General features: G+C 38.1%; 3 protein-coding genes and 3 long non-coding RNA genes across 14 annotated transcripts in view; 1 reads left to right on the forward strand and 5 right to left on the reverse strand.

The window, feature by feature from the left end:
- Positions 1-11,419: 11,419 nt before the first annotated feature.
- On the reverse strand, positions 11,420-12,795 carry LOC113274524. Its single transcript, XR_003323044.1, has 2 exons — positions 12,743-12,795; positions 11,420-11,694 (listed from the first exon to the last, which is right to left on the reverse strand). It is a non-coding gene; the product is annotated as an uncharacterized LOC113274524 (long non-coding RNA).
- A 479-nt stretch (positions 12,796-13,274) lies between these two features.
- On the reverse strand, positions 13,275-18,871 carry LOC113362796. Of its 8 annotated transcripts, none has more exons than XR_003365850.1 (5): positions 17,860-18,871; positions 17,689-17,783; positions 17,485-17,569; positions 13,991-14,126; positions 13,275-13,893 (listed from the first exon to the last, which is right to left on the reverse strand). It is a non-coding gene; the product is annotated as an uncharacterized LOC113362796 (long non-coding RNA). The 8 variants fall into 8 exon arrangements; XR_003365847.1 differs by having other exon boundaries at positions 17,689-18,532; positions 18,674-18,869; XR_003365851.1 differs by having other exon boundaries at positions 18,255-18,869.
- A 20,687-nt stretch (positions 18,872-39,558) lies between these two features.
- LOC113362797 (long chain base biosynthesis protein 2a) lies at positions 39,559-44,001 on the reverse strand. The gene is made up of 12 exons (XM_026605291.1): positions 43,652-44,001; positions 43,489-43,554; positions 42,920-43,008; positions 42,487-42,632; positions 42,288-42,412; positions 42,112-42,205; positions 41,858-42,021; positions 41,400-41,561; positions 40,755-40,881; positions 40,475-40,641; positions 40,274-40,381; positions 39,559-40,037 (listed from the first exon to the last, which is right to left on the reverse strand). Exons 1-12 carry the CDS (start codon positions 43,775-43,777, stop codon positions 39,948-39,950), a joined length of 1,464 nt encoding a protein of 487 aa, XP_026461076.1. The 5' UTR covers positions 43,778-44,001; the 3' UTR covers positions 39,559-39,947.
- Positions 44,002-51,436: 7,435 nt separating this feature from the next.
- Positions 51,437-53,749, reverse strand: LOC113274305 (protein TIFY 9-like). Its single transcript, XM_026523727.1, has 4 exons — positions 53,425-53,749; positions 52,861-53,310; positions 52,694-52,751; positions 51,437-51,875 (listed from the first exon to the last, which is right to left on the reverse strand). Exons 1-4 carry the CDS (start codon positions 53,534-53,536, stop codon positions 51,770-51,772), a joined length of 726 nt encoding a protein of 241 aa, XP_026379512.1. The 5' UTR covers positions 53,537-53,749; the 3' UTR covers positions 51,437-51,769.
- Positions 53,750-64,085: 10,336 nt separating this feature from the next.
- On the forward strand, positions 64,086-65,844 carry LOC113273187. The gene is made up of 2 exons (XM_026522947.1): positions 64,086-64,523; positions 64,720-65,844. The coding sequence occupies exons 1-2, from the start codon at positions 64,086-64,088 to the stop codon at positions 65,842-65,844; spliced, it is 1,563 nt and encodes a 520-aa protein (XP_026378732.1).
- Positions 65,845-71,502: 5,658 nt separating this feature from the next.
- The window catches only part of LOC113362798, a 2,282-nt gene continuing 1,695 nt past the window's right edge, over positions 71,503-72,089 (reverse strand). For both annotated transcript variants that reach the window (XR_003365854.1, XR_003365853.1), the window contains one exon: positions 71,503-72,089. This exon is cut by the window's right edge. This is a non-coding gene — a long non-coding RNA (uncharacterized LOC113362798).

Raw genomic sequence — 72,089 nt, forward strand, 5'->3', positions numbered from 1 at the left:
AATTACATAGACTAATGGGCCTATAATCTTTCACACTTGAAGAAATACTTTTCTTAGGTATCAAAGCAATAAAGGTTTTATTCAGCCTATGATCAAGCATGCCACGAGAGAAAAAATCCGTAACCAACTTGATTATACTTGGACCAACAACGTCCCAATATTTATGAAAGAAAATTCCTTGAACTTGATTATACTTGGACCAACAACGTCCCAATATTTATGAAAGAAAATTCCTTGAAGACCATCAGGCCCTGGGGCTTTCATAGAACCAAGCTGGCACATAGCCTTTTTAATTTCCATAAAAGACACATCCCTAATGATACAATTGTTTTCACTATCAGAAATAACGCTAGGAAATAATCTTTCAATTTCAGCATGGTCTAAACTAGTAGTAGTAGAATTAAAAAGGGAGCTAAAATGATCATTGATTTCCATTTCAATCTCATTATCAGAAGTTATCTACATACCAGTTTTATCCTTAAGCATGCAAATAAAATTTCTTCTCCTTCTAACCAAAGTGGAAGTGTGAAAAATTTAGTGTTAAGGTCCCCATCTTTAAGCCACTCCACACTAGACTTTTGTTTCCAAAAAACTTCTTCCATTTTAAGCAAATTCAGATAATCATACAAACAACCAAACATGTGTTGCCTAGCCTCTTCAGTAGGAGAAGTATCAAAAGTATTTTGGTCTTCCGTAAGATTAACAAGAGCATTTTCGACCCTATTATAAAGATTAACAAAAACATTCTTGTTCCACAGCCGAGCTTCTATTTGTAATCTCTCAACATTTTCGAAGTAATTTTGATTATTACTCCTAAAAGGATTATGCCAATTTTCTTTGACCACATCATGAAATCTATTATCATGGACCCACATGGCTTCTAACCTAAAAGGTCTCTGTTTAAACTTCTTCTTAGTATCCAGATCAATTAAAACCACTCTATGATCAGAGTTAAAGTAAGAGAGGTGAAATACATGTGCGTTTGGGAAGCTCTTGCACCGTTCCTCATTAGCTAAAACACGATCCAACCTCTCCTTGATGTTTGCAAAACCGATTCTTTTGTTATTCCATGTATATCTAGGACCATTAGCTCCCAAATCGATCAAACAACATTGGTCCATAACATCTTTGAGCTCCTGAAGTTGACTCGCAGACGGCTCTCTTCCACCAGCTTTTTCATTCTTTGATCCAATCGTATTCTGATCTCCCATAACCTTATGACCAGCCTTCCCTACTTTAGTTATGGCTCCAAGCTCCTCCCAAATCCTCTTTCTGTTAACCTTATTTGTGCTCCCATAAATAGAAGACAGAATCCAAGGGCTTTTAAACTTAGCCGTAACCACAACATGAATAGCCTACCTTGACTCTCTGATAGCCTGGATATCTACCACATCCGGATCCCAAAGAATGCACATACCACCCGAAAAACCCTCAGGGTCGACAACAATCGATTTCACAAAACCCAATTGTCTAACAATACTTGGAGCATGAGTTGCAAGTACTCTGGTTTCCAACAAAGTCACAATTGTTGGCTGATGTCTCTTGACCAATTTCTTCACAACACGGACAAAAGAGGGCCTACCTGCACCCCTACAATTCCACACTAAAGTCTTTATCGACAAATTATCAATACACTTAGCGAACGAGAAATTCCTTGCTGGACCACTATGGGCTGGTGCTTTTATTCTCCTTGCTATTGCTGCCTTGTTCAACTCCAGAATTGGAGTAAACTTTGTCTTGAACTACCGTTGGTAGAACGAATCCACATACAAACGGATATTGAAGAGCATCTCGAACTTCCAAAGATCGTTTGGGATTCTTATTAGTGTTGGGGTTTCCACCATCGGAGCCATGTCCACCACTAGGGTTGTTGCTTCTTGCCACATCCTTGACACGCACTCTAGATCTTCCCTTCCTTGATTTAGGAACTCCTTTGGATCCATGTGAGTCCAATTTTAAGGGGAGAAACTTAGCGGAATCAATAACTGGTTGACTCTGTCCAAAAATGTACTCCAGTCCAGCTTCTCCTGAGCATGCACCACTTCTGGAAGCACTTGGTTCATCAGTCTTCTTATCTGTGCTATGTCCTCTATCATTTGGAACTTCAAGTCCACCCGTGATATTTGTTCTATCACTATTTATATCAAGTGATTTTGCATGGCTTGTAGTTCCTCTTGAGCCCTCCTAACAAGAAGGTCTTCCACCTTCCAGATATCCTCCAATGGTCTTGGAAAGACTGGAGAGAGTATTTGTTGTAGCTGTCTGTTGGGATCCATCTGTTCTTCCATTTCTTAAAGTTACAGTGGAATCCATTTTTCCTTTCCCTTTACTTATAAACCCATTATTGGTAACCTGACAAACATTAATGTTCCCCTCACTAGCAGAATTAATGTTATTACTGCCATTTCTATTCATATTCTTTCCATGAACTGCATGAAATAAAACCCCATCAGCATGAGAGCCACTACCATTTTTCACATCCTTCATTTGTAACTGTTTATGCAAATTTTTAACACTCCCATCATTAATTTGTGGCTGACTGTTACAGTTTTTAGCATTAAATTCCCCTGCATCAATCACTCCAGCTCTATCACAATCATCACCTTGGTTAGGGTCATTCAGCTCAAGAAGAGTGGCGAATATATTTGACCCCCCTTTATTCTTATCCTGTTCCATTAGGTTATTTGCATGAGTACCATTTCCTCTAACCTTATTCTTCTTTCTGTCAACCAGCATCCATGGGACAAAGCTCTCCTCTACATTTATAGGACCGTCTTTACCACCAAGTATATTCTTCTCTGAGCTCTTTGTACCTGTAGCATTAGTAAAATTAGAGCCACTACTTGATTCATGGACAAACTGTGGACAATTCTCCCTTTTATGAGACAATTTTCCGCAATGAAAACATATCAAATTTACGCCTTCGTATTCAATTTTCTGTTTCACATGACTAATTTTAACTAGAGGAACTAATGGTTTATCAGTACAAACTTCTACACAGACTCTAGCAAATCTACCTCTTAAAACTAATTCAGTAGTTGTGTCCATTTTTATGAGTCTACCGAGTTTTGCACCAACTTTGTCTAACACAGCCTTATCAAAATACTCTAAAGGAAGTTCTGGGAGCCTAGCCCAAATAACAGTAGTAAGAATTGAAGCTTCGGAAGGTTTAAAATTAGGGGTCCATCTTCTCATCGAAAGATAATGTCCACCAATGAACCAAGGACCTTCACACAAAGCAAATCTATAATCTTCCGGATTCTCAAACTTAAACAACAAAAAAATCAAGGCCAAGATCAAGAATTTGTAACTTACCAGATGGCTTCCATAATTCATTAACCTTTAAATATATGAATTTAAATCCTACCGTCTTTCCTACCACTTTTCCGATCAAACAGTGCTTCCATTGTTGAATGATGCGTTTTCGGGTATCAACTGTTGGGTAAATTACTAATAATGTAACTGAGAAGAAGATACTTAGGTCAAACCGATGTTGCTGGAGATGCACAGAAAATGTAGAGGCACGTATACGATACGCTGTCCTAAAGGAAATATCGCCTGCTACTCCGCTGAGATGCTATAGCAGTTGGCGAGTCACCTCCAGGATACAACTACAGTTAGTACCCCTCAATGTAGCATACAATGAGGGTACCCTTAGAGCTTGGCAGAACTTAAAACAGTAGAATAGATGTTTACAGAAAAACAGAGGGAGAGTAGAAGAGATGTTTCTCTGTAGTATATCAAATGAGCTCAAGACTCCTCCCTTATATAGTGTTTAAGACGTTACAAATGAGAGGAAAAAAGCATGCAACCAAACCATGTGTATGACAGAAATACTGGTAATGTTGGGTTAAAAACAGTGTTGCTTTTGTCAGGCTTAGAGCAGTGTGTTGTCAAGAAGCCAAGCCAAACACGTACGGACAAGAAACCCAAAACAAATACGTACAGACAAGAAAGCCAGGACAAACATGTGCAGACAAGGAAAGCAAGACAAACACGTACAGACAAGAAAGCCAAGACAAACATGTGCAGACAAAGAAGAAGATTCTTCTACATGTGTGTAAAACACGTACCAAAAGTTTCAGCAAAAAGATAGGATCTAATGAACCCACACCCACACCGAACCCGACCCGAGCCCGACCGACCGACCGGACGGACGGCGGCGGCGTGCGTGCGTGCTGTGCGAAGCACCGCGCGTACGGGAAAGGCAACCTTGCCCTAGTCTAAGCCTTCCCCCAAGCACAAAAGTCTAATGACCCAAGGGCCATGCCCTTATAGCCAATTCTATGGTATTTATGTCTAAAACTCTTTAGATTTTAGTCAATGTGGGACTATTGTTTTATCTATTCAAAAAAAAACAATTAATGGGCAATAGGTCTAGGGATCAAAACATAGTCCATGGAAAAATTGGTAAAAAGCGTTTTTTCTAACAATCCCCCACATGAATGATAAAACATATCGACGAAATACGAGAAAACATAATACATCAATATTAGGCTAAGGTGTCCCAGAGATTGAACCTTAACATAGTGAGAGGTTACCGGAACTGCTTGTTGTTTCGGTGAACACAATGTCTTGAACCGTCAACAGTGAGTGCAATTCAGAAATAACAACCACACTTTGATGTCTCAAAGAAAAAGAAAGCTGCCAAGCTCTTGCCGTTGTGCCCGTTTTGGCCGTGGGCTAAATCCCGGACTTAATGAATGTCTCTAGAGAAAAAGCTCAAATTCTCATAGGAAGCGGCCCCACTTCCAACATCCACATAGGTGAGTCCATTAAGAGTGTCCTGCCACACTCCGCTTTAAGCAAAGCCATGGAACTCATTAAGATCTTGACAGATCATCCTAAAACATGCAGGCAGCACTATCATACGGTTACACCATAGGGAGGGACAAAGATAGTGCTTTCTCTCGACATCACCAAAAATTAGTTATCTCATTGAACCTTGATCTTGGAGCTCCGTTCACAAGGTTGAGTGTCCTTCATGGCGATTTATTCTATGAGCTTGAGTCCCATCCCCTTCGATGTGGATCTAACTACCTCTCTAGATAACCCTTTCGTCAAAGGATCTGCAATATTCTCTTTAGACCTTACAAAGTCTATAGAGATGATGCCAGTAGAGAGTAGTTGTTTCACTGTCTTGTGTCTTCTTCGAAGATGTATAGACTTTCCGTTGTATACACTATTCTTTGCGCATCCAATAGCAGCTTGACTGTCACAGTGGATTGCGATCGAAGACACAGGCTTGGGCCAGAGTGGAATTCCCCCAGGAAACCTCGTATCCATTCAGCTTCCTCTCCAGCTTTCTCCAAGGCTATAAACTCAGACTCCATGGTGGATCGGGCTATACATGTCTGTTTGGTAGACTTCCATGACACAGACGCACCACCAAGTGTGAAGATGTACCCACTAGTGGATTTGCACTCATCTGAGTCTGATATCCAGTTAGCATCACAATACCCTTCTAGCACAGCAGGATACTTCCCAAAACTTAAGCAATAGTTTGAAGTTCCTCTCAGGTACCGTAGAACTCTGTAGAGAGCATTCCAGTGATCCTGCCCAGGGTTGCAAGTGTACCTGCTTAATCTACTCACAGTATAGGCAATATCAGGTCTTGTACAGTTCATTAAATACATAAGACTGCCAATAACACGAGAATACTCAAGTTGATAAATACCCTCACCCTTGTTCTTTTTCAATTTGCAATTGGGATCATAAGGAGTAGTTGCAGGTTTAGCATTTTCATGATTAAATCTCTTAAGCACAGTTTCAACATAATGAGATTGACTAAGACTATATCCATCAGACATCTTTCTGATTTTCATCCCTAAGATTACATCAGCAGGGCCTAAGTCTTTCATGTCAAAGTTTTCGTTAAGCATGCTTTTAGTGGTATTAATACTATCAAGGTTACTACCTAATATGAGCATATCATCAACATATAGGCACACAATAACATGAGAATCATCCACAGATTTAATGTAAACACATTTATCAGATTCATTAACCTTGAAGCCATTAGATATCATTACATGATTAAATTTTTCATGCCACTGTTTAGGTGCTTGTTTTAAACCATACAAAGATTTTTTCAGTTTGCATACTTTATCTTAAACCTTTCACAACAAAACCTTCAGGTTGGTCCATATAAATTTCTTCATTCAATTCACCATATAAAAAAGCAGTTTTAACATCCATCTGATGTATATGCAAATCATAAATAGAAGCAATAGCAATCAGCATCCGGATAGAAGTGATTCTAGTGACCGGTGAATAGGTATCAAAGAAATCTAATCCTTCCTGTTGTCTGTACCCCTTAGCTACCAACCTAGCTTTGTGTTTTTCTATAGTTCCATCTGTTCTAAGTTTCCTTTTGAAGACCCACTTGCAACCTATGGTTTTACTACCAGGAGGTAAGTCTACAAGCTCCCAAGTTTCATTTTGTTGAATGGAATCCCACTCATTATTTGAAGCTTCTTCCCAGAAGGGAGCTTCCGGAGAGTCAAGCTTCCTTATAGTTTGGGGTTCAGACTCTACCGTAAGAGTCACAAAATCTGGACCGAAACCTTTCTCGGTTCTGACCCTCTTACTTCTTCTAGGTTCGGTTTCAGCATCTAGAGACGGGGGTTGACTAGTCGAAGGAACATCTGAGAGATCATCGCGGACCCTTTTATGAGGTCCAGACCCTAAAGGGAAAATGTGTTCGAAAAACACTGCATCTCTGGATTCCATTATGGTGTTCTCACCAATTATCATGAACCTATAAGCACTAGTGTGCTCAGGATATCCTAGGAAAACACAATCTACAGTTTTAGGTCCTATTTTGGTTTTTTTGGAACGAGGAGTGGCCACCTTGGCCAAACACCCCCACATATTAAAGTATGCATAGGACGGTTGTCTTCCTTTCCATAACTCATATGGAGTTTTGTCGGATTTCTTAAATGGAACTCGGTTCAAGATATATCAAGCAGAGAGAATTGCTTCCCCCCACAGGTTCGAAGGTAGCCTGAACTAGCTAACATAGCGTTCACCATATCTATGAGTGTTCGGTTTTTCCTTTCAGCTACTCCATTCGACTCAGGTGAAGAAGGTGCAGTAGTTTCATGAATGATGCCATTAAGTTTGCAGAATTCTCCTATAGGTATCACATACTCACCGCCTCGGTCCGACCTAAGAGTTTTAATAGTAACACCTCTTTGGTTTTCTACTTCAAGTTTATATAATTTGAAAGCGTCTAAGGCTTCATCTTTACTTCTAAGAAGATAAACCTGACAGTATCTTGAGTGATCATCTATAAAAGTGATGTACCATTTTTTACCTCCTCTAGTTGGTGTTGATTTCAAATCTCCCAAATCCGAGTGGATTAATTCTAGGGGAGTTGTACTACGTTCAACCCTTTTGTTGAAGGGTTTTCTTGCATATTTAGATTCAACACAAATTTCACATTTATGACCTCTTTCAAAGTTTATTTTAGGAATGCATCCTAATTTAGCAAGTCTTTCAATGGATTTGAAATTAACATGTCCTAGTCTATCATGCCAAACATGTGAGGAGTCACAAACATAAGCAGAAGAAGATGCATTGTCATTCAAGTTCAAAGAAAGTACACTAAGCTTAATCATGTTTTCAGTGACATATCCTTTTCCTACGAAGTCACCACCTTTAGAGATTACAACTTTGTTAGACTCAGCTACAAATTTAAAACCTTTCCCAAGTAAGATGTTTCTGAGATAAGATTCTTGCATATGTCCGGGACGTGATACACGTCATTCAATACGAGAGTTTTTCCTGAAGTGAGCTTCATTTCAACCTTGCCTTTTCCTACCACTTTAGAGGTAGAAGAGTTTCCCATAAACAATTTCTCATCGTCTCCTACTTTGTTATAGGAGGAGAAAGCATTTCTGAACTTACAGACATGCCTAGTGGCTCCAGAATCAAGCCACCAGTCTCTCACATTGGTCACATTAGAGACAAGGTAGACTTCAGACACCATGCCAGTAAAATATCCAGAATCATCTACTACGTTTGCCTTATTTTTATGTTTAGGATCATTTTTGGTCTTTTTAGGTGCCCTACAATCTTTGGCTATATGACCAGTTTTCCCACAGTTATAGCAGTCGTCTTTGATGGTGTTTTTGGAGACACCACCCTTTGGCTTAAGATGGTTACCTTTGGAGTTACGTTGTTTGTTACGTTTACCATTTTGCTGGATTCTCCGTACCTTTTCTTTGACGCAGCATTATCGTCCAGGACATGAGCTTTGTTTGACATGTCTTTGCTCAGCATCAGGCTCTTGTCCTTGCAGCACAGAAGTTCCTCCACCTGGATCTTTTTCCCCAGCTCCACCATGGTGATTTCACGATTCTTGTGTCGCAGCCTCCTCTTGTACTCGTTCCATGAGGGTGGTAGCTTTTCAATCACTGCAGATACTTGTAGAGATTCATCAATATGCATTCCTTCAGCAAGAATTTCGTTGATGAGTAGCTGGAGTTCGACGAATTGTTCTACAACAGGCTTTTCATCAGTCATCTTATATTCCAGGAACCTAGCTACCAAGAACTTCTTGCTTCCAGCAGCCTCTGCAAGATATTTTTCTTCTAGGGCTTCCCATAAATCAAAAGCAGTAAAATTCTCTTTTGCATTATAAAAGTCGTACAAGGAGTCATCCAGACAGTTAAGAATGTGGTTTTTGCACATGTAATTCTTCCTAGTCCACCTATCCAGTCTATCTTCATAACCACGGTCATGAAGCCTTCTTGAGGGTCTTTCTAAGGCAACTTCATCTAGCCTTTGGTCTTTTAAGAAGAATAACATTTTGGACTGCCATCGTTTAAAGTCTTTGCCACTAAACTTTCGGGGTTTGTCTACAGTACTCTTTCCCATGTTGTTACAAAATATAGTAAAGAGGATATTGCCTTTAGAATGTTGGGTAAATTACTAATAATGTAACTGAGAAGAAGATACTTAGCTCAAACCGATGTTGCTGGAGATGCACAGAAAATGTAGAGGCATGTATACGATACGCTGTCCTAAAGGCAATATCGCTTGCTACTCCGCTGAGATGCTATAGCAGTTGGCGAGTCACCTCCAGGATACAACTACAGTTAGTACCCCTCAATGTAGCATACAATGAGGGTACCCTTAGAGCTTGGCAGAACTTAAAACAGTAGAAGAGATGTTTACAGAAAAACAGAGGGAGAGTAGAAGAGATGTTTCTCTGTAGTATATCAAATGAGCTCAAGACTCCTCCCTTATATAGTGTTTAAGACGTTACAAACGAGAGGAAAAAAGCATGCAACCAAACCATGCGTATGACAGAAATACTGGTAATGTTGGGTTAAAAACAGTGTTGCTTTTTTCAGGCTTAGAGAAGTGTGTTGTCAAGAAGCCAAGCCAAACACGTACGGACAAGAAACCCAAAACAAATACGTACAGACAAGAAAGCCAGGACAAACATGTGCAGACAAGGAAGGCAAGACAAACACGTACAGACAAGAAATCCAAGACAAACATGTGCAGACAAAGAAGAAGATTCTTCTACATGTGTGTAAAACACGTACCAAAAGTTTTAGCAAAAAGATAGGATCTAATGAACCCACACCTGAACCCGAACCCGAACCCGAGCCCGAGCGGACGGCGGCGACGTGCGTGCTTCTGTGCGAAGCACCGCGCGTACGGGAAAGGCAACCTTGCCCTAGTCTAGGCCTTCCCCCTTCACACAAAAGTCTAATGACCCAAGGGTCATGCCCTTATAGAATTCTATGGTATTTAAGTCTAAAACTCTTTAGATTTTAGTCTATGTGGGACTATTGTTTTATCTATTCAAATGAAAAACAAGTAGTGGGCAATAGGTCTAGAGATCAAAACATAGTCCATGCAAATTTGGTATAACAAAACCGTTTTTTCTAACGTCAACATCCAAAGAAATAGATGGGATACCATTGTCAGTATCATCATCCCTTGTGTCCGTAGAAGACTCTTCGAATTCCTTGTCCCAATTTTGCAAACCCCATTCACGGAAACAATTATCCCATCTTGAATCGGAATTCACAAAAGCATCTCGATAAGAGATGGGTTTTGCTTGTATAGGCTGAGATGGATGAAATTCGCGATGGGTATCACCCCTACCTTCAATTGATCAATACACATATTATCACCATGAATCCCAGTCTTCAAAACCTTGCCTGACTGTTTCTCCGACTGCCCTAATTCCACCTGAACATCCATCATATGTGAATCATCTCCAGTAGTACCTATGTGATTGCCTTTGTTATTACTTATTTGAATCCCTCCAGGTTCGATCGTACCATCCATGATTGGTTATTGCTTATTAATCATCCGATTATTGAAGAAATTTGAACGAGTTGTTCACCGAGTTAGCACCTGAGTTATCGCCCGATTTGCACTCTCTCTCTATTGTGCAAACATGCTGTAATGCACACATTCTTTCATTATTTGTGACCATTAAAAGTCAATATAATCATAATCGGCATCACAAAATACACATAAATCCCAATTTATGCGAGTCTCATACCATTATCAAATGGTTTTCAAAGTGATCAAATAATATATTTTTTTCATTAAAAAAAATAAAATTGATTAACTTCACAGAAATTAGACAGCAATAATACTTACTAGAAGAAAAAAAAATGATCATCACGAATATTGCCATTTTCTTTCCGATTGATAATAGTAGGAGATATATCTAGTTTATAAAAATTATAACCCAAAAATCACATCTAACTTATAATCTTCATAGCTCACTATAATAGAATCTACGTGCTGATAACGTGTTGTAAACTAAATCAAAAGATGAATTATTGCGCAAAAGAAATATAGAGAGAAGAAGAGAGAATGATAACGTGTTGTAAACTAAATCAAAAGATGAACTATTGCACAAAAGAAATATAGAGAGAAGAAGAGAGAATTTCTCATTGCTAGATATTAGTATATATTACAAAGGAATGAGCCTCAATTTTTAGGCTTATACAAGAGAGGATAATAAAAATAGCATCAACATTAGGAGTAATGGAACGCATTCTCATAACTAAGGTATTAAACCTAAGTTATTACACTAAATGTGGGAGTTACCAAGAAGCGAAGGATGTGAAGAGGTGGAGTAGGAGATGAAAAGGTGGTGGTGTAAGAGAGGTGTAAGAGTGGTGGAAATTCACCAAAGAATTAATTTACAACAAAATATGTGTGTGAAGATAACAATCCATTTTCTCATATCTGGCCGGCATCTCTTTCTTTTTTTCTTTTTCTTTTTTTAATAAGAAAGGAATTTTTTCATTGAAAGAAATTACTGAACTACATCAAGTTTTCCAGAGATGAGGGAAGATAATAACCACTCAGGTAAATTCTCTGAGCAAAAAACAAAACTATTACTTAGCCTAGCATCTTTCGCTCAGAGATCTTCTACCTCGTTTGTTTCTCTCGGGACATAACAACATTCCCATTTATTAAAAAACTTAAGAAGTTCTAAACAGTCATAGATTAGACTATTTGTTGTCCACTTTATTGCTCCTTGCTTTTCATTGATTGCATTCACCACTTTAAGACAATCTCCTTCCAGATGAAGGTTGACAACCTGATTTGCAACTGCCCATTTGATCCCCTCCAAAGCATCTTGTTCCTAGGCCTTTTCAGCATCCTGAGTTACTGCCGGTATATAGCCTGCTGCTTTCCATTCTCCTGCATCATCAACCACAATTAGACCTGTACCCATGAGCTTAGTGTCTTTAGAAAAGGACGCATCAAAGTTAATTTTTATAAAAGATTCAGGAGGCCTTTTCCAAGGGACATGTACTCTAGCTCTAGTTCCATGATGATCTCTATTCAAGTGATTACTATTACTAGTAATCTAATCATGTCTATTTTACTTTGACAGATTAACTACAATCTGCACATTCACTTGAGCATTATCAAACACAACATCACAACGTAATTTCCAAATTTTCCATAAAGTAAAAGCCGCAATCTCAACCATAGTTTTGTGAGTTTCTACAGAAGTGCCATTAGCTGTAAACCAGCTTGCAATACGGTCAATAAGCCTCATACCAGAGCACAAGCCTGCAATATTAAAGTCCATTGCTTGCCAAATAGATTTAGAGATATCACACTCAATTAATAAATGTTGCACATCTTCAATTTTTCTATTGCACAAAGGACAGTTATGACTAATATTAGCAATGTATCTAGATAACCTTCCTCTAACAGGAACACAATCATGCACACATTTCCATAAGAAATGCAGAATTTTTGGGGGTAAACAAGCTTTCCAAAATTTAGTCCATGGAAAATTATTAGTCCTAACATCAACATCAAAAACCCTATTTGTAGAATCAATAGCTCTGTAAGCTTTCTTAACCGAGAAGAGCCCATTTTCAGCTGGGAACCATCTCAATTGATCAGTACTCGAAACAGGAATTCTTATGTTCATTATGTCTTTAATAGTTTCCTCATCAAACAAACAATTTAAAATATCTACTCTCCAAGTCTTCGAATTATGATTAATTAATTGGTCAACTGTTTGCATGGAAGAAGAGATAAATTGAGAAGTTGGGGGAGTTTTCCAACCCGAATCCAAACATCTTTCCAGATTGAAATACTTTTATCAACCCCAACCTCCAACAATAATTCTCTTTAATGATGTTAATACCCCTACAAACACCTTTCCATATCTAAGACCCCGCATTTTCATTAACATAATGAAGAGGATTATGAAAAGGAAAATACTTACCTTTCATGACTCTACCCTATAATGTGTTTTCTTCGGTAATCATCTGCCACGCCAATTTTGCTAGAAGAACGCTATTCATCACTTCTGTTTTTTTATACTAGATTTTGTGCCCGTGCTACGCACCGGGCGAACCCCAAAACCACCCAACATCATTTTTTTATTTCAGCCATATTCTTGGTTTGGTGTGATGTGGTTTCGCCCCGTCGTTCATTTTTGATTTGGTGTGGCTCGGCTCCGCTCCGCCCCGCCCCGTCGCAGTGCATTTCGACCAATTTTTTATTTAGTGTGGCTCCGCTTCGTCACACCCCCATCATGATGCATTTTTGATTTGGTGTGATAGGCTTTTATTGAACTCACTGCAAAGGGCTAAAAAATGATTCTATAAACTCTCCCTTGAGATCGAACCTTTTAATACATCCACAGAAAATATCCATTAAGCCACCCTTTTTATGTTCTGCCAAATCATTTTTGAACCAAATAAATGAACCTTAATTTGAGATCAAAAGTTAATCAACAAATCACAAAATTATTCCCCCATTCTTGTTAATACCATTGAAGAAGCACAAACTACAAACAAATATGGTTTAAGAACTCGAAGCACTCAACTGCTGTAACATCTAAAGAAAAATGAAAAGAATAGTAACACCCGGTGAACTCAAAATGGTTTCCACCCAAGCTAGTTTACAGGTAACATTTCATACATGAATTATAGTTATTACTTATCAAATATGATCCAAAAGAATCTCAGGACTGGGCAGGCATCTACCAAACATTGAGTTTCTTTTCAGTTTTCAAAACAAACAACTGACAGCAATGTTGATGTAAGCGATACATTCTTAGCTATAGTGGAATCCACACCTCTCTTAGCCTTTCAAAAACAACTTCCGCAGCATTAACATCTTCTGTAATATAAGTTAAATCATTACCACCATTTTCATCATTCATTTACCCAACAATGGAGTTCTCTACTTAACACCGTTCACATAAACTTCAGCTGCCGTTGATTCTACCTCATTGTAGCCACTACCACTGATCTTATAAACTGCAAAGGTGCTTCCTATTCCAATATCATTGTCTTCAACATCAGCTCCATCCTTGTTCCCCAATTTATCATTTTCAATTCCATAGTAGGTAGCATGAACCATTAGGCCCTGTAAAATCATTGCCCGTCAGTGGAATAAAAAAAAAAGTAACTCTAAGAGGTAAGAACAATTATTTGTATACGCAAATTAAACCCGTAATACTCACCGTTCTGATTTTAAATCCCAGATCAATCTTTTTCTTAGAGCACTGGATATGCTTGTTGCAAGGTGCTTCACTTGCTGCTGAGTTGATTCTTCATTAATCTATATCATTCACGTTGTGTAAATGAACTGCACTTATGCTTCAAAGTTGTCAAACTGAGGTAATGAGATTGTAAGGAAAAATATGATTTCCAGTAAAAAAATTGGATCCAAGTTCTAAGAGTCAAAGTATTCCAACAACGATAGCATTATACCTATGATCTACCTATAACTCATTTAAGCAGATGTCATTTAAATAGAATAAAGTAACCTTTTTGTTTCTCGCCAAAAAATATGAATCAATTAAGACTAAATGAAAGTAAAAAATGAGACTAACCAAGAAGTCATTGTGTCTAACTTACAATTCAGTGATTGTAGTTTTTGTAGAAACCGACCGGCTACATTTAAGCGACTTAGGATTTTCACGCTGGTCTCGACGTGTCTCGTACTTTTACATTGGGAGATATAAGCAAATTAGTTAGGATGACTTGTTATTGCGCATATCAGTTTGTTAGAGCATAGCTCGTTTGAACCCACCAAGCGTTGGTATGTCAAATTTGGTTGTCATATTTTAGTGAACCAAAACTCATTTAAGAGTCGCTTGATTAAATGTTTTAAAGTCAACTTCGTATAGGTTAGCTTGAAAGTATTAGGATGAGACATTACAAGTATTGCGAAGACTTGAAGAAGTGAAGAAGTACGGAGCTACAACCACAACATCATCCTTCCACTTGAGATTAGTGATATTTGACTTCAACTGTTTCATTCCCTAACGTATCTTTCAAGTCGTGCATATTGAAAATATAAAACTGCGAAGCATGAACACTCTAGATAGACATAGTATTAAGGAATACAATATGAGGTTTATTGCTTAACCATTAAACTTTATATATAAGACATCAACATAATCGTATAAATGCTATTGTGATTATGTATGGGTATGAGGTGAGGATTTCATCATAAGAAACTATGTTTTTTACATGTATTTTAAGGAAGTAAGTTCATGATCTTGTGTTGTGAACCGAAAAGAAAATCGCCAGGAGTTATTGGGGATGTTCTTCGTTGCATATCTTACGAACGACCAATATGTGTGATTAGTATAACCGCTCATGACTTGGTTGTGTTCTTGGTAAAAATATTCACATGAGGCCTGACTTATGTATTGGTATGACTTTTATTAGTGAAACCGATCTTAAGTAATCACCTGGGGTATGATCGAGTTTGTGTGTGTAAGACCTAACACTGGGCAAAGGGGAACCGATCTTATGAGCATGTGCAACACGTTTTTAGGCAAAGGGGAACCGACCCTATGGACATGTGCAACACATATAAGTTAGATACCAAATATATGTGGGGAACCGATCCTAATACCTAGTCAACCAAAGTTTGGTAAGCTAGTGTGACTATGCACAATACTCACATGGAGGTAAAACTGAAACTTGTTTTGGTAGAACCGTTACACCCATGATTTGTGATTGAGTATTACTTGATCAATCACATAGTTCTTGAAAGTCAGATGAACCAATTCTAAACTTGTTTGGAAGCGTGGTAAATCGGTTTCAAGTGAGTAAGTATGAAAAAGGACTTACATGAGAAAGATGTCGACACACTTTGAACACGTGCATTAATGCGTATCTTTTATTGTTCAAAGATATTCCTTAACAGCTAAGAAGGAAGTAAATCCCAAGATCGAATTTAAATAAGTTAAGAATCTTTTAATTAAGGTTTTTAATTATATATAAAAAATAAAAATTAGTAATGTGCATTTGCTAGTTAAAGATTTTCCAAGAAGATTTCGATCATTAATTTGGACAGAGCATTCTCGGGAATTATGAAAACCGAATTTGGAAATTATTATTGAATATCTTGAGAATATTTTCGGTTTTGGAAATTCTTTGGTGTCCAAACTTCCTTGTCTATAAATACTTTGAGTTTGCATTTCTAGCAAACTAATCCTTCGTGACAGTAAACTTCCTCTGTTGTACTGTTACTGGTGAAGCCGCCTATTCGGAGAGGAGAGTAACCTAATTAGGAGAAATCTCTTACGGCCGCTCAGTTTAAAGTCTTCTTTAGGATTGAGAATCTCTAGTGCGTATCGTTGGTGGGAAACTAGATAATTGCGGTTTATCGTTAGTTTTCATATTGATTTGATTGACTAACGGTGGTTGAACTTTAATTGCACCTAGTTTGTTTATGCTTGAGGATCTTCTCTTCTGATATAAGATTCACTCAAACTAGTTCAAAGTTTCGACAGGGATCTTTAGACTGTTATTAGATCTAAAGACGATCTTGTGATAATCCATTGTTAACAGATTTTGTTCTGTGTGTGATTGATCACAAGAGATTCAAGTAGTTGTGTGCAGGTGTTTATTGAAGATCTAAGAAGATTTGAAGACAAAGAAGAGATAGAAGATTTCTGACTTGGTTATATAAATCTTTGGTGTGCACAATACTTGTTTCGGTAATAGAGGATCCAACTATAATCGATTTATCCTTGTGGTATGTTGATAGAATAGTTGTGTAGATCGGCATCAATACATTTTCTTGGGATTAAAGGTATTGATTGCAAAATCTTAACGATTACCTTTTGGTGATTGAACATAAGATAGATCTTGGAACCTGGCAAAGGAGTTTATGTTAAGATAAACAGAAGAGCCTTTGTCCAACTCATATCACTTGGTTGAAGAGAGTTGATACCAAACAGATTTGTTGTTCCTTTACTGTTTAGAATACGAACCAAAGGAATTGGTCCAAGTACGTGAGTTGTTTACAGGTCGGAGGCGTGGGAATACAGACGGAACTAGGTGAACTATAGCGTTAGTTACTTGGTCTCAACTATACGAAGTTGGTTTATTTTGTATAGCGGCTTAATCCTGAGAGTATTCAATTCTGGACTAGGTCTCGGGGTTTTTCTACATTTGTGGTTTCTTCGTTAACAAAATCTTGTTGTGTCATTTACTTTATATTTCCGCATTATAATTGTTTTATTATAATTAAAGTAAATTGCACAAACCTTATTTACTTGATACGCAATCCTATTGAGTTTGGTTAAGTCTGAACCTTTGTATCAAGTAAACACACTTCGTTGTTGTATTGTTTCGATCTCGTGTCCATAGACGATCACACGAAGTGTGAACCAATTTGTTATATTGTCTCGACTCAGTCCATACACAATCACTTTCGGGGAAAGGACTTATAAGAAGGAAAAATTATAACTTGAGGTATATTTGGATACCCTCACCTTTTCACAGCTGTCTTCTCACTACAACCTATCACATTTACATACCTTGAAATAATTAAGGTAAGAAAGATGGTATTGCTTAGCTATAAGGCTATACGTGAGGTACTAGAACTCCTGCCATTCAAAGTGCATTTTGCAAGCAAGAGTAAAAACTTGTTTAATCCAACGCCCGAGCTCGTGATATCTTTAAATGACCAGTGTGCTAAAAAGGACCATACCTTGTACATATGCATTGTAACTCTCCCCCCAGAAATGTTATAAGAAAATCCAGATAGTTTATTGAGCACCGCCATTACCAATCTTCTGTCATAGTGGAAGGATAAATTGGATTGACAATGTCGATCTGAGAGTTGTAAAAGCAGACAATGCAAAGATGTATAAAAAATAGTTGGCATCATGAACCATTAGGTCAAGATCCTTACTGATGGGCAATATCATTATCTTCAGCATCAGCTCCGTCCTTGTTCCCCAAATTATCATTTCCGATTCCTTAGTAGGTAGCATGATCCATTAGGCCCTGTAAAATCACTGCCCATCAGTGGAATAAAAAAAAAGTAACTTTGGCAGCATAACCATTAGGCCAAGATCCTTACCGGCATTGCTTAAACTTGTAATGCAGTTCTAATTATGGAGTTCATTGTAATTTAAGTACACATTTCCAAACAAAGAATACAGTTTTTCTAAATACATTTAACAAACTCTCATGGAGTATCATAATGGTTCTTACCACTGAATAAAAGCTCACTATTTACTGAGCAAAAAAAAAAAAAAAGCCTCACTATTATGCTGCAAATGGGTTGAAATTGTTTATCAATGGATCATCTGTCACAGGAAACGATTAGAAGTTTATGCTATGGGATTCTACTTTGGCAGTTTTGCAGATACCATATAAATTGATTTGATCCCAATTAGCATCTGTCAACAATGATTTGATCCGGATTAACATCTGTCAACAAATAAATTGAAATTAATAAGCATCTGCAGATACCCTTTTCTTTCTGCCTGTACAGGTACCATTTCCTTTTCTTTTTGCTGGAGCTCAAACCATGTACCCGCATCTACCCAAATTAAACTGGAGTAACACATAAAACCTCACAATTAAATTAGCATTTACAGACAATGCAAAATCCAAATCAAACCATACATATGAACCCTAATTTCTTCTCGATCATGGGCGAGGCGAGGGTTTCTGTTTATTTGCAATTTAGGTCAAATTAATCGGGCCCTTCATCTGTGCTTTTGGTTTAGCAATTTCAGCAACCCTATCTGTAAATCGTCATGAAAATCCATCAGATAAAGGAAGATGAACAAAGAATAAGGAAAAAAAAACATCAAATTAAGAGATCTAAACTGAATTAAATAAATCGAACGAATCAGAACAATAAATACTTCAGATGCTGTGGAAACCTTAGATTTAAAAGAAACAACTTTTACTGAAAACGGATCAGAAGGAAGGAAGAAACAGATGCCCTTAAAAATCCAACAACCCAAAAAAAAAAGGTTCTTCCTAGAACAGCAAGACCCTGATTGATACTTAAGAATCAAAGTTTCGAAGGTATACAACCCATAAAAAAAAACTAAAAAATTAAAAATTAAAAAAAATTAAAAAAAAAGTTTCGAAGCTTTTGTTTGGTTTCATTTCATAAGAAGAAACGTTTTCTTATTTTTTTTATCTGTCGTGCAAACCGTTTTTTTAATTAAAAACCGGTTTTCATTGTTAGGCCTATGTCAATGGGTATGGCAAAAAAAAGCTGTTTGGCATGTCAGGTGGCATGGAAAACCAATTGTGCTACTATGGGAAAACCAATAAGCGATAGACATTCTAGCGAACGATATTATGAATAACGCTGACAATATTGTGATTATCGCTGGCGATATACAGTAAGTCGAGCGATATAAATAGTATTGCTGGCGGTATTAATTCTATCGACCACTTAATATTTTGCAACGGCTATTTCCCCTAATGATTCCTATAAATACGCCTTCGCATTTCTCCAAGGTACTCACACCTACTTCGACCTATATTTCACCAATTTCTCTATCTTTATTCTCATTTTAAATTTCATAATCATCAATGGCGAGATCCAATGAAGAGAGGAATATTATTATGAATCGGTTTAGATTACAACAAGAAATGCATCGAAGGAGGTTGCAAGAACTTGACGATGAGGAAGTTGAAGATAATAAACTCATCGACATTTTGATGCTAGTACATACGGGCCAAATACCTAGAGTTCCAGAGCCACAAGAAGTATTCTCAAGAAGGTATATGTATCGAGGGAGGGAATTTTACCATCAGAAGCTGATGCACGATTATTTTCTTCCCAATTGTGTGTACTCTGATCGAGATTTCCAAGGTCGAATCCGTATGTCTCGGCATTTGGTGATAAAGATTATTGAAGAGCTTTGTCGGGTAGAACCTCAATTTAATTATCAGTTTGATGCACTGAATATTAGAGGTCATAGTCCTGAATAAAAAGTTACTTCGGCTTTAAGGATTCTAGGTTAAAGAAGACCAGCGGATGCGAACGATGAGTATCTTCGTATGGGTAAAACAACTTCATTCACTTATCTTTCATTGTTTTGTGAAGTAATTATTAATCATTTTGGTCCAACATATTTACGAAAACCAACCGAGGAAGATGTTAGACAAGTATTGAGGGGGAATGAGGAAAGGGGATTCCCGGGAATGCTAGGTAGTCTCGATTGTATGCACTGGGTATGGCAAGGATGCTCTGTTTATTGTGACGGTCAATATAAATGTCATTATCCAAAACTAACAGTTATCCTTGATATGGTTGCACATGGTTCGGTTCAGTACGGTTTTTGGCTAAAAAACAACCGAAACCGAAGTACTCGGTTTTCCAATATTGGAAACCGATGAAACCATTTAGCCTACCCGGTTTCATTCGGTTTTGAGCCTTCCGGTTTCGGTATAAAACTGGTCGGTCTTTGGCTAACCGACTGATTTGAAATTTTAGTGTTATTTCTGTCAGTTGTACAAACCTGACAAACAACTTTTTCTAAACCTGTCATAAAATTGTTATTTTCACATGATTTTAAACACATTAGATGTTCTTCCAACACAAATAAAAAAAAAAACAACTAAATTGCGAAGAGTCTAATTTCTCTCTAGTTACAAAAGAAAAATTCAAACACCATAAGTTCATAACTGGTTGTTCCTTATAAAGATTCTGCATATCTTTATATGGGCCATCAAACCAGCAGTCCCATTCTTCATAGGATCAGCATGTAATCTTGTGTTACAGTACCGACACATAGCATGTTTTGAAGGTGGTTCTTCCCTAACGAAGTGATCCCATATTGCAGCCCTAATTTGACGATGCCTACCAAGTGGTGTTGCGGCGTTTTCCATGGAAAATTTAATAATACCTGCACATAAGTGGAACAAACAACATATCAAAAATGCAACCACCACATATCAAAATGCAACAACCATAATTTCATTATTCAATATTGTAGATAATCAAGAATCCCACACATCAAGAACACTATGTTGGCAAGAACATACCCCATATAGCTCAGTTGGAAATGTTTTTCATTTCCTTTTTAATTCCCAAATATGTATAGTTTTAGTCACCCACACATATGTATAGTTCATATTCCATATTTTACTTAGAACCCATTAATATTATGTCATACATCAACACAAATCTTATACTAACAGTACACAATTTTAAAAATAAAATTGAACCAAAGGAAATCAAGCCTCATACTAACAGTACACAAATCTCATACAATCAAGCCTCTGAACCAATGGAAATCACATAAGAGAAAATTATTCATTCAACTGAATAAATCTAACATTAGATTTACCCAATCATTCTTCCGTAATCCCCTTTTCACTTTTAAGTCAACCTAAATTGGTATCACAAAACCCTAATTTTCAGATTTGTAGCATCGAATCTAACTAATAATTTCATAAATAATCTAATGCTTATAACAAAGATCTACCTTTCTTTTGTTCCACAGATGGAGAAAAACCTTACCGATGAACCCTGAAATCAAAAACCAATAATATCAAAATCTCTAAACATACAGTTGAATTAAAATAATGATGAAGGAAAAAATGAGAAGAGATTTGGGTAACAGGGATTTACCTTTTTTGTTGTAGAGATGGAGAAAAAGTTTAACAATGAACCTTGAAATCAAAAAACCCTGAAATAAGTAAAAACCCTAAACATGCAGTTGATAAAAAAAATCAAGAAGAAATTGAGTGAATAAGTTTACCCTTTTCATTATAAATATAGAAGAAGAAGAGGAAAAAGTAGGTGGATCTGAATCTGATGATGGGTGAGATGGCGGAGGTGACTAACTGTGAAGAAGAAGAAGAAAGGAGAAGAGAAGAAAGGAGGAGAGAAAAAATGGGTAAGGCTGTTGCTGGTCGATGGTGAATGAAGAGATAATGAATGACTTATATACCTAAATCTAATGGATACGATTAAACCTAAAAAATCAACGACTAATATCTAGTTATATTCGGTTTCTCGGTTAATACGGTACGGTTTTGGACAGAAATCGAAACTGGATATGTCGGTTTCCTGGAACTGACAACCTAAACCTAAATCGTTGGATTCGGTTTCACTTCGGCTCAGTTAATATTTCAACGGTTTCGGTTCGGTGCACGGTTTAGGTTCGGTTTTGTGCAACCCTAATCCTTGAAGCTGTTGCTTCTTATAATTGTTGGATATGACACGCTTTTTTTGGTCTTCCAGGTTCACAAAATGATATCAATGTTTTGCATAAGTCGCCTCTGTTTGAAGATTTGAAGCATGGAATTTGTCCGCAAGTCCGTTTCATGATTAACGGCCACCAGTATACTCATGGTTATTATCTTGCGGATGGTATCTACCAAAAATGGTCCACCTTGGTTCAATGCTACCGTCAGCCTCCTGCCAGTGCATTAGACCGGTCCAAAAAGGTCCAGCTTGTTGTTCAATCTGTGCTTGAATTCTGTCAAATTCAATTTTCCACACATATTTTTGTTGGGCGTTCATTATTGAAGTGTTAGTTTGAAGGATGTTATGCTTATCATAGTCAAACCCAAATTTTTCTTGAGAAAGACGACTTTTTTTACTCTCCCTGTTTTGAGATTTCCTATCAACTGCTCTTTGCTTCTCGACGGTCTTTTGATGTTCCATAAACTCCGCCATGTTAAATCCACCGGAACTCCCTCCTTCTTGAGCTAATTTTCTATCTAGTCTTGCTTTGTTCCTCACTGGAAATTTTTTCTTACCATCATCATCATAATTATTAAAAAATAAGTTACCTTTTGGGTTTCTTGCAATATCTGGTGAATAATTTGAATTTGGTGTTGAGGGAGAAGAATTATATGGTGACATTTCAGGTACTTGTTGATTAGTTATTAAGAAATTTGTATTATATCTGTTCAACATCTTCAAAATATGATAACAACTTTCAAAAGCGAACTGTTTACCATGTTTTCGCTGCCAATCTAAACGAACCTTTGTTTCAAAATAAACATCGTTCTCACCACTCTCCCTGCCTGCTCTCTTGTCTTGCATTATCAATGCAACATAAGCGACTACTTCCCTGTTGATTACAATGAAGTGTTCGGCCAATCCTTTTGCATCACGAGAATTGATGTTCATGGTTTGTTCTTCATATTTCAAAAATATTTTATCCCACAGGGTGTTACCATGTTGTTGTGCACCATCCATACAATCTTGGGGTAAAATAAACATAATTACGACAAATGCATTCATCCTTTATCAGTGTGTATTTTTCACCACGGACTTTGGTTTTTCTAGCTTTGCCTTTCTCTTGACTTTGAGATTGTGAATCCATATTACAAGAAATGAAAAGAATTGTAGAGAAGATTGAGAAATTCTAGAGAGATTTAGAAATTCTGGTGTGAGTTGATAGGAAATTGAAATTATGTATTTATAGGGGAGGAAATACTAAACGTTGGATTAAGATCTGGTGAGAGATGTTCTGAGAACCGAGCATGAGCTTGACTAGTGCTGGCGATTTAATGACCAGGGAGCACTGGACACTCTATCGCTCGCTGGAAACTCTGTCGTGTATGCCTATATGTTATTCCTGGCATATTGGCGTATGAGTTTGGAAGTTTGGCATACCCATAGTGGGTACATATATGCCAAACATCTATTTTTTGCATATGCATAGGAATAGGCCTTACATTAATAGAATTTGAGGGAAAATGGAATGGGGAAATTCCAAGGGGGCGGTGACGTTCACCCAAGGGTGGGTATTCTCACTGCGCGATGTGGGGTTGTTGATGGTGGTTTTTAGATCAGGGCTAAATTTAAAAAAGTCTATCTACCTGACCCGACATCAGATGTAGTAGACATTGATATGTCTATATTCCGCAGGGAATTTGGAGAATATATCCAAATCTGATGAGTGCCTATGTCTCTCTTCATATTATATTGAAACTCAAGCTCCTAGATGAATTGTCCACTACTATAGATCCTAATGAGTGTATAAGCTCCTAGCTGCATTACTCATAAATGTCGGAGCCTGCTGAGTACTTTTCTGGCGCTTATGTTCCCTGGAAGAACCCTTAATATTGGTATGGCATGACGGATTTGTGTTCACTCGCAGCAGAGTAGCACGAACCTCCAAGTACCAAGGTTAAGGCCCTTGCACAAAACACTCAGTCAGAAAGCAAAGAATAAACAGAGTCACAGAATAGGAGCAACAACGAGGGAAGCATGTCCACGCCATAGGATAGCCAGCACCACTTGGCCACGCCCCATGCTACCCAACCGTCTATTATTAATTTGTCGACCAATCAGGTCGCTTTTAACCAGCCACACTCCCAATGAGTTGTGGTTGGCCCATATTTGTCGGCCCTATTCTCCATCGACCAATCGGGCCGCATTAAACCTACCACGCCCACCATAAGTGTGGACACACTCGTGCTTGGCCGACCCCCTCTTTTTTGACCAATCAGGTTGCTCTAAACCTGCCACAATATTAAAAGAGGTGGAATTGCGTCAAGTGGTCACCATGCCAAATTGGCTTCCCAAAGATTGTACAAATAACTGGTTACGTTTGGTAAACAATTTTAGTATGAGATACATTCCAAAAGTTTCATATGGATGTCTAGCATAACATACTAAAAATTCAAATCAATCGGAGTAATGAGCTAAAAGATAAATCATAAAAGGCGAGCTAGGTCATGGCTGAAAACTGATAGAATCCCTCCTGAATTCTTCCTGAGTTTTACTGTCGGGCTGTTTTCACCTCCTAAACGAGCTCAAAACCTAAATATTCCCGTGAGGGAGATAGGAAATTCTTTTCTGATCAGAATGGAGGGTTGGACCATCAAAATCCGAGTTCGTACGAGAATTCTACAACGATTTTAGTGAGGGTCCCAAATCTGAATTTTTATGATTACGAAATTTCATGAGCTAACACAAATTTATGTGAATAATCTCAGCCATCCAACTTAAATGGTTTATATTTAATTTGGGCCAATCATCTTCGCCATCCATGATCACATGTCGCATGCCTTATGCGCTAATTAGGGTTTCGGCATGCCAAACCCTAAATTAAGCAAAGTTGCTACACCAACCAGGCCAAATAATGTTCCACAGAGCATTGGGATCAATATGGATACCAGAATTGATGTTGCCACATCACATTTGAGATTAGCATCAATGTGCTAAAATCCAGCACCCATGGCTACGCCAGGCGCCACTCGTACTATCATGTCACTAGCATGCACGAACTATGCCGGCCATTCCACCGTGCCACTGACATGCACGAACTATGCCATCCATGCCGCAGTGCCAATGTGCCATTATCAGGCGCCAACAGGATGTGTCCATAATCAATGGCTACCCTTCCTCATGAGATGCAATCTCAGCCGTCCAAGTTCACCACCGAACTGACAGGCTTGTGGCAAGTTTACCGAGATAAGCCTAATAGCACCACATGCTATTTTCGTGCGACAAGTATCCGGACCTTGACTTACCACACGTAGCAAACTGCTACATGTTTTCCACAAAAACACTCGAGACATCAAACATGTCACAAAACTGGAGGATACTCATCAGGGTATTGGTCTGGAGGTTTACAGCGTGCGGCGTGCAATACGCCCGTTATAAGAAAGTGTCAGGAAACGGAACATTTAGTGGTGGCAAGAAGTAACGGGTGTAAACGTATCCACTTCCTTCATCATGGAAGCATGGTTTCCGACGGTTATACGTTACTCCACTCTTCCATCACTCAACTGTTCCCACTTCCTACGAGACCAAGGTACGTTTTATTATGACTTGTATAAATAGGTTTCACTTATTTCCACCAAACAACAAGTTTTGGTCAGCAACAACATAGTATCCAGAAATCACGAAAGAATTGATAGCTTTTCATTCTGCAAGCCAGTTCCACTTTCTGATACAAGTCATAAAACTGCCACACCTTCAGAATTAACCATTCTGGTCTCAACACTTTCTTCGCTTCACTCCTGTTGATGGTGGTTTTTAGCTTAGGTATAAAATCGTAAAACCGTACATCTGACATGACGTCACTATGATCAATAACGCATTTATTGAACCAATCAGCGCGCTTACGTAAGAATTATCAGGGTACCTTTTTTTATATACATGTGTCATGTTCCACGACAGAACCCTTAGTATTAACTGACATCACCTTTGTATATGCCTAACCCTAATTCTCTCACCGTGCCAATGGCAAACCATGCCGGCCACGTCTCTGCGCCAAGGCATTCCAACCATGCCAGCCTCACCACCGTGCTAATGGCAAACCATGCCATCCACGTCTCTGCGCCAAGGCATGCCGACCATGCCATTCGCTACACCGTGCCAATGGCAAACCATGCCAGCCACGTCTCTGAGCCAAGGCATGCCGACCATGCCAGCCGCACCACCATGCCAGCCACGTCTCTGTGCCAAGGCATGCCAACCATGTCAGCCGCACCATCGTGCCAATACCAAAGCCATGTCGGCGTTAAACTATGCCGCTAGCTACCAGAAGGGTTGCAATGATCAATTGCCACCCTTCCACCTGAGATGCAGATCTCGGCCCTCCAAGTTTGCCAACAAAACGCATGGCAAACTTCCGGTCCAAGGCCAAACATCACGGTTTGCACCAAACCTAATTTGGTCGTGCCCACTCTATGTCAAAGCCATGCCGGCCTAAACTATGCTGTTGGCTACCATAAGGGTTGCAACGATCAACGACCACCCTTCCACCTGAGATGCAGATCTCGGCCCTCCAAGTTTTCCACCAAAACGCATGGCAAACTTCCGGACCAAGGCCAAACATCACGGTTTGCACCAAACCCTAATTTGGGCGCGCCCACTTTATGGCAAAGCCATGCCGGCCTAAACTATGCCACTGGCTACCAGAAGGGTTGCAACGATCAACGGCCACCCTTCCACCTGAGATGCATATCTCGGCCTCCAAGTTTGCCACCAAAAAACATGGAAAACTTCCGGCCCAAAGCCAACATCACGGTTTGCACCAAACCCTAATTTGGCCGCGCCCACTCTATGGCAAAGCCATGCCGGCCTAAACTATGCCGCTGGCTACCAGCAGGGTTGCAACGATCAATGGCCACCCTTCCACTTGAGACGCAGATCTCGACCCTCCAAGTTTGCCGCCAAAACGCATGGCAAACTTCCGGCCCAGGCCAAACATCACGGTTTGCACCAAACCCTAATTTGGCCGCGCCCACTCTATCGCAAAGCCATGCCGGCCTAAACTATGTCGCTGGCTACCAGAAGGGTTGCAACGATCAATGGCCACCCTTCCACATGAGATGCAGATCTTGGACCTCCAAGTTTGCCACCAAAACGCATGGAAAACTTTCGGCCAAGGCCAAACATCACGGTTTGCACCAAACCCTAATTTGGCCGCTCCCACTCTATGGAAAAGCCATGCCGGCCTAAACTATGCCACTGGCTACCAGAATGGTTGCAACGATCAACGGTCACCCTTCCACCTGAGATGCAGATCTAGGCCCTCCAAGTTTTTTACCAAAATGCATGGAAAACTTCCGGACCAAGGCCAGATACCACGGTTTGCACCTAAAACCTAAATTGGTCGTGCCTACTTTATGGCAAAGCCATGCCGGCCTAAACTATGCCGCTGGCTACCAAAAGGGTTGCAACGATCAACGACCACCCTTCCACCTGAGATGCAGATCTTGGCCCTCCAAGTTTTCCACCAAAACGCATGGCAAACTTCCGGCCCAAGGCCAAACACCACGGTTTGCATCTGAAACCTAATTTGTCGCGCCTATTCTATGGCAAAGACATGTCGACTCTACCATGGTCACTGGCATGCCACTATGCCACACATAACGCCATGTTACACGTCTTCCCATAAAAAAAACTCGAGACATCAACACATGTCAAAAACTGGGGGATGCTCATTAGGGTTTTGGTTTGGCGGTTTACAGCATGCGGCATACACTACGCCCGTTACAAGAAAGTGTCATAAGAATGAGTCAGTCGGTAAATGCAAGGAATAATGGTGAAACATTTCTTTCATTATGGAACATCAATTCCATACGTTACCCGTTACCACCTCCTTCTACTTTACTCAGCCGTTTTCATTTCTTACGAGACCAGAGTACGTTTGGGTTACGACTTGTATAAATAGGTCTTACCTATTTCATCAAAACAAAAAGTTTTGGTCAGGAGCACCCAACACTCAGAAATCACTTGCTAGCTTTCCTATTTTTTAGATTTCCACTTTCTGATACAAGTCGTCGAACAACTACTCTTCCAGAATCAACTATTCTGGTCTCAACGCTCTCTTCGCTTCCCTCCCCAAAACCAACCCTTCTCCTTCACTTTGTGACCGAAGCAAGTATGGAACAGCCATTTCTTGGTTTAAGCCGGATTTGTACAGATTGATCTCTCGAATCTAAAGTACTACCTTGCAGTACATTGTTTAGGGTTTAGACTCGTTTCTCACCCACAACATACGAAATTACCGAAACCAGCAAAAACTGTTTTCACTCTCAAACAATTGGCGACCACAGCGGGAGGATTGATATTTTGGTTACGTTGTCAACTCTCGAACTCATCGTTCGATTTAGATCTCGGAATGGTAGTGACAATTCATCCGATCAGAGATCAACGACCCAGTTGTCAGTCACGATACAACAAGAGCTGACTGGGGACTTCCAAGGAGGGAAAGAAAATAATCCGCTCAGGATTGCCGGTCAGTTGTCAATAATCACGCAACGAGGAATAATTGAGGACTTCTCAAGACGATTCGACGCCGCTCATAAAACGCGGACTTGCGGTTTGGGATCCATTTTATTGAAGCAGGTGATAAACGAAAAAAAAAAGTAAGTCCGGTCATGATACATAACCGATTATTATGGGTTTCCACGTTGAAACCAAACACCATGTTATTCCCAAGTTTCATCCCATACTTTCCCCCCGTCATGCAACATTCACGATTTCACAATTTTGCTAGATGATTTGTTACCTACACTTGCAACTCAGACTTTAACATATCAAAAGACCATTATCCTAAAATAATCCAAAAACTCTTATAAAAAGCAATCATCCATCAATCCAAAAGAAAAACTGAACCGTAATCTAGGCGTCTCTTGGCCTTTCAAAAAAAAAAACTAAGAAATGGAATTTCAGAAAAGTAACACGCTCAAGGGAAATCACTCAATAACGTCTTGTTCTTCCTGGAGAAGACGTCCCGCATATCTTGAAGGGCCGGCTGCTTTAGTTTCAACTCCTGATATAACTTCTCCAGCTCTTGGGACAACTTAGCGACTTCCGCCTCCTGATCATTAATCGAATCCGCGGAAGGACCATCAACCGTTTTAGCCTGCAGTTTTTGGACCTCAGAAAAGCCCTTGCAGAACCAGGAGGAAGTAAACTCAAAGTATACACACATATCCCGGTGAAACTTCCAGCTTGAAACCATATCTTCGGAAACGGTATGGCCATTCACGTTGCGTATATGGTGAATTGAGGACATAGCTTCTTTCACACGCTTGAACAATGCAAATCGGTTAGTGAGTTTTTTGGTCGTGGCAATATGACCATATTTTTCCCATATCTTGGTATACAACTCCGCATGCTTAGCTGGTACACTGAAGCCTCCAATCAATACATGGTCTTCGTGGGGAGTCAAATATGGAGGCACAGAAAGGGCGCCCGCAACTGAATCTGTTACCGGCAAAGAATTCCTGACTACGATTGCACCAATGGTTGCTGGAGTACTTTCCACCGTCTGGGTCTCAACGTTATCAACATTCATTTCCAAATCACCAATAGGCGCGGCTTCCACGGTTGGACTTTCATCATGGCAAGTCTCCACCTCAAGGCCATCTTCAGAAATAATTCCTCCCTGCAACATTACGATTTAGTTTTGTTTCAAAAGCAAAAAGAATAAAGGGGAGGAAAATACGGAAACTTACCAACTCATTTGCGGACTCGCCAGAGAAAGACTTAGCGTTACTTTCAGAAGCACTCTCATCATCACTGCTGGATCCCGAGCTTTCTTCTTCTTCGGATTCTTCTGCATCTTCAGGAAACTTATTAGCTGACTTTTGTGCAAGCCTAGCAAAGGCGTTTGTGTTGTCAAGACCCTGAATTGCGAAAGAAGAAAAGATGTTTAACAACAAAAAACAGAAGACTTGCGTAAATCAGTCAAAGTTAGTAGGGAGTCGTACATACCCGTATGATGGAAGAATTGAAGGTCATGGGAACTTCCATATCTAACCGAAAACCACCCGCACGGTTTTTGGACCTTCGTTCCTTTTTCTTAGAATGACCCGCATCCAGACTAGGGGACTTTCGCTTAGCAGAAAAAGGTTCTCTCAACAGCGGATGCTCCACTAAAGTCACGGAGGAAGGTTTACCACGAGCATTCTCCACAACATCGCCCGCAAACCCATGGATGACAAGAAACTCATCCTGCCAGAACTTGTTGTACCTAGGGGTTGTCATTGGACTTCGATCTAGGAGTAGGAAATGAAGGATTTTACCTGGCACAAGAATGTTGGTGTTGAGAACAGCTGGCAACAACTCTTCCGGAGCAACCGACTGACGAATAAATGGGACCCCTTGATCAAAACCCATATGCCGAGCCGCCACTCCATCCTGCCAAGGATCGTGTTGTAGCAGCCACTCCTTCCTGCCAAGTATTATTCCATAGCCACCACTCCTTCCTGCCAAGTATCGTGCCGCAACAACCACTCCTTCCTGCCAAATATCGTGCCTTAGCCGCCACACTCCCCCTGTCAAGGATCATGATCGCAGCCATCCAAGGTTTATAGTCATGGCCACCTTTTGATCCATACCGCCAAAATCTCGTGGTCGTGGATAGTTTACTCACTCGTTTGTTGATACCATCCAGAGCTTCACCATAGCAACAATTACTACAAAGTCACCACTACGGATGCAAGATGACGATATCTTTATCATGGTCAACCCACCGACCATACAAGATAGAAACATGTAAACCACACTTGGAGACTGAGGCTCTACGCGGAATCCATTCACTGTCAAAGCTCAAAAGACACGGTCAACCAAAAGGTCATAACTACGGCAAGGTCATTTAATCTTCAAGGGTGTAGCGTAAGAATATCATCACCTCTCTGTATAGAAGGCGCATGTGACACTTTACGAGGCCGCGGCGGATCCCAAGCCTGCTCGGAGAAAACAACTTCAGAAACTAAAGAGAAGTACGACTGGGGACCGCTCATTGCAGTCCATCCTGACAACCATCAGAGACTCCAAAAGCAAGCCACGGAGATAATTCACATATTTGGCCACGCCATCGGATCTAACAGAAGTATAACATGGGACTGATCATCGCATACCGTTCCATGCAATAGTCTAAGATTCAGAAGATGGTTCAAAGGATGTCTCTTGGAACGAAGTCCTTAAAGACTTGATAGCAGCACATCAGCAACGGAACGTCTCTCAACTCATCTATTTCACCCAATGGCTCCGGAAGATTTTGACCATACAAGCATCCACAACATATTATCATCGCAATCAGAAAATCTAGGTACCAAATAACCTAAAGTCAAGGATGAACCAACAAAGCAACCACAATCTCCAAGATTAGCCTGACATTATTTCATCCATCCATCCCAAGAGCGCAATGGAGTTTGGTAAATTTTGAAATCCACTGGAGAGGTTAGATACTCATTCTTCTGGAGTCAGAATCTTATTACACATTCTGTAGAAGATCGATGGTACTGTTGGGTGGATACATGCGAGAGCACCTACCTTAAGTTCTCCTAGCTTGCCTTGCTGTTGATTATAACTATTGGAGATTTATTTGTTGCCATTAATGCTTGCTCTACCATCGCTAACAAATGACGAAGAGGAGCCAGATGCTGCAGATGAAAGTACGGAGCCGGACGAACAACAAAGACAGAAGAGGGTCGATACCCCTTTTTATACGAACGCAGTTTCTAAAGTTTGACCAGAATAAAGATTCCTTATTGCTCTATGAACGGGAATAGATGACTAGGCATACCACACTCATGCTCCATAGTCGAACAAGTAGTGTGCCAATATCTCCGCTCCGTGACCGAACCAGCAGCGCCAGCACGAGGAACACCGATCGCTCAACCTACGACGCTCCATAGAACCAGCACTACGTGGTCAAGCTAACTCTCCATGGCACCAGCACTCCGTGGTCAATCCAACTCTCTATAACTCCAGCACTCCAGGGTCAAGCCAACTCTCCATGGCTCCAGCACTTCGTGGTCAAGCCAACTCTCCATGGCTCCAGCACTCTATGGTTAAGTTAGCACCAACGCTCCAGCATTCCGTGATCCAGCCAGCAAGCCTTCCAAGTGTCATTCCACAGACTGAAGCCATCATCGCCATCATCACCGTTTGGTAGCCAAAGTTCCACCGCCATATTTTCACCATTCCACGGACTGAAGCCAGTTTCCACCATTCCATGGACTGAAGTCAGTTTCCACCATTCCCCTGACTGAAGCCAAGCGCCATCTCCATATGTTCCGTAACCTAGCCAGCTAGCGTCATCCACCGATCCGCGGACCAAGTTGCAGCGCCATCTCTGCCGATCAGTAGCCAGAATTCCAGCGCCAACGCCAGCACCCTATGGAAAATCCAGAAGTACGCCAAGCCGTCAATGCAAGGATCACGGATTCCTCATGCCTCCTTCCAAAGGTTAGCTAAATTCTTACTGACAATCTCTTCATGACTTGCCCTTTTGATTTTATCCTTGTCTGTCACCATCCATCTTATGCTTACCCCGCAACAATGCCATTGTTACGAGCTAAGCAGGGGACTTAATGTTGATGGTGGTTTTTAGTTCAGGGTTAAAAATTTTAAAAGTCTATCTACCTGACCCGGCATCAGATGTAGTAGACATTGGTATGTCTATATTCCGCAGGGAATTTGGAGAATATATCCAAATCTGATGAGTGCCTATGTCTCTCTTCATATTATATTGAAACTCAAGCTCCTAGATGAATTTTCCACTACTATAGATCCTAATGAGAGTATAAGCTCCTAGCTGCATTACTCACAAATGTTGGAGCCTGCTGAGTACTTTTCTTGTGCTTATGTTCCCCGGCAGACTCCTTAATATTGGTATGGCGTGACGGATTTGTGTTCACTCGCAACAGAGTAGCAAAGACCTCCAAGTACCAAGGTTAATGCCCTTGCACAAAATACTCAGTCAGAAAGCAAAGAATAAACAGAGTCGCGGAGTAGAAGTAACAACGAGGGAAGCGTGGCCATGCCATAGGCTAGATGGCGCCACTTGGCCACGCCCCATGCTACCCCACCGTCCCTTATTCCTTTGTCAACCAATCGGGTCAGTTTAAACTTGCCACACTCCCAATGAGTTGTGGCTGGGCCCATATTTACTGGCCCTATCCTCCATCGACCAATCGGGCTGTATTAAACCTACCACGCGCATCAGAAGTTTTTCCACACTCGTGCTTGTCCGGCACCCTCTTTTTTGACCAATCAGGTTTCTCTAAACCTGCCACAATATTAAAAGAGGTGGAATTGCATCAAGTGGTCACCATGCCAAATTGGATTCTCAAAGATTGTACAAACAACTGGGAACGCTTGGTAAAAAATTTTAGTATGAGCTACATTCCAAAAGTTTCGTATGGATGTCTAGAATAACATACTAAAAATTCAAATCAATCGGAGTAACGAGCTAAAATATACAGCACAAAAGGCGAGCTAGGTCATGGATGAAAACTGACAGAATCCCTCCTGAATTCTTCCTGAGTTTTACTGTCGGGCTGTTTTCACCTCCTAAACGAGATCAAAACCTAAATATTCTCGTGACAGGAGATAGGAAATAGTTTTCTGATCATAACGGAGGGGCGGGCCGTCAAAATCCGACTTCTTACGAGAATTCTACAACGATTTTAGTGAGGGTCCCACATCTGAATTTTTCTGATTACGAAATTTCATGAGCTAACACAAATTTATGTGAATCATCTCAGCCATCCAACTTGGCTAGCCAACTTAAATGGTTTATATTTAATTTGGGACAATCATCTTAGCCATCTACGGTCACATGCCGCATGTCGCATGCCTTATGCGCTAATTAGGGTTTCGGCGTGCCAAACCCTAATTTAGGCAAAGCTGCTAAACCAACCAGGACAAATAATGTTCCACAGAGCATTGGGATCAATATGGCTACCAGAATTGATGTTGCCACATCACATTTGAGTTTAACATCAATGTGCTAAAATCTAGCATCCATGGATACGTCAGGCGCCACTCGCACTTTCATGTCACTAGCATGCACGAACTATGCCAACCATTCCACCGTGCCACTGGTATGCACGAACTATGCCAGCCACGCCACAGTGCCACTGTTCCATTATCAGGCGCCAACAGGATGTGTCCATATTAAATGGCTACCCTTCCTCATGAGATGCAATCTCAGCCGTCCAAGTTCGCCACTGAACTGACAGGCTTGTGGCAAGTTTTAGGCGACCAGCCAAGATAAGCCTAATAGCACCACATGCTATTTTCGTGCGGCAAGTCTCCTGACCTTGACTTACCACACATAGCAAACTGCTACATGTTTTCCAAGAAAACACTCGAGACATCAAACATGTCACAAAACTGGAGGATACTCATCAGGGTATTGGTCTGGCGGTTTACAGCGTGCGGCGTGCAATACGCCCGTTATAAGAAAGTGTCAGGAAACGGAACATTTAGTGGTGGAAAGAAGTAACGGGTGTAAACGGATCCACTTCCTTCATCATGGAAGCATGGTTTCCGACGGTTATACGTTACTCCACTCTTCCATCACTCAACCGTTCCCACTTCCTACGAGACCAAGGTACGTTTTATTATGACTTGTATAAATAGGTTTCACTTATTTCCACCAAACAACAAGTTTTGGTCAGCAACAACATAGTATCCAGAAATTACGAAAGAACTAATAGCTTTTCATTCTGCAAGCCAGTTCCACTTTCTGATACAAGTCATAAAAAAGCCACACCTTCAGAATTAACCATTCTGGTCTCAACACTTTCTTCGCTTCCCTCCCTAAGACCAAACCTTCTCCTTCACTTTGTGACCGAAGCAAGCCTGGAACATCCATTTCTTGGTTTAGGCCAGGGTTGTACAGATTGATCTCTCGAATCAAAAGTACTCCTGTGCAGTGCATTGTTTAGAGTCTAGACTTGTTTCTCATCCACACACCCAAATTTACCAAAAACAGCAGAAACAGTTTTCACCCACAAACAGGGGGCTTATTTGAGTTAGGATTTTAAAGGCATTGATTCAGACCACCTAGCTCTTTTAGGGAGGGGTTTAGTTCTTCGTACTTGAAATCATATCTCTGATCATTAGAGGTTACTAAATCTGCTTTTTCCATTCTTGATTATATGATAATTCAAGATCCTAAACTTCAAAAATTCCAATTCAATTTCTAGAAATTTCAACTTCTCTCCTTTTCTTTCATTTTTCAAGGGTTTACTAATTGCAGAGTGCAAGAAGGTTTCCAAACATAGAAGATCAATTCGTAGTAGTAGAAGATCATTTAAATGGTGTTTTTGAGAAGTGATGCTAGAAGGGAAAAGGAAAGGGAAAAGGATCGGATCACTGAGTTACCTGAACACCTTATTCATCACATTTTCTCATTTCTTCCTATCGAATCTATCGTTTCCACAAGTACGTTGTCTACAAAGTGGAGGTATCTATGGACTTCCACTCCAATTATTAATTTTCTAGAATGACAGAGTATGTGTGTTGGTGAAATGGAGGCCACTGCATTCATGAGATTTGTGGATAGATTGTTATCTTTTCGGTAGGATGTTGATTCTCCTCTGATAAAAAAAATTCATTCTCTCTTCAAATTGTCATATTATTCCATCTAGGATTTATGGATGGGTTTCTATTGTACTATAACATAAAGTTGAAGAGCTTGTTCTCAGGGATTCATCTGGCCTTTTTTCTTGCCAGTCGCTGACTATGTTGAAGATAGATGACGCTATCCTTAATCTTGCAGAATCGGTAAATTTTCCAAACCTCAAGACCCTCCGACTCTCTGTCAAATTGGAGGACGAGTACTCGATTCCAAAGTTGTTATCCAACTCCCCCATTCTTGAAGAGTTGAGTTTGGATGTGCGTGATGTTGACTTTATACAACTTCGTATTCATAGTCCTAATTTGAAATGGTTGAATCTTAATGGTTATGTGCAGAGCTTGGATATCCAGATAAATACACCAAATTTACAATCATTATGTTTCCGTACAACTCTTGCCAAGGATTTTGTCCTGCATAATTTCACAAAATTACTTGATTCAAAAATTTACCTTTCATCTTTAGAGGAATGAGAGGGAAAGTTTTTAGAGGAATGGGAGAAAAGGTTTGAACATAGTCATCTTGCAATTAAGCTTTTTGCTAGTCTTTCAAGTGTGAAACGTCTACGAATATGTGATACTTGCTTAATGTTTCTTTCCTATCAAGGTGATTTCAAAACAAAGTTACCTTTGTTTTATAATTTGACCCATTTGGAAGTAACTGCAAATTTTCATAACGGAGATCATGATGAGGGTAAGCAACCATGTCAGATTGTTAGAATACTGCTCGACTTTCTCCACATCTCACCTAATCTGGAATCACTTGTCCTTAACCATGAAGTCTCGTCTATCTACTACAATAGTCATTGGTCAATAGATTTATTTCCTCAGTGTTTGTTGCCATGGTTTTAAAAAGTGTACGCTTCACGTTTCGATCACTTCAAATTTCGCTTAAACGCTTCGAAGCGCAGCTCTGAAGCGGAACACCCAAGAAGTGTAATTTTGACCTTTTCTTGAAGCGTTGACTAAGTCAACCACTTGAAAATCAAAAATTTAAACTAAAAAAATATAAATAAGATGCTAAGGATCGAACCTAAGAGCTCCTATTCCCCAAAGAATACCATATACCATTGTACCATGCTAGTTTTTGGTGTTAAAAGTGAACATAGTTTTGTTTTGGAACAATAATCATACATCAAATATGGATTCCTTATATAATTCAATGATATTTATAGGCGTATATTTTAAAATATAGCGCTGCAATAACAAATCATGAAGGGTCGCTTCACGCTTCAACATACGATTCGCTTCTTAAAAATTAAAAACGCTTCACGCTTTAAAAACCTTGTTTGTTGCCACACCTCAAGTCAATTGAGTTTTGCAGGTTTTCCTGGTTCCAATTCGAGAAGGATTTGGTAAGATTCTTTCTGAAGAATGTAAAAGCCTTACAGAGGGTAAGAATTACAATTGACAACAACTCAGAGATAGCAGAGATTAAAAATTTCAAGAAGATAATTCTACGTGAGATATCATTGTTTCCAAGAGGCTCGGCTGACTGTGTACTACATGTCTCCTTAGACTCTTACTTTTTTGAACCTTCGGGTGATATTGGGTTTACAGAATATTAGAGACATGCTATTGAATTGGAGTATTAAGTCCGGATAGGTTCTCTTGCAGCGAAAATAGAAACAAAAAGGACAGTATTCAGTTTCAACATTATAGTGGGTGAAGATGGTCAGTCACTGCATTTTGTCAGTAAGGGTGATTATAAACAGGCTTTACTACTGTTGATTTATGTTTGCTACAGTGTTTTCTAGTTTCACATACTTTAATATCCTTTAAATATCTTTTGGGATTTATAAATGTTACAGTTTTATCCTTTTGTTCCTAGACTTTAAAATTAAGCCGTCCATTGCTTTTGAAAATGTGTGAATTCATAGGCAGGTCAAGTTTCTTACAAAGAGCGAGTGTTAAGAATCTGTGGGCTTCTTGGGTTATCTTTGTAAATTGTTCATCATATTACAAAGACCGGATTGAAGAGGCTATACACACAAGTGTTTTGTGATTCTGATAGTTTGATGTTATTCTTATTTATATGAAATGGGTATGGTCCAAGTCATGGTACTGGTCAGTATAGAAGAAAATTAGGATTTCCCCTTGACATACAAGTTGCTTAGAAATGGTTGAGTGCTCTTAAAAATGTACTATAATAATCCTTGAATGCTGTAAAAAGGAAAATCTGCTCTCCCTGGACCAATGTAAACTTATGTGAGCATGACCAAACTGAGACCCATAAATTTGTTCCCATGTTTCAGAATATATTGTGTGTTGTTTCCAGCAAAATTTGTTCCAATGCATTACTCTACCCATTATTGCGTATTTTTGCCTATTGATGAGTCTTATTATCTTTCCTACAGTCTGTCAATGATCTTGCCTATGCTCTTCATTTCCATATGGGAAGCTCTTTTTTGCTCATATGGGAAGCTCTTTTTTGCTAGATGTCTTTCTTCTCCATGCTATTTTAGCATCAATTGTGTGTTTTTATTTAAATTTCTTTGGTCAGAATTTTGTGTTAGATCTTCAATTATCACTTTCAAATCACTTGTATGCTATGTGTCTATCACATGATTGCGCTTGAGGATTTGATGCAAGCCTGATTTTTGGTCAGAAGTTTTGAAACTTTGTCATCCTCACTGAAAATGTGGTGGGTAAATACAGTTTTTCTGCTGAAGAAGGCGGATTACAATTAGAAGGATTGTGGACTGATTTAACTTCTATAAGTGCTTGTTCCTGAGTTTTGAGTCTGGTTGGGTTTTAGAGTCGCAACATGAGGAAAAAGTCTAATCACCTAGTCAAAATTCAAAGAATGCTGCCATGTCTACAAACAAGAGTTGGTCTTATGGGAAAATCTGAGTAGGAAGCTGATTCTGGACCATATGCGTTTTTGGAGACAGTGACTGGTGTTTCCCTGGTAGGGTTGAAGTACATTCCTTTGTTTGATATATTTCGCCTACTTATCTGATTCAGTATTTAGAATAGTAGCAGATAATTATGTCACTAAAGACAGTGGTATTTGGGTTGTTCATTGGGCTCCTGCATTCCGAGATATCTTGTCTGTATTGCAAATTAGATCAGCCAAGGATGCAGATACAGACATATTCATTGTTGTGAAGGCAAGGGCAGCCTTTTCAAATCTCAGACATTTACACATTCTTATCCTTTCTATTGAAAATGATTTTTGGACATCGCTGGTTGGTTGCAGTGGAGAGACTGAAAGGCCAATTGCTAGAAATAACAGACCTAAAGGGCTCCTGATTTTGTCAATGGAAAAACGTTTCCACAATTGGCGGGAAAATGCAAGAGACTGCTGTAAGCCGAAGTAGATTCTGGGGGTACTCCTCTTCCTATCTGAATTAGTGACGACAGCGAGGAAAGAGAGAGTAGTCATGAACTCCGTTAAGAAGCTAGAAAAACTCTCGGGTGTTAAGGTGACTGATCTGCACCTCGTAAGATATCACATTTCACAAATTTGCCGAGCAATTTCGTTGATCATACGGAACTTTGCTTTAGAGAACAATCTTCTCCTCCTCCTCGGGTAAGCTTAAATTTGACCAGTGAACAGCAGAACTTTTACAAGACAGTTGCAAATATAAGTGACTGGGCGAGTTTCTTTCAAAAGAGGTTTCCAAAAGAGGAATCCAACTATCCAAGAGAGGAGAAAGGAGAAAAAAAAAATTATTCGTTAAATTTTCTCGTCTCCTATAAAAAAAAATAATAACAGTAATTGCCGTGCAGTGCTGTAGTTTGCTGCAAAAACCGTGTCGATGAAGTTTTGCGAATTCGATCACTAACAGTAAAATTGAGTTGTCGTACGGTATAAAAATAAAAATAAAGTTCGATCACAAAACCTTCAACTTATTGTACTAGACAGTAAACATAGTTATCACACAAAATCGACTAGGATTGGAAAATTGAGATTTGTAGCCACTGAGTATCAGATTATGTGAATGCAACAAATTTTCGATTGGAGCCAAAAGTCTGAACTGTACATTAAGAATTTCACAACACTAAGCAAATAATATCAAACAGATAAACTAGGTCACTCCAAACAAAAATCAAGCTACATTTACAAACAATGACCATGTTACGACAAGTTTTCAGAGGGATAAACGTGAGTATGGAAAGAATCCATAGCAAAGAAATCATAATCCTTTGCCATTTGATCCATTTTTCTTATCTTGTACAGATAAAGAGAGGTATTGGAGTACCAATTTTTTTTGGATCAAAACAAAAACATGTTACAATTCTTAACAGGAAGTTTTCCCTTGATCAAGTTTTCACCCCGAATTCCCTTTCTGAGGCTCTGTGTTGTGAGCGACATCTCTTTCTCACTCGAGCTTTACCCTGCCGTCATCCTGCTTCTTGGGCTCAGCAGGGAAGTACTTTATGCCCACAAGGTCACCGACTTCGCTGATAACCTGACAAAACGAATTTATAATTGTCACAACTTACAAAGTCGACCCCAAGCTTCTAAGCAATCATACTTCCAATCACATCATATACTTGAATAATCTTCAGATAAAATTTATATGAAACTTACTCCTAACCATATTTCCTGTCAGGCTAACACATGTCATGGAAATTCACTTTCAAACAGCTTTCACAAATTACTGGAGATTTATAACTGTTTCATAATGAACAAGCAGATATTTACCTCTAGAGCTTTTAACAAGTCTTCCCTGGTGTGAGAAGCAGATATGCAGATACGTGCCCTGGCCAACAATAGTGGTGTGGCTGGAAAAGCAACTGTGACGACAGCGACCTGCAATATCACCATCGATGTAAATAAAGAGAATTACAATGAGCTAACTTGTTGGAAACAGCATAACCAACTTAATGGACCTGATATACTCACATTCCGTTTAAGGCACTCTCGAGAAAAGGCAGGGATTTTTGCTGGATTGTAAAGCATGATGGGCATTACTGGAGAGTCATTGTCTCCTAGAACCTCAAATCCCATCTTCTGCAATTCTGACCGGAAAAAGTTGCTGTTCTCACGAATACGTGTAAGTTTCTGAGCTCCTGCAGCCAAATAATCCAAAACCCGCTGAAGCTATAATCATAGCATATGATGATTAATCTACATTTGACATTGTAACAAAAAGAAAAAGTTGAAGAACAAGTTATCCTCGAACCTCTACTAGAACCATCTTCGCCAAGAATAACCCTTATGGAAGATATAATCTGTTGTGCAGCAGGTGGTGAAATTGCAGTCGCGTACAGATGAGCAGGGCATGAGAACTTCAGATATTCAATAACCTCCTGAAAATGACTAAAGAGAGCTCAATACAGTAAATGCATAGTCTAAGCTAGATATCCTCAATCAAAAGCAACAGAAGAAATAGAACTGATAAGAAGCTTGTCACCATACTATGACAAGGTAAACAAAGTCCATACACCCAAGGAAAGCATCGTAAAAAATGCCACCACAGAACAAGAACTGACACTAGCACTGCTTTAGTTACAAACGAGTAGAGCACTTAATATTCGCACTAATATCTCTCATGTGCATGTTAAAACATAACCTCATTCCCTCAAGAGATCATGATTCCTACACATTGACAGACCTCCAAACATGAATGAAAATTACTTCCTCCAAGGATGCAACTACAGATTTTAAAGCTTCGTCCCATCATGAAAAAAAGCAAACATAAAAAAAAAAATCCACATTGTATCAGATTAGCAAAGAATTGACCAGGTTGTAGTTGTAGTCACATTTTCCAAAGAATTTCAACTCAAACTTAGAACTAAAATAAGGTGCAAAAGAACATAATTGAAACCTTGGATGCTGCAATGTAACCGCCACATGATCCAAAGGATTTTGTAAAAGTCCCCATCATTATGTCAACATCAGCTGTATCCACTCCTAGAAGCTCACAAACTCCTCTTCCTGACTTCCCAACTGCCCCAATACTATGAGCCTCATCCAAATAAGTATATGCCTGATTGGGGAAACAAACAAATAAGAATAAACAAGATTTCTCGTCTTTGAATATCACAGAAATTGAGCTTGGCTTACCGAAGTTAAACTTAATGTTTTTATACCATGTCGACACAGTTAACTTATTATTATTATTTTGTTGTAAATTGATCATAGAACAGTTCTGCAGAACCCATATATTGCTCTCTTCACTCACTAAATCAATACATTTGAACTTGCAGAACAGCATTATCAAGATTTAAAAAAAAAAAAAAAATTAAACATCAAAGAATGCAGAACAGTGTTAGAGACACAAACCCTGTATTTCTTGCAGACTTGTATAATCTCAGGAAGTTTGCAGAGCTCTCCTTCCATGCTGTAAATGCCCTCTACAACAACAATTATTTTTTTCCAAGGTCTACGAGTTCTAGGCTGCCCAAAAGCAATTTGTTCCCTCAAAACTTCTTCCAAATGGGACGGTGCTGTGAAGATAGAACACATAAATAATATATGCATGAGATGATTAGAATAGTTTGGCAACATCATAACCCAGGTATAAGGTAGAAACCTACTGTTATGCTGGAAAACTCGAACTGTGGCTCCTGAACCTCGGGCACCATTAACAATGGAGTTGTGGTTCAAAGAATCACTAATTATCAACCCACCCTGCAGAAAATTGTTCGAACCCAATCACATGTGGACTATCCTCAGTACACAAGGTAAAATCATCAATAGCATGTAAACAAACCTTCCCAATCAGGACTGGAAGGATAGCTGAATTTGTGACGTATCCCATACCAGTAACCATAGCAGCTGGCTTTCCAACAAATTGAGCAACACATTCCTCTAATTCCACATGTAATATTGTTGTTCCTGATAGCAACACAGCATCATGATTTCAGTACAAATGTAAATCTACAAACTAATTTGTAGTTTATTATACATACCACCGTCTACACGAGTGCTGCATGTACTTGGGGAAAATTTCTTCAATGACTCAACAGCACGTGGAGTGCAGTATTCATCTGATGCTGCAAACCCAAGGTAATTGTATGATCCCAAGTTGAGACATTTACTTGTATTTGTGGTTCGCCTACACAAAATGCAAGTAATTGTATCACATCACTGCCATCTTCAACATATTTTAAAATAGTTACAATAAACACATCTTGTATAAGAAGATAGCAATTCTCAGAATACTTTATGCCATCATCTTCAACATATTTCAAATAAGTTTTTACATTTAACATATCTTGTATATGAAGATAGCAACTCTCTAGATACTTTATGCCATCATCCAATTATATGTATCTTTAGTAATAATTAAGAATATTACAAGAAAACACAAAAAGAAGTCGTAAATAAAAGGAGGAAACTCACTTGAGTGTCTTGTTATTATCATTAGAGTAACGCTCAACCACATCAATCCAAGAATCAGGCGCACTTGCAATTGGTCGTCCAAAACAATCCTTTGATACATCAAAATTTCACAAAACAATTTCAGCTTTGATCTTATCTAATCAACAATCCCACAATATACACTACTAGTTACTTTGTATTTTCCAAACTCAATAATCTTTCCCAGATCGAAACTTAAGTTTCCAATAATTAATCAGTAAGCATTGTCTATTTAACCAAACCAGCTAAATCCAAAATTTCACCATTCAAAATTTCACAAAATTATTCCAGCTTCAATTGTAGTGCTACAATAAATCGTAATGTACTAGTTGCATTGTATCTTCCAAACTCAAATGAAAAAACTTAAGTTTCCAACAACCAATCAACAAAGTACCATTCACACATAGCTAATCATCTAAATCCACCATTTCATCATTCAAACGCTCGTTTGTATATACAAATTTCTAATGTTAATAATAACTCTCGCAAATCAACTAAAGATTCAATAGATAACAGCTTTAGATATATAAACGGACCAAAAAAAAACTTACCTGAATACGAAGATACAATCGTCTAACATAGAAATCTTCAAGACCTAAACAAATCGGTGCATATCCCTACACATGTCCAATCAAAGATTAATTAATTAGATCAAATAAAATACAAATTTACCAAAATTTAGTGCTCAAAATAAAAAATAGAAATTAATATTACATGAAGATTACTATCTTTCCACCATTCAACGAATTTTCTGAATAGATCTCTAAGTTGTCCAAAAGCAAATAATAATCCATAACTAAATAACGTTGTTAAAGCAGTTGTATATGGAATTGTAATCATCTTCTTCCTCTTTCAAATCTGTCTCTCCCTCTCCCTCTCCCTCTCACTCCCAAAATCTCTCTGTGATTCAAATTCTCAAATGATTTGCAGTTTGAATCATTCGAACAGAAAAACACGGATCTGAGATTGATTTCGGTGTAGAGTTTTGATGTTTTTAGAGAGAGAAAGAAATCAGAGAAGAGAACGAGAGAGACCTGTCTTTTTGTTCTCTCTGTAAAAGGATTTGGTTGAAAATTCATGAAAATACGGTAATGGAGATAAATGGGTCCATAAGCCCATCTAAATGTAAAGATTGGTGCGGCCCGGCTGGGTATGATCTTATGTTGTACCGAGTAATTAGACTTTGCCTTTCAAAAGAAAAACAATTGGGAACCTTGGATCTCCATTTTCACCCATTTCTTCTGTGAATAGAAGAGGTTGGGTCTTGTAGATGGTTGTAGGTTGGATTAATAGTGGGGCTACTTCAGCTTGCTTAGGGTGGGTCTAACTATGTCGAATTAAAAAACAAAAGCAAAAAAAAATCGGGTTCGTCCGTAATTATATTAACACTCATGTAGTGACACTCGTGTAAATGTTGGAAGGCATGGATGGTCAGGGATTGTGATCTAATATAAATGTTGTGATATAAACTTGGTTTAGGTTATTTCGGAGATTAATGAAACTTTGGTCGTGTTCTTCATAATCGGAGGTTATTATTTTGCTCCGTTCCTTTGTTAACCAAATATATATCTTATTCCTTCTTGGTACTTTTTTTCTTAATTCGACTTTTATACTAAGAATAACGCATATGGCATCAGAGATGTTCAAAACAAAAACAAAAAATCCGATGAGAGGTATTAAGAATCCTTCTACTAAAGAATTAGCAGATATACAAAAACAACATATTGTGAAGCTGCTTGATTGTTAATGAGAAACTAGTAAAAATTGTCCTTTGGATTAATAACACACACAAGATGGAACTCGATCAGATATGTGATCAACTGGCTATTGTCGTTACTTTTATTCAATAGATTCAGTGTAAGAACTTCGACACTACAGATGACCTGGGTGAAATCTCTAATGAACACCTTAAATCTAATTTCAACAGAGGTTTTGCACTAGGTATTTCAGTAGAAAGTTTACACCACCCACATTGATTTCCCAGGATTGGTTTTCCATGATTTGATAGTGATAATCTCACGGGATAGTTGCAAAAGTATGAAAGATATTTTCAACTCCATAATATTCCGGACGATCAACAGGTTAGTGTGGCTTCACTATACTTGGATAGTAAAGCGGACAATGATTTCTTAATTTTAAGATTAGGAAGCAATTGAATACATGGGATGAATTTAATGAAAGTCTTTGTGCTAGATTTGAAAACCTTATTGATGAAAATTTTGTGGGAACTTTTAATAAGTTGGCTCACTCACAACTTTTGAAGAATATTTTGAAGAAATTGAAGCTTGGTCTATAAATAGTTAAGTATGCATTTCTTGCAAACTATTCGGAGACGAAAGTACCTTAATTAGGCGAAATCTCTTACGTCGGCTCGTTCAAAAACTTATGTGGGATCAATAAGCTGTAAGAGTACCATTGGCGGAAAACTAGATATTTGCAATGTTATTTTAGTTTTTAATTATTGATTTGATTGACCAATGGTTGTTGAAACTTTTATTGCACCTAGTTTGATTATTCTTGAGAGCCTTCTCTTCTGATATAAGGTCACTCAAAATAGATCAAAGTATTGACGGGATCTTCAGAATTGTTTTTAGATCTGAAGATAACTTGTGATCATCCATTGTTAACAGACTCCGTTCTGTGTGTGATCGATCATAAGTGGATTCAAGTTTGTGTTGTGTAGGTACAATATAAGGCTATTGAAGATTTGAAGACAATAGGATTTTTTCTTATTGGTTTTTGTATCTCGTGGTTTGTGCACACATCTTGATCGGCTGGGATTCAGCTTAGATCTAATTTATCTTTGATAGATTTGATCATATAGTTGTTTAGATCGACAACTATCATTTGGTGGTATTCTTCGGTATTTGAATCTGATATTTGCGAATCTAGATATGATTTTCGGATTTGGATTGATCTTACCCCACAAAGGAGTTTACTAGTTAAAACGAAAGAGCCTTTGTCAAAAACTCAACAAATTTTTTTTTAAAAGATTATTGGAGTATTTACCGAACAACTTTGTTCCTTTACTGTTTGGAAGACAATCATAAGGAGTTGAGTGCTTAAGACTTTTCATTGGTAAAGCAATCAAGATAGTGATTTTTGTCTTGGGATTTAGGTGTGTTGATCAGACGATTGTAGTCCCAAGGATACTAAGGGAACTAAGTAACAAGGGGTAGATTACTTGGTCTCAACTATACGAAGTTGTCTTTGTTCTTTGTATAACGTCTTAATTCTGAGAGTATTCAAAACTGGACTAGGTCCCGGGGTTTTTCTGCATTTGTAGTTTCCTCGTTAACAAAATTTTGTTGTCTAATTTACTTAACTTCCACATCATAATTATTTTATTATAATAAAGTAAATAACACTTGTACGTTAATCCTAATCACTTGATATTGATCATGTTGATAGGTGTCTAAAACACCTAATTTTATATTTAGTATTTATGCTTTCTTTGCTACTTTTCTTGTAAATTATGTATCTTATGTTTGCTTTTGAGTTATTAGGTGCAATGGAGTCATTTGGAACAAAATAAGGCGAAACCATCCATTTGGAGCGTAAAGGACACAAAGATCACAAGCGAGTGATATTTCATATTTGGATCTAGCTACGGTTGGGTAAGAAGGAGGTTGGGCAGTCAGTTCTGAGAAACTGACAGGCCTACCATTTCAGACAGCCCTTATCCATTTTAACTTGTGCATATACCATTTTCACTCATTACCAAAACCCTAAAAGTACCGAGAAATGATTTCTCAATCATTTTCCCATCTGGGATTCAGAGAAGACTGAAGAGAGTAAATAGAGGCGCTGTGAGTTTCAGGGGTTGGGAAATAGATAGAGCTAATGACGGAGACGAATCAGATCGAAAAGGATTTGAAGCAGAAATTACAGGAGATGATGCTGCTGTGAAATTCATAGGAGATGGTGTATGAATCGAGAAGATGAAGAACCAAAGATGAGGAAGGAGTTCAAGTTAGGGTTTCAGTTGGAAATTCAGAAAGAAAATAAGGTTTCTGAAATCGAAATCGAGCGGGTTTAGTTTGAATTGATCTCGGGAAGGTTTAATAGCATGGCTGTGAGTTGAATTAACCTGGGTCTGAGCTAGAAAAATATTGGCAGTGATGCTGATAGTGTTGAGGAGTATGTCAAGGTTGATTCTCGATTTAATGGGGTACTGAGATTGTATTTGAAGTACAAGAAGAATCAATTGCTTCCATGGGTATAGTGGGTGTTGCAAGTGAGTATAGAAGGGTATTTGATTTGTGGCTGTGTAGGTCTGCAAGCTAAATGGTGGTACTGAGAGTTAAAGAATGAGTTTATGAATCTGTAGCTTGAATTTGGAATTAGATGGCAGTTGAGAAACACAGATGAAAAGGGGATCTGGTGAGTGATTTTGGTTGCTTCCGGAACAATAAGAGATGGGTTTGTTCTGATTCAAGACAGGGAAGAGGAAGATCAAGAAATATGGGAGACAAGAAGACTGCTGCTGGTTGTGTTTGTGTGATGAGAAATTAGAGAAGGACTTGATTTTGTAGCTGTGAAGGAATTGGCAGCATATGGATTTGGTTTGTGTGACAAGTTCTGGCAGGGTTTTGCAGCTGCAGTTTAGTGTTGGTGAGATTCAAAGGCTGTGACAGTGTGGTTTGGAGCACCAATGGATGGCACCTGAAAGTAGATGAGCATCATCTGGAGCTGAAGCAATTGTTTGGTGTTCTTGTGTGCAGTGGCGAGTTGCAGGTGAACTAAACAAAGGATTGGAGATGAACCTTCTTGCGGCAACGATGGCGATTTTGGTTCTGGCAGTAATATCGGTTGAAGAATAGGCATGAGTTGTGGTGATTGTGGAATGATGGCAGGATGTTGAGTGTGATTGTGCTGCTGGTCTTGTGACTGAATCAGTGTTGCAGCTGTGCAGTGTTGATATCGTGAAGGTTACATGGATTAGATGAATGCATTAGGTTTACAGGGAAGCTACAGTGGAGCTTGCAGTTCAGTTGGAGATGTTAATGGTGTTATGGGTTTTGTTGAGGAGATGTTAAGTACTAGCTCATTGCAGGTGGCAGAGAACAGGGTGCAGCTGGTATATGTTGCAGGTTAACTGAAGGCTAGAATGAATGGAATTGTGATATCGCAATTATTGAGCTCATCTGAAGTTGGTGATGCTGAGACAGTGAACTAGAAATGATGAAGCTGCTGTTATGAGTCAAGCAAGGCATTGGTGGTGTTACTGTTGGAATGCAGTGATTAGATGCATGTTAGGTTGCAGGGATAAATGGAATTGGAGTTGGCCTTGAGAAATAATGCAGAGAACGATTCAAGGGAAGTTGCTGTTGTTGGTGATTACAGAAAAATGAACTGAAGTAGGCAGTGGTGATGAGCTGAGATGCAATGAACATTGCAGGTGCATTGGCAGTCAAGAAGCTACAGCTGCAGGGACTTGGTCTAGAAGCTGGGACAGTTAAGGATACGGCTGATTCATGGAGATTGTGAGCTGCAATCGCAGCTTTGTGTCTGATGGAGATGATATTGCAGCTGAAGTACAAAGTGGAAGGCTGAAGTACAGTGGTTGCAGTTCAAACTGGTAGCGAAGATGGATCTGAAATGACTCAGGTGGAAGAATGGAGTATCAGCTATGGCTTGCTGCGGATGTTTGAGATTGCAGATGATGGAGGCTGAGGCGAAATGGATTTTGGTTGGTGGATTGGCTGGATAGGTTGTGCAGGGAAGCAAAGAACTGGCCAGAATTGGTCTGAGAATTGTATGAAAATAGAGGAAACTCTGTCAGACTTTTATCCTGCCGAGTCGACTTAGTGATTCTCGACCCAACTCACCTGACCCGGGTTGACACAGAGAAGGGCTTGGGCTTATCTTGACTGGGCTTGGTTATCACTGGATTTGGCAATCGAGACATAAAAACAGTGAAGGGTTCCATTCTCGGGAGGATCTTAATCTCTTCTTCTACTTTTGTTCTAGGGTTTAGAAACATGAAACTTCTTTTCATTCTTGTGATGAACACCTTCAACATGAGTACTTAATTTTATTATTGGTTTAAGGAATAAGTTGGATTTCCAAATATGGGTTTTTATGCAATGAATTAGTTTTGTCTACATATTATCGTTTATGATTCACCATTAATAATGTTACATGATTTGAATGTTTGTTTGGTTGAGTCTAGAATCAATCGAGTTTGTTTCATCTCTATTGCTAGATTAGGTTTATCATACGCAAAAGTGATAAATTTCTGATTACAAGTAGCATAATTGTGATTATTGCTTGTAGTGATACATCCTAGTAGTCACAAGTGAGTCATAACCTTTGTTAAATCGGATTAGTGCTTTTACACGTTCGATTGCTTTGATTGGCCTGATTTCATATAACTTAATGCATCTAGGGAATTAAACTTGTTTAGTGCTTTTACACGTTAGGTTGTTCTCTAAGATAGAATTCATATTCGCATATTTTAATGTGTTTGTTGATGACAAGAGGAGATTTGCGGGATATACTTGCGATCAAGGTATCTTAGGGCCTTTGATAAAAGAGAGATTAAATATCAATTCTAGTTATTGTTAAAAAGCATGTTTGTGAATGAAGATGAATCCTTAACCAATATCTTTACATCTTAATTTGTGTGCTTTATTTGCTTTTATTTTAGTTTACTTTTTAAAAATCAGAAAACCGCACATTGGTATTTATAGGAAACCGAAACAAGTTGATAACCTTAGTCCTTTCTGTGGGAACGATCCTTTCTTGCCCTTGCTATATTTATATTTTGAGTAGTAAGAAAGTGTAATTTATTTTTGACGCATACGACAGTGATCACTTGTAGTAAATCGGTTTCGAACCATATCTATTATCAAGTGAATATCTTGAAGTTGTATTGTCTCGACTTTGTCTATAGGTGATCACTTAAGATATTGGACTTATAAGTTTAAACGAAAAGATTGTGGTGTACTTGGGTACCCTCGTCATTCAACTATCTTTAGATTATTGTTCAAATAGAAACTAGTTTTACGCTTCATTAAATTCCAAAATTTAATTAAAATATTGACCATAATTGCATTACATAATACTTAATGAAAGTTAAATCCCTGCATGTGAATCTTGTGGAGTTCATAGCATTTATCATGATTAAACCATCTTCTGTTGTCTTCAACAAATTTGGTATGAGCTCTGATTATTAGTTCTTCGATTGATAACCCACGATGATCCCCTTTTATCATCCACATAATTTGTGTATACTTTATCACTTTGTTATTTATTTATATTATACTTTTGGTAAATCAACATATTTCAATTCATTTAAATCAAAATACTGATTACATGATCGCTCACAAGAATAACAAAAACATCAAAATACAAGATAATTATGCCCCTAATACAATTAAAGATATCAATTACAGGTATATCGCAAAGAGAAAGAGCCATAAACTGTAAAGATACCCAATTTTTGTTTATGTAGTAGGGAAGAATGATGGTATTTTCCGGAATCAATTCCGACCATTTAATCTGATTTTTTTTCTTTTTTGAAAAGAGATGCTCCTAAAAGAAAGGAGTATTTTGCCCATAATCTTGTATAATCAGATGAACCCGGATACCCCAAATCTCTAAGATTAAATAAAGATTCAAAGCGATATCGTTTTGAATGATTGATGTTTTTGAATCGAGAATAGCAAGCCACGATCCAGCCATGAATATTTGAATAAATCGCCCACAAAGCGAAAATACATCGCCCAAAACGGCGAAGAAAAATCGCCCCAAATGGCGAAGAGACAATATGCCAAAAGACATAAAAATATTAGAAAGCATGTTTTATTTGATCCAGCCATGAAGGCTAGAGTTTTTCTTTTTTCTTTTTTGGAAAGAGAAAATGAGAGAGAAGAAGAAGATTTTTTATTTTTTTTTCTTCTCACTTTAACGAGTTTCAAGAACACTCATTTGTTTTTCTTGAATTTACATAATTTAACGTTATAAAATTTTGAAACACTGTGTCCCATAAATTAAAAGTCGTTAGATTGAAATCTCCATCGCTTGCAACTGAAACCCAACACCGAATTAGAAAAACATCTTCTTCTCGAGTGAAGCGAGCAGTTGCCACGTTGTGTGCGGCCACTAGGCATGTCGAAATGAATTTGAAGTTAAGATGGTGTGAGTTGAAATGAATTTGAACTTGGGTATGTATAGAGAAGGAAATTGTAGCCATTAAATGAGAAACCGCAGGGCGATGATCTAGTCAACGAGCGACAATATGACTAGCGCTGGCGCTGAACAGATCAACGAGCGATGTTAAGATCATATACCGATGGACAATCTATCGCTCACTGAAAACTCCATCATGTATACCTATGTGGTATATCTGACACATTGACACATACGTTTACCACTTTGACATATCCGTATACAACCGATGTAAAAGTGGCAAATTTTGCTATTTGGCATGTGTATAAAAACATGCGTGAGCAAGAAAATACGATATTCAAAATTACACTTCAAAAACTTCCAAAAAATAAATTTATATTTCAAAAACATGTAATATGCTTTTATATGAATGAGGTAGCAGACGTTTTCTTAAAACTGTCACCAACAAAAAAAGACCACACCCTCACTAACTAGGTGCCCAAAAACCCCACTAGAATAGTCAAATAAAAAAACCCCACTAGAATAGTCAAATAAAGAACAAGCACCGACTTTATAAATAAACTATCCTAAAGAAAACAAAATGAATATTAATAAAAGGTTGTTAGATAATACTGATTAAGCTAATATATATATAATCCATCCTCGTAAAGACGAGGAAAATGACAACTGCTTGGCCTTCAATGTTTGTAATTTGTATCAAACTTTTGAGGTTGAACCGCCATCACTACCGACTCCGTTGTTCTTTTCTACGAACTTGCTAAGGCTTGGTATGTACGTGTACGGCGAAGCTACCAAACTCAGTCTGCAATATACAAAAGGAAGGCTGAATATTTTTCATCGAAGAAAATGCAGTTTTATTCCATATAGATGGCTCAAGTGAAACTACTATGAAGAATTGTAGTTTCATTTCTTTAGTCAAACTATATGTGCCGAGTGTTTCCTACGAAAGCTAGACTGAAATTGTTTTCCTCCCAAGTCCCGACCCCAAAGGCAAAGTTGGAATCAAATGAAAAATTTTGTGAGATTATTGGAATTGAAATGTAATGAGATGAAATCAAGTCTTTAATTTGGTCAACTTTGAAACCTTATTTCCAAACAAGTGTGCTCGGGGGAGAAAAACTGTACAGTAGGTCTCACGAGTCAAGAGGTGCGTTTCAAGCTTTGAGGCACGAATTTAATACTTTAATCACTAAAGAATTGTCATTTGTGTGACTTGAAAATGAAACTTTTCTTTTTCCAAAAGGGCTCTCTAGCATGACATAAAATGAATTTTTGTAGTTTTTTTTTTTTGTTGGTAATCCAATTTCCGTAGTCTTAATGATATCCTGAGTTTATAAAAAAAATAAAAATAATAAATAAATAAATGATATCCTGAGTCTAAACACCCCAGTGCTAATAATGATTATGGATATTTGTTTGCCTTCTCACTTGGCACACTTTTCATGTTTAAATTAATTCTTTTCTGTAACAAAACTAATGAAAGGAAAACAGAACAGTGTGAAAAACAAATCCTTCTTCACGCTAAAACTGTGAAAAACGCTTCTTTTTCTTTTTCTCTATAGCCTATACAACTATTCACAATTTTGAGAAATTTAAAAAATGACGAAAAAATATATTTACCTCTCTTTTCGTTTTTCAAGAAATCTTTGCAGCGATCTCCTTCTAGCAATTGGCAAATCTATCAGAGAGAGATGAAGAGAAGTTTTGTGTTAGAATACCAACAAATGTGAGAAAAATACCAGCACAGGCTAATTGATCAAGATGGTCGCAACTAATACATTACTAACCTTCGTTGAGTGTATCAAGAATGTTTTTGTGTTCATCCATCGTTGAAGATGAACACAACGTAAAATGATCAACACTAGTTGTAGTAATCTTGGATGAAGATGATGATTGGATCATTCCATTATTCATATTATTCTCAGCAAGTTTCATTAGAAACTCCGCCTTATCACGGGGAACATCAAATACGGACACCTTCCCGTTGTAAAAAATCGTTAATGGAGCTGTTCGTAGTGTTCCAGTTTCAGCCGACGTACATTGCATTTGTTTAGGCATGGCGGGTGGAACCAAAGAGAACAGATTCTCTGACTCGTTTGTCACCTCATCGAAGATTAAAGTAGACGATGATTTTCGCTCCAAATGACCACTGCTATTGCTACTAGTACTTGCAGCTCCGGAGTTAATAACCGTTCTCAACAGCTCCGGATTTAACTTGGAAACTGCGCTTTGCATACCTGTAGCCGCAAATGAAACAGCGATCCATATTAGCAGACGTACAAGATTAATTCAAAATGATTAAAAAAAACACCTATTATTGGCTAGATAAGAGAAAAACAGAGAAAGCAAACCTCGTTGTTGTTGAAGGAATTTCTGGAATTGAGATTTTGACGAAGATAGCGAGGAGGATGAATTTTCTTTCTCTATGCGGAAGAAATCGAGTTCTACTAGAGATTTTGACATGTTTTCTTTTGATACTCTATCGTTTTGGATGCTTATTATGTCTTCTTGATTGTTCTACTATATATATCTACTATATCTATATATATCTGAGAGGACTAAAGTGGGAACTAGCAAAGGTTTTTGAATGATAAAGATCACGAGATTAGTGAGAAGAATTCTATAAATGTGATTGTCTTACCTAATAGTAAGGCTGGTGACAGGCTTTAAATGGAAGAACACGAGAAAGATGAGAAAGACAAAGGGAAAGAGAGAAGAAGTAGGAGTATATATTGTAAATGCTAAAGCAGTGTGACTTGTGGTAGTACTATAAACAAACACAACAAAAGACTATCGAGCAGCAAAGACACATGCAACAACTTACCAAGTCACCAACAACAAAAAGGAAAAGAAAAGTTCAAGTCTTCCACGCGTTTCTTTTAAAATAAACTTTACAAAAACAAAAAACCATTTTACAAAAGTGGGCACGGATTGTTTTAGAGCAAGTCTTATGGTGAAATTCATTCATCTTCCACGCCACCTCAGCATTTTGAATTGTGGATGAAAGTGCAAGTCTAGCGGTGGAGCAATAGAAACGCTATTAAAAATAGTGTTGAAAGCCAATATGGATAGCGTCACGGAAACGCCATTATGAATAGCGCTTGACCACGTCAACGGTCAAAGCGCTAATAACAATAGCGCCGAACGCCATTTCAATAGCGTTGAGCGCTGTTAAGAATAGCGTTTTTTGAGTTATCTTTACAGGAAGAAACACGGGCTCTCTTCATTTCACGTTCTTCAACATCTCACTACTCTTCTTCTTCTCTAAACGAAAAAAACCCCAAATCCCACTCCATTTTTCGATTTCTCCAACAAGAAGGTCACTGAAGCAGTGAGGAAGAAAGTTGGATCATCAAAGAGTCTGATTTGTTTCCTATTTGTAAACAAAGTAAGCATCTTTATCTAATTTGGGAATGAGAGGTTTTAATTTTGAAATTAGGGTTCATTGAGTGCTACTTTTAATTTGAGAATTAGGGGATTTTATTGAGTTCTACTGTTAATTTGAGAATATGTTTCAACCGGGTTCTATAAAAATTTCCCCCAAATTGAAAATTAGGGTTTCAATTCTTGTATTTGGGTTGTTTAGTTGGTTATGTATTGGGTCTAACTCCAACTATGGTTGATTCTTGATGAACATGTACCCTTTTCTTATTCAAAATGAATGATCTTATGACTAAATCATTCACAAACTAGGGATACCTCAATTTCTCAATTTGATTGAGAATCCAAAGAGAGGTTAGTTGATTTGTAAATTCCTTTGTAATTTGAATTTTTTTCATGATTTGATATTGTTTACATAATATTGTTTGTTGAATGACTAATTTGACATGAAACTTAAGGTGACATAGTTTCAAGAGGTTAGAGAACATGAACATACCCTTTGACATGAAATTACCATGAATTAACATGTTTTAGTTTACATTATGTAAACAATTTTAGTGCATTGTGTGACTATATTGTTTTTATTTGATGATTTGTATAGATTATGGATACGAATGTGTATATGATATTGAGTTCAAAGGAATGGGATAAGAAACATGTTGCTACAAGTATAAACCCACTTGCTCAAAACCATGAAATTCAGTTTAGAAGTAATGGGGAGGACCTTGAGGATTTATATAATCGTGTGGTGATTAATGAAAGAACTAGTGAAGTTCTTCGACATTTTGGGGTTGCTAGATTTTTTGAAATTAGAATTAAGAGATGTGATCAAAAACTATCTTATGCAATCATAGAGAGGTAGTGGTATGGCACCAATTCATTTCATTTCCCAAACTTCAAAATAGGTTTCACCCCTTTAGATTTTGTCACTTAACCGGAATTCCTATTGGAAATGGTCGTGAAAGATTGAAACACGCTGCTACAAATAGATGGAATCGTACTGATAAATATAAAGAACTATCAAGAAGTTGGGTGATTTTCCTATTAGTTTCCTCACAAAATATATTAAGGAGAATGCAATTACTGATGAAAATTGGGAGATTGTGACTCGATACTTCTTATTATGGGTGATTTCAAAAAATTCTTTGGCACGTATCACTACAAGAGAAAGCAGAGGTTGGATCGTTTCCTTGCGTGATTTGAATGCAATTAGTAAGAATGATTGGGGTTCGGCTTGTTTTAGTCACTTGTATAGTAGCATGAATGCGATTGTTAGAGGTGGAAAAAACATGGGTGGAGTGTCGATGGTTTTAGAATATTGGTTTTACATATAGTTTCGTACTTTGACGCCTTTTCTCAAAGAATGTGTACCTCTTGATGTATGGCCTAAAATGATGATATTTAAGCATGAAAGTCTAGTGAAGTTTCAAAGGGATAGTGCTAAACACTCCTTACTACAGCTCGCCAACAAATTGAGTTGAGGAAAATTGTTGGAACGGTAGGGCAACCATGGTCTACTAGTATATTTAGAGATCATCATGATATAGTGCATGCTCGTGAACTCTCCAATAAAAGAATGGCTTTTTATAATCAGGAAAGCGATACTAGTATCATGTGTCTTGGTGAACGGTTTTTAAGGCAAACAAGGGGATTTATAACAATTCCAAGAAGTCCACGTGAACGTTTGGAAGACCTTGTTAACCCCCAGGATCCTATTGTTGAAGTGGTGGAAGGACGAGACTATAAACATATTGAAGAGAGCGAGTATGTGTGGTGGTGGTGGAGTCAATTTATTGGATTTTTGCTTCCAGAAATGCAGCGTCAAGATAACAGAGATGAAGTTGGAGCTGCAAGTACTCAAGATCCAACATTTATTGTGAATCAGGTCCCCCAATATGTAATTTCATTATATCTTTCTTTTAATTTTGATGTGAATTCATCGTATCTTCCTTTCGGTTTGATTTCAATGTTGAGATGAATCCAAGAACATGTTTGTTGAAGAGGGAAAAATGAGAGAGTTGAAAAAAAACTAAGTATACAACTGGGAAAAGTAGGTTCTGTAACTTTTTGGAGAAAAACGCTAATCAGACTGGCGCCTAGCGCCAATCTTAATAGCGCTTAACGCTATTAAAAACGGCTTCCATCTCCTAACCGTTGGATTTCCAACGGCTCCTTCTAATCAACGGATAAGAACGAAAGCTAATAAGAACAGCGCCTAGCGCTATTCACAATAGCGTTTCAACGACTTTGTTTTTTCAAATTCAAAATTTTCTCTATAAATTGCGTTCTTCAGCTCAAAACAAACCATGCCAAAATCTCAAGATTTTCTTTGCTTTCTAGATTTTTATTTTTTCTAATTTCAAAGCTTCTTTCAATTCTTTGCAAGTATGGCATACACTAGTAGTGAAGATTTGGCAATCACAAGAGCTTTTTCAAGAGTTAGCCTCATTCCGATTGTTGGAAATGATAATGCCAACAACTTTTGGGAGAGGGTGTTTCAAGCCTTTGTAGAAGATGGTGGAAATGAAAACGGAAGAACAAGGAAGAGTATACAAAATAGGAGGGTTGTGATGAAAAGAGACACCAAAATTTATATGGGACTCATACATTCATTTTATGCAAATATCCTATGGGAGGATTTATGTTAGAAGAAGTTGTAAGTATTATTCAATAAGACCTCTTATTTTCAATTACATACGTATTTTAAATCATTGATCTTATGTGAGATTATGTTTGTTTATTTGTAGGAGGCGCAAGCCAAAACTCTCTATTTCGGAATTAAGGGCATAGAATTCCCACATGATCATGTCTACCAATTTCTTAAGAACAACATTCCCGGAGCTTAAATCTCGCGATCATACCGATCATGAAGCTTGAAAAAGAATAGTTATTTTAAGTTATGTCAATCCATGTAATTTTAAGTTATTTCAATCCATGTTTAAGTTATTCCAATCCATGTAATTTTAAGTTATTTTAATCAATGAAATTCGGTTCAAATAATCTTATTTGTTCAAATTAGCTAATTTTAAATATTTAATTCCAAATTATTATTATTTTTGAATTTTTTAAGTTTATGAATCTCAATATAGTTAATTCCAAATTATTATTATTTGTTTTGAAGATTTTGTTTTTGATTTTTTATAAACAAAAAACATTAAAACATTAACATCAAAAACAGAAAATTCATTCATGTGGTGTGAGAAGGGTGTAACTAAATAAATTTTGGACGAAGCTATTCACAATAGCGCTAAATGCTATTCTTAATAGCGCTAAAAGCTATTCTTAATGGCGCTAAATGCTAATAAGAGTAGCGCCTGCCAAAGCTATTCACAATAGCGTTCATCGCTATTCTCAATAGCGTTTTCTGTTTTCTACTGCGCTATTCTGAATAGGGTTTTGCGTTATTCTGATTGGCACTCAAATGGATTCCACGTAACGTACCACGAAACCTTGGAACCCTGCTTGGATTTTTCATGAAAAACACCAATTTGGAAGCCACTAGACTTGACATTCCACAATTTTTCCACACTTGGAATAGGATGGATTCCACCATAGCAAGGTTTGAAAAAACATCATAGTACACATTAGTCAATCGTGTTCTTGCAATTGCATCAACCACAACATTCACAAAAACATCACGGTACACATCTCAGGGGACAAAAGGAAGAACAACACCAAAATCTCTCAAATCACTCAAATTACTCAAATCTCTCAAATCACAAAATTCACAAATGGCACAATACAAAAACAAATTACTAAGTTCATAAAATTGGAAGTTGGATCTTCCCCTTTCATGGAAAACAATCAACAGTTGAGAGATGAGAAAATAAAGCATTTCCACTACATATTTCATCTACACACTTTCACCACCAACTGCAACACTACAACAACTGATTTTCTCAATTATGAAGAATGCAAATTACTTCAAGTCTTCTACCTGCAGCTTTGTCTAAGAAGAATCATGTCTCAGCAAAAGCACTCAAGGCTATTATATCTGGCTAAGACTACTTCAATCTCTTCAATCTATAGGGACTGGAAAGTGCACAATCTATCATATTTCTTTATCCTCTGGAGACCCCTAATAAGGTTTGATCAGGTATGTTCTCCCTTCATGACTTCAAATCTCTATACCCCTTTCAATTCTGGGAATATCATAACTAACATTATAGAAGGTTTCCAATCTTTCATCAATTACAAAATTGTTACCATTCAATATTCTATTTCTATTTTCAATAACTTAGGCTATCTGGCCACTTCTAGTAACACCTACACATGCTTTCATGAATTAAGGATCAGAATTGCTGTTTTTTGTAGGCTCTTTAGTCATACTAGGTTCACAATGATTTCTACCACAACATTTTTAGTCATAGATAATATTTGTTTGCACCCAATGGAAGTAAATTACCATCTTAAGCATATCATCTTTAAACAAAAAAAACATAAAAGGTGTCTATCTTCCAAAAAAACCAAAATAATATTGTAATCATATATATGTTGTCTAACCCTCACATCTCTCTGAGAATCTTTGAGCAAATTACCAGTTTAATTGGCACCAGCATCCCCAGATGTCCATGTAGCTTCTCCGGGTGGCCCTGTTGTTTCTCCTGCAGGATCATGATCAGCTGGTTCTCCTATTTGCATTCCTACTTGATTATGATGGATAGGCTCTGGCTCAGGTTCTGGATTGGGAGCTCCTTGGGGTGGATTGACCTCACCATGTCCTGCATTAGCTATGTCTGCCACCTCAGTTGCAATTCTACCAATCACAAGAGTAAGCATATCCAAAATGGGGAAATTCACAGAATAAGGAGGAATGGGAAGGGCGACATTCTCTTGGATTGCTACTCTGACATTTTCTTGCATGGATACTGCATAGAACCCTTGACGAACTCCGCTACATACCACATACCGATCTCCGACCAATACCACTCCCTCATTGATCAAAAATCGACCACGTTTAGGGTGAGTGGAAAACACCACCCAACCATCCCTGACACCCCATACTCTGACTCCAAGTGGGTGTGGTGGTGCCTCCTGCCCTCCTTGACCTTCACCAGCAACATCGGCCTCTTCTTCACCCTGAACTCCACTCCCACCAATATCTCCACCACCACTTCCAGTACCGCTGCCACTGCCAACCTCATTTATGCTTTCTCTGAATACATTCCTTCCAGGAGCAGTACTATCATCATCTCCAGATACTCTCTGGAAAAATTGGTGGACAAGCACTTTCATTAACAAAGTTTATGATTTGTTTTCACAAATCTCTCAAGGCACAAGTAAATATAAAACAAGAATTAGTTTATTCAATTGCATGCTGGTCAGAGCTATTTACCTGACTAGAAAAGGGAAGATTAAATCTTGGTATCTTCACTATTGGTCCATGGCCTGGAGGGATCTGATCATACTCCTGCTCAATCTTGACTCTTCGATTGTGGCACAAATTTGCCTAATGCCAATTGAAGTTGCGGGTGTAGTTCACTGCCTCTCTTCCATTTGGAAATGCAATCCCATATGGCAAACTAAAGATTGGAATACGGGGATTGTACCAATCCAATGTATATTCTATCAACATCTATGGAGTCTCCTCAACTATGTCTCCCTCATAATAAAACACTCGCGGCATTTTGTAGTCTTTCTTTGAAACTTGAAATTGCTTTTCTTTGGGCTTCTGATTTTAAGAAACTGAATGAGAAACTGAAAAGTTTCCTCCATCTCTCTCTTATTAAGAGGTTGGGAAGAGCAACTGACTCTCCATCACAACATTTGATCCTTTCATTTTTCATCTTAATTATTAAGAGAAGAGACACTAAACGCTATAGTCAGACGCAATTACGCCCTGTCAAGTCGATTGACTACTTGATTAGGCACTGCACCCCTACTCTAATTTCATTGGCACATGCGGAGAGGACTCAAACACTTGGCATCTGCAAGTATATTTAATCACTCGGGTTTGGATCCGGGTAATTTCTATTATCCTTTATCCAAGATACAAGATGATCTATCGGGTATTTTTTATCCATCGTTTCTGGATAAGAAATCATTACTAAACTGCACCAAACAGTTTTACAAGACATATCCACCAGAAGTAAACCACTATGACTTGGGTCCCAGCCAGTTCTTTGCTATCAAAGGAAATGCAACATTTCAGCCCTATGGCATCAATTTGGATAAATGAATCCAGCTGTGTTGGGAATTTTTTGGTCAACAATTATCGAAAGCAACATTACACATCGCACCATATGGCTCAAGGTAAGAAGCATAAACTGTCTCCTAGTAATATACTTGTTGTTTATTACAAGGTCAACATCCAAGTCTCATTAGTCATCAAACCATGAGCACAACACTCGCTTACACTCCCGCATATGAAAATGACATCTTAACATTGTAAAGCAAGAAATATTATTGTCTACCTCTTCATAGATGTTTTTCCACACTACCAAAAGTATAAAAACTACAAAGGTACTCTTAACCATCTGAATGTGAGAAAAAACAACAAACATACTTACAAACCCGTGATCAAATTAAAATTAAATCCTGTGGCCTTTCCCTCCATTTAAACAGCATTCAGAATCACCTTATCCATCCCAGTGAACATTACCCTCTCACCCCATATTCCTGCCATTTTGAGCAATACACCATTATGGCTTCTTCTTCAAATACAACCGCTCCCACCATTGAAAACCTTGTAACTAAGATAAATACTGCTCTCACTATTCCTGAGGACCTATTTCCTAAAGTGTTCATTAATCCTGTAAACGTTAGAACCAAATAACCTCTAGACTGGAAGTGGTGTTTTGTTGGAAAGCTTTGCAGTAATATTTGTTTTCAAACTTTTAGGGTGAGTCACTTCATTAACATCTACTTGGAACTTCAGAGTAGAGTTGAACTGGAAATATGGAACATGAGAAGAAATTACTATATTCTAAGACTCACCCATGAGGAAGATTACTCAACTCTGAGAATTGGAGGAATAAGAGGAGTGTTTGACAAACTGATGGTACTGGTAGGAGTGCCTGAAGGAAGTCCTGATTTGATACATGAAGAACAATTCTCAAAGGTAACAATTTTGTTAATCATCAAAAGAATACCAGCACATATCATCCCTGACATTCAAAACATCCCCAAGCCTGTTGGAGTTTTCCAAACTGCAAAAAGAGCTTATGGGAGGGATAGATTTGAAAAGAATCTGGAGCTAAAACTAACAATTGATGTCACTAGGCCCCTGAAGTTTGGAATTGAAGCTTATGAAACCCCAACAATCTCACACTGGCTTGAATTTGCTTATGCACTAAATGAAATTAAGTTTTGTAAAGTGTGTAGAGTTTTGGATCATCCAAGCCCCCTTGTCCCACACCACCGAATCCATCTCAATATCACTACGGCAATCTCACAACCCCTCAACCCCCCCACACACACACACCAAAAACCCAACATCAAAAAGCAGTCCAAGCTAGAAGGAATGTAATCCATATGACATACTCTGATGCTGATGCTACAACTGAGTTTGAAATCAAAATGAAAAATGCTAAAAAAATTGGAGTTAGAGAAGGCAATTGCCAACATTTCTTCCACTTCAAATGATCTTGTTACTTTTGGAGCCTCAGCTTCTGGAGAATATGAATCCCCCCATCCTGATGTGATTGCTTGTCAAATCATAAATAGGAAACTAGAACTTCAAAGAAGACTGCAGGCAATTATAAGAAAAATCTCCCAAAAATGGAAGCTGCATCAAGAGCCAAACATGCTAGCACCTCAAACAAGGACCAGTCTTAGGCAGTTGATCCTAATGGCATTTTCCCTATATTCCCTCCACCAAAACCTTTTCCTTTCAATACCCTACCAACCCTTGCTCAAATTAAGGAAAGAATGGAAGCTTAAATAGCAAAAAAGAAGAGGGAAGCTTGGCAGGCCAAAAAGAAAATTCATGTTTTTGAGCAGACTCAACCATCCTCTATTTTGACCAACAAGATGGAACCTAAAAGAAAGAAACCTGCATCTGATGAAGATAACATGGGTATCATTTCAAGTGACTCTGACTGTCTCAAAAGATTCAAAGACCATGATGATTTATTTGTTGAACCTCTAGACTCAAGCATCCCCTTGATGGCTAATGGTGACCCAGGCAACTCTTGTTCTTCAGAATCTGTGATACACTTCTATACCCTCTACAAAAATTTTATTTCTCTTATGCATAGCTCAATCTACTATTTTATATTATTGCATTACTATGATCACATTACTAGAAGACATACATCCAAGTCTCCTGTTGTATCTTATTTCTGGCAATTCTTTACCTCCTTGGCATGAAATTGTCAAGGTCTGGGTACAAAGAATGCCAAAAATTACCTCGATGATATGTTAAATAAACTCAATCCTGATATCATCTTCTTATCTGAAACAAAACAAAAACAAGATAAGCTTATGAAAACTAGGAAAGATATCAATGTTCAAAATGTTTGTTAATCCAGGAGGTGCTAGTGGAACAACTGGTGGCTTAGCATTGATTTGGAAAAGCAACCTTGATATTGAGATCCTTGACTGCTCTCTAAACCATATCAATGCTATTGTTCAGCCTACCAGTGACACTCCTTGGTTATTTACTAGTTACTATGGTAGCCCTTATAACACTAAGAGTAAAATTGAGTCCTGGAAAATCTTGCAACAAACTGTTGTCAAACATACTATTCCTTGGTTGGTTATTAGTGATCTCAATATCATTTTGCATGATACTGAAAAATACATTACTCAACCCTTGGATGCTAATGAGGCTTCTATGTTTAGCACCAAAATCCTGGATATTGACTTAGTTGATCTGGGCACCACTGGCTGCCCTTTCACTTGGTCTAACAAAATAAGTGGTCATGCTCTCACTGAACAAAGATTGGATAGAGGGCTAGCCACTGAAAGTTGGCTACTATTATATCCAAATACTACAATTTCTAATATGCTAGCTATTGGGTCTGATCATCACCCAATTCTTCTCAATTCTAACCCAACCTGACAAACTGGTAAAATCCCCTTCAAATTCTTTGGTCCCTAGCTAGACCATAAGGATTGCAGAAAAATCATTGCTGAGTATTGGAGGAGAAATTTGTCTAGCTTTAGTGCTTTCCTCATTGCCAAGAAGCTTAAATATATCAAACTGCATCTCAGAGTCTGGAACAAAGAGGTTTATGGTAATATCAAAACTAACATTGAAGAATGTAAACAACATCTTTTATGGTTACATAATAACTACTTCAGAGCTAATAGAAGTGAAGCTGTCAGGTTAGCAAAGCAAAAGCTCAGTGAGTGGCAAGACGTTGAAGAAAAATGCTGGAAGACTAAAATTAGAGACCAATTTATAAAATTAGGTGAAAAAACACCAACTACTTTCATAGAGCCACAAAATGTAGAACAAGAAGAAACAAGATTGATACAATTTAAGATAGTGAATGCATTTGGATAACTGATTATCAAGAGTTGAAGAACTTTTTCACCCAACACTTCACCAGGATGGCTTCTGCAAAAAAAAATCATCATCAACCCAAAAATAATCAACCTGATACACACTACCATCAACAATGCTGACAATACCACCTTAAACATAACCCCTGATCACAATGAAATCAAATCCATCTTGTTTAGTATGGCAAAAGATAAAGCTTTAGGGCCTGATGCTTTCCCACCAAATTTCTTCCAAGCTAACTGGGATCTTGTTGGAGATGACATTGTCAAGATGGTGCAACACTTCTTCCTTTCTGGTCATATCCTAAAAGAGATGAACTCTACATTCATTTCCCAAATACCAAAGATAGAAAGTCCTACTTCTCTAAGCCATTTTAGACCTATAAGCCTCTGCAACACTACCTACAAAATCATATCCAAACTGTTAGATCAAAGAATGAAACCATTCCCCAACAAAATCATTTCACCCTACCAATCTGCTTTCATTCCTGGGAGGCAAATTTCTGACAATATTGTCATTGCTCATGAGCTCATTCATTCCATGAGATCCAAAAGAGGTGTCAAAGGTGATAAAGGTAGTATGGGGATAAAGATTGACATGGTTAAGGATTTTGACAGAGTAGACTAGAACTTTCTCAAAATTATCATGTCCAAGATGGGCTTCAATGATGCTTGGTGCCAAAAAATTATGCAATGCTTATCTACCACCACCTCTGCTGTTCTCATTAATGATTCTCTTAATTCTTTCTTCTCTCCCTCTAGAGGCCTTAGAAAAGGAGACCCTCTATCTCCTTACCTTTTTCTCTTTTGCATAGAATCTCTCTAGAACTCTTATACATTCTGAAGACCTTGGCATCATCTCTGGCATAAAGATCTGCAAGGGAGCCCCTTCTATAAATCATCTTCTGTTTGCTGATGATTGTATGGTGTTCTGCAAAGCCAACAAAATTGAAGCTCAAAATCTCATGGACATCCTCAACCTCTTTGGAGATACTTCTGGCCAACTAATCGATTTCAATAAATCAGGAGTGTTTTTCAGTAGGAATACTGATCCTTCCCTTATCCCTGCTATCAGCAACATAATGGGAGTTAAAGTTCTGCAGCTGGATGATAAATATTTAGGATCTCCACTATTTACTCACCTAAGCAAAATTAAGTCTTTCAGACCAAGGGTTGACAAGATGAAGTTGAGACTCTCAAGTTGGAAAAATGTACCTCTAAATCCTGCTGGCAGGGAGATTCTCATCAAAACTGTTACCCCAAAAACCAGTATCTTTCAAATGAACTGCTTCAGAATTCCTAAACAAACTTTTCAAGACTTAAACAAGCTACAAAGATATTTCTTTTGGGGCAAAAATCTGGAAAACCCAACAGGCTACTACCCAAAGGCATGGACAGCCATATACAAACCAAAGGAACTAAGTGGTTTAGGCTTCATAAATATGGAACTTTTTAACAGATCTATGATTATAGAAATTGGTTGGAGATTGGAACAAGACAAGGATTCTTTATGGTATCAACTAATGGATTCCAAGTACCTGATGGGAGGAAATATTCTAAATATGGATACAAAAGCCAAATATGGAAATTCTTGGATCTGGAAAGGTATTCTTCAAGGCATACAGAATATACAACAATATTGCTCTTGGAAAATAGGCAAAGGGAACAGAATAAAAATCTGGGAGGATTTATGGATCCCAAACTCCACGGAAAAGCTCATAAAACCAGCTCACTGCCTACAGCATATTGAGATGTTGAAACATCTCATGACACCCTCAGGAAAATGGAATGCTCAGCTAGTTCAACAAATCTTTAGTATAAACACTGCTCAAATCATCTTGTCTCAGGAAATTCATCCAGGGGCAGATGATACCATGAGTTGGAACTTAAATAATACTGGAAAGTTTTCTGTCAAAGCCACACAAGACAAAGATAGATAACTTATACAGGAATGAAACTCTTACAAGAAATTGGTCGGCTATCTGGAAAATGGATATTGCTCCAGTTATAAAGATTTGTATCTGGAAATGTGCTCATGAAATTCTCCCCACAAATGCAAATACTGCAAGCATTCTACACTACATTGATCCTATCTGTCAAATTTGCAAAAGTGGGGTAGAAACTGTGACACATATGTTTTTAAATTGCCCTGCAGCAACTGATATCTGGCATGAAGTTCTTGGTGCATCCCATGGAAAGTTTGACAATACAACAAACTTCATGGATTGGTTCAACTCCTGGTTCATATCTAAAAGTAATTCTGGAAACCACAACACTTATGCCACCATTTGTTGGTATATTTGGAAGGCTAGATGTGATATAGTTTTCAAGAACATAAAGCCTAATGCAAAACAAACATATGTCTGCATTAAGCAACATCTTTGTGATTATAACAGAGTCCACAGATTAACATCTCATGCTCTAAATACTATCTACCTGAATGGTGAAGAATATGACAATCAGGCAGACATTACAGTGCCTTATAACCTGAACCATCGGACTCCACGGGAGTTTGGTTACATTATCAAAATTTGTACCATACAAGACCCTGGAAATTTAAAGTATTTTACTGCACTAACTATCTGGGATTGTGAAGGAAACAACATTGATAGCAGAGGATACTCAGGCCACTTGGAAAAATGGGTAGCAACATGAGGTGCAGATCTAGCATACAACTGGGCTAAGGAGCAGCAACACACGAATATTGAAGTTCAAGCTGAATCCCAGGAAGTTTTGTTAAGATTCCAGTCTCTCTATACCCAGGCTATCAAGGGCAGATTTAATCTCAGCTATTATGAAGAACTGCAAAACACCAATGAAGACAATATCTTAAGAATTAGTCCAATTAATTTTGTTTTAACTAGTCTTACTATTATCCATAGACTTCAAAACTTGCAATTTCTTAATACTGTTATTTTATGTAAGAACTATGAAAGCAGTACTGCCACAAGAGCTGGCACAACTACTGCCAGTATGTTGTTGGGTTCTTAGGCTCCGCCTAAGTTTTTCTATATATATATATATATATATATATATATATATATATATATATATATATATATATATATATATATAAAAAACGGGTTCACGCCACCATCAATACAAGTTCCAATCCTCAACGCCACAAACTACACAGTATGGGCCATGCGAATGAAGGTACTGATGAAAATCTACAAAGTTTGGGAAACAATTGATCCAGGTACATTGGACCCAGACAAAAACAATGTTGCCATTGGATTACTTTTTCAAGCAATACCAGAATGTCTTGTTCTACAAGTTGGTGAACAAGAAACTTCAAAGAAAATTTGGGATGCAATAAAGGCGCGTAATCTCGGAGCTGATCGAGTTAAAGAAGCCCGTTTGCAAACCTTAATGTCTGAATTTGAAAGAATGAAGATGAAAGACACTAATACTATTGATAGCTTTGCAGGAAAGCTATCAGAGATAGCCTCAAAAGTTGCGTCACTTGGACAATCCATTGATGAAGATAAACTGGTAAAGAAGTTTCTCAATAGTTTTCCAAGATCCAAGTATATTCATATCATAGCTTCTCTCGAACAAGTCTTAGATTTAAAGAAGACTAGATATGAAGATATAATTGGAAGATTGAAAGCATATGAAGAGAGAATCCTTGATGAAGAAAACAATGGAGAAACTCAAGGAAAACTCTTGTACACAAACTCTTACCAACAAAACTCTGCGACAAGAGGAAGAGGTCGTGGAAGAGGTGGTAGAGTAAACAGAGGCCGAGGAAGGGGAGGAAGGTTTAACTCACAAGATAGAACAACAAGTCAGAATGATCAAAACCAAGGGAAAGAAAAGAAGGATAGATCAAACATTATTTGTTACAGATGTGATAAACCAGGACACTTCTCCTCTGTATGCCCTGAAAGAATACAAAAGATGGAAGAAGCAAACAAGAATGAAACAAGGGAAACAGATACATCTCTTTTGATGCACGAAGTTGTATTCTTAAACGAAGGGAACCTAATACCAAAGAACTACGAATCAAAGGATGGAGAAGAAGGAATCTGGTATTTAGATAATGGAGCCAGCAATCACATGACTGGTAAGAGACACTACTTTTCTGAACTCAATGAGAAAATCAAAGGACAAGTGAAGTTTGGGGATGTATCTTCTGTAGAAATTGAAGGGAAATGATCAATTCTATTTCAGAGCAAGACCGGATAACAGAAGCTTGTCACAAACATCTACTTCATCCCAAACTTACAAAGCAACATTCTAAGTTTAGGACAAGCTACAGAAGTTGGATGTGATGTTAGAATGCGACAAGATTATCTAACTGTTCATGACCCAAGTGGAAGACTTTTAGTTAGAGTCTCACGCTCACAGAATATACTCTACAAGATAAGTCTCATGATTGGAAGGCCATTGTGTTTGAATATGAGACTTGATGATCAGACATGGAAGTGGCACGCAAGGTTAGGACACATAAGTTTCAGAACCTTAAAAACTATGTCTCAGAACAAGATGGTTCGAGGGCTACCACAGATAAACGATGAATCAAGGATCTTTGAATCATGTTTAGTTGGGAAACAAACACGTTAAGGTTTTCCAAAAGCAACAACATTCAGAGCCTCAAAGCCATTAGAGCTTCTTCATGCTGATTTATGTGGTCCTATTACACCACAAACCCTCGCAAATAACAAACACATATTTGTTATTGTAGAAACTTCTCAAGATATATGTGGTCTATTCTTATGAAAGAAAAGAGTGAAGCATTTGATAGATTCAAAGCTTTCAGAAATCTGATAGAAAAAGAGTTAAAAGAGGAGGTCAAAATGCTTAGAACTGATAGAGGAGGAGAGTTCACTTCCTTAGAGTTCAACAAGTTCTGTGAGTCAAATTGAATCAAAAGGTAACTCACAGCACCATATACACCACAACAAAATGGAGTGGTGGAGAGGAGAAACATGACTCTAATGGAGATGACAAGAAGTTCTTTAAAGGCTATGCAGGTACCTAATTATCTATGGGGAGAAGTTGTACGACACTCCACATACCTAATAAACAGGATACCTACGAAAGCTCTGAAAGACATGACTCCATATGAAAGTTTGAGAAAGAGAAAACCAAACATAGATCATTTAAGAGTGTTTGGTTGCAAAGCATACGCAAAAGTTGATTCTGCAACTCTTAAGAAACTGGATGATCGATCTCAGACTCTTGTGCATCTAGGAATTGAGCCTGGATCCAAAGCTTACAAATTACTCAATCCAACAACGAAAAGAGTAATAGTGAGTCGAGGTGTAGTATTCGATGAAAAAGCAAACTGGAACTGGAAAGAAACTAATGATGGACCAAGTAGGGATCCAGGAATGTTTCACATGAGATGGGGTCAAGTAATTGATGAAGGCGAAGGACCCATAATCATCAATACCAATGGAAACAATGATGTTAATCAAGAAGAAGAAGAGAATAATGAAAACACTGAGAATAACGAAGAAGTAGAAGAAGAAGAAGAAGAGATCGATGAAATAACTCAACCCATTCCACTGCGAAAATCAACAAGACAGATACAAAAGCCACGGTATCTGGAGGATTATGTTCTTCAAGCTGCATAAGAATGTGAGATTATGCTACTTTCTGTTAATGATGAACCAAGGAATTTTCAGGAAGCAAAGGTCTCGACTAAATGGACACAAGCATGTAGAGAAGAAATTATTTCAATCAACAGAAACAAGACTTGGTTTCTAGTTGATAATCCAGGTGGGGTAAAAGTGATTGGTCTTAAGTGGATCTTCAAAATAAAACGGAATGCTGATGGTACTGTCAATAAATACAAAGCAAGGCTTGTAGCTAAAGGATATGTACAAGAATCAGGCATAGATTTTGATGAAGTTTTTGCACCAGTTGCTAGAATTGAAACAAGTTGCTATTAACTGGTATCAATGTAGTCTATTGCTTCCGCGCGTTTATGCTCTCCTCTCTCTTGCTCGATCCTTAACATTGGTATCAGAGCTTGTCTACACCGAGCCATGGGAGACGAGAGCACCATCATACGTGCAAAAGATTTCTCACAAGCACAGTTGAAGCTTAAGGGGGAGAATGTTGGATTAACTTCAACATAAAAGTCACTAACAAGCTGGTTAGGACAAGATTAGGAAATTGATGTAATCCTAAGGGAATTAGAAGTCATCTAGTTCTAAGAAAAGGAAAGACATGTAATAAGGTAATAGGACTAGGAAAAGGAATTCATAGTTATATATATATATGCTCACCAAAGTTGTGGTTGGTCATATGAGCAAGATTAGAGCTTGTGTTTAGTTTTGAGAGATTTTCTAAACATCAATAAAGATAGTTGTCTTTATATAAGCTAAGTTTTATCTTGCAGTTGCCATTATGGACACTCTAGTCCTTTGCTTTCAATCCTCATTAGTCCAAAAATTTACTATATGGACAGTTTGGTCCAAAATTAGGTCGAGTTGTATAAATTTTTTTCCAAACTTCAACTGATCTAGAAAGTAGATTTTTTCTTATTACCGTCATCACCCTTTCTATGTTTCGGAATTCGTTTTTCATATCTTAATTTCCTTTGGAGAGAGATAGAGACAGAGCACACAGACGATTGGTGTTGTTGTTTTATTGGATTTTTGCAATAAAGTTAGAGTTTTGATCTTTTTATTTATTTGATTGATTTCTTCTTTTATTTTTCTTCAATTTTTTAAGTTTGATCTATTAACAGAAATTTCAGATTAAAAAGAAAATGTTTGAATCATTTTGAGTTTATTTCAATTCTACTCCCCATCTATATATCGTCAAAGTAAAATAGATTATTTTCGTTGAGTTGTATAAATAATTTAGATTTAGATTCTGATTAATCAATCAATTCGATTCAATATCAATATCACATGCTCATGCGATGGTAGTCTGCATGGATAAGATTATAATTGTTGATCTCGTTGTAATTTAACTTTCAGGTACAAGTTATGTCATAAATTGTAAATGATGCAACCTAATTTGAGAAATTAGGTTAAGAGTATCGGTGATAATTAAAAGACGGCTTGGATGAATAGACTTATTATAAGATCTGGGTGTTGCTAATATAGCTAAAAATAGGTGTATTTACCTTTGGTTCGACAATTTGGATTTTTGGGTTAGTAAGAACATAGATTTCTAGGCATTGGGTCGTTTTTAGTTGATACATGTTCTAAAATCGGGGTGAAACGAATTTACTTGATGATTTGTTTTACATTTTTGTTACTGAGTAGAGATTTTCACTTGATTGGGTCGCCATCTCTTTCTATTTGATGGAAGATCAGGAGAGTCTTGTGCTGAGATATAACAAAATTTTATTAAAAATATAATAATTGTTTTTTGCTAACGCATACTGATCAATTTTTGTTTGATCTGAATAGGACCCAACGCTGAAAGAGATAACAATCAGAAAAAATTTAGTTATGAAATTGGAGATGATCTACTGTTGTCCTAGTTCTTTATACTATACTAGTATAACCCGGGAGGGCTGACAGAAGAACTTGATGAAACGACACCACATTGCACGGATTCAAATTTGTAAAGGAACAAATATTGTAAAAGAGACGTTCAGAATTTTTTTACTAATACACACAGTAGTATTCCTAATCATTTGTTTCTTAGATTACTAATACACACGGTAGGTACCCTGTTTCGGCGACCAGTAGTAGAAATTAGAAACCAACCAAAGCTTATATTTTATTTGATTTCAAAAATATAGAACACCACTTGATAAGTTTAACATTGCTAACATGAAAGCAATGGGTTTAGTCTCAGATGTAAGTATCAATCATGGATAATTGGCCACTGATTGCAAACATTTTCTTTGACTTGAACCTTCCAAATCTCGTTATTACGGGATGTACAAACTCCGGCAAATCCTCCCAAGATCCGACCATAGCATCTTATATCCATCCATGGCCGCAGAACTGAACTTCATCACTAATGTTCATCCACGTCTAAGTCACCCACCAGTTACTACAGACTGAAACACCTTCATTCATGTTAACTGGCAGATTCAGACAACAACCACGGTGCCTGCAATCTCTTAAAAATCCAACCAGCACATATCTCCACTTCTTCCTGGTGTCTCATAAGCATCTCTAGCCACAGATGGACCCAAACGACCACCAGCTGAAATCGATCCATGTGACCACCGACATACTACTCTCTAGTGCCTGCAATTATT

This window comes from Papaver somniferum, chromosome 4 (genome assembly GCF_003573695.1).
Source record: "Papaver somniferum cultivar HN1 chromosome 4, ASM357369v1, whole genome shotgun sequence".
Taxonomy (NCBI): domain Eukaryota; kingdom Viridiplantae; phylum Streptophyta; class Magnoliopsida; order Ranunculales; family Papaveraceae; genus Papaver; species Papaver somniferum.

Coding starts and splice junctions, on each gene's coding strand:
- LOC113362797 (XM_026605291.1), bottom strand. CDS start 43,777: ATGATTACAATTCCATATACAACTGCTTTAACAACGTTATTTAGTTAT. Junction 40,642..40,754: donor CGAAGATGGTTCTAGTAGAG/GTTCGAGGATAA, acceptor ATTTGGCTGCAG/GAGCTCAGAAACTTACACGT. Junction 40,038..40,273: donor ACTTGTTAAAAGCTCTAGAG/GTAAATATCTGC, acceptor TCGTTTTGTCAG/GTTATCAGCGAAGTCGGTGA.
- LOC113274305 (XM_026523727.1), bottom strand. CDS start 53,536: ATGTCAAAATCTCTAGTAGAACTCGATTTCTTCCGCATAGAGAAAGAA. Junction 53,311..53,424: donor ATTCCTTCAACAACAACGAG/GTTTGCTTTCTC, acceptor TTGCGGCTACAG/GTATGCAAAGCGCAGTTTCC. Junction 51,876..52,693: donor CTTGAAAAACGAAAAGAGAG/GTAAATATATTT, acceptor TGTATATTGCAG/ACTGAGTTTGGTAGCTTCGC.
- LOC113273187 (XM_026522947.1), top strand. CDS start 64,086: ATGGCAAAAGATAAAGCTTTAGGGCCTGATGCTTTCCCACCAAATTTC. Junction 64,524..64,719: donor TGGTTAAGGATTTTGACAGA/GTAGACTAGAAC, acceptor TCTTTTGCATAG/AATCTCTCTAGAACTCTTAT.